Consider the following 72,089-nt stretch of genomic DNA (forward strand, 5'->3'; position numbering starts at 1 on the left):
GGAATGTGACTGATACTGATCAACAGGGTAGCAGTAAAAACATGACAATAGTTCATATGTGAATAATAATAATAACAGGACTGATATCAGTAAAAAGTGTCGGTGGCTGACGATCTGCAGCAGGAGAACCAGGCCCAGGATCCACAGGAAGCTGCGAACCACAGCAGGAGAACCAGGACCAAGATCCACAGGAAGCTGAGAACCACAGCAGGAGAACCAGGACCAGGATCCACAGGAAGCTGAGAGATGCCTGTAATGACTCCATCATCTTGTTCCTCGGCGTGTGAATCAGATCTTAGTGCAGTGACTGACTTACCATTCTTGGCTGTGCTGTGTTTAGCGGTGGAGCAGAGCCACCGAGGAGTAACTGTTGTGTTACTGTGACCGCACCAGCAGGACTCAATAAACACCTTTTCAGCTCAACGACACGTACCGCGAAACATCATTAAATCTGAACCTCCAGATATGTAGCCGGATGAAATGGGAGCACGGCGCCCTGCTCTGTCCCACCACTTCACTGAAAGTCTAATGTGGGTGTCTGGGGTCAGTGAAAGTGTCTTGTAATAGTTTGGCGGTCTGTGCACGAGGCCACTTCCAGGAGCTTGAAGGTCACTGCGCTGTACCGGTGTTAAAAGCTATGCAGCCATTTCTGCCCCGCTAATAGAATTAGCAGGCCATCTGTTTTCGTGCGGTGTGCCAGCCCGGAACCCCTGCTAATTATGTTATAATATCCCGTTCAACGGCAGTCGTCTTCTTAATATTCCCCCAGCAAACACTCCGGGGGCAGGCTCCAATAAAAGCAGGTGGCTGGAGACAGAGAGGCAGAAACACAAACCCACATGCTCTGTTCTAATGAAATAAGTGTGGAGCTGAGAGTGGAGATCTTACCCGGACTGGGAAATATGTTCAGAGGCTGAGCCATGTTGCCAGGCGACTGCTGCCTGGGATGGAGAGTGTGTCTGTGGTGACAGACAGATGGAGGGAGGAAGGATGTGGTGAGCCAAGAGGCTGGAGTTACAGTGTCTGTGTGTGTGAGAGTGTGTGAGAGTGTGTGTGTGAGAGAGTGTGTGTGTGTGTATGTGTGTGTGAGAGTGTGTGTGTGAGAGAGTGTGTGTGTGTGTGTGTGTGTGAGAGTGTGTGTGTGTGTGTGTGAGTGAGAGAGAGAGTGTGTGTGTGTGTGAGAGTGTGTGTGTGTGTGTGAGTGAGTGAGAGAGTGTGTGTGTGTGTGACAGTGTGTGTGTGTGTGTGTGTGTGTGTGTGTGTGAGTGTGTGTGAGAGAGTGTGTGTGTGTGTGAGAGAGTGTGTTTGTGAGAGAGTGTGTGTGAGTGTGTGTTTGTGAGAGAGTGTGTGTGAGTGTGTGTGTGTGTGAGAGAGAGTGTGTGTGTGTGTGTGTGTGAGTGAGAGTGTGTGTGAGAGAGTGTGTGTGTGTGTGTCTGTGAGAGTGTGTGTGTGTGCGCGAGTGTGTGTGAGTGTGTGTGTGTGTGTGTCTGTGTTTGCAGTGTGATACACACCATCAGGGAGGTGAGCAGCAACATTTAATAATGTGTCCGGCTCGTCCTCTCAGTGAATCGCTCTGCACAGCAAACAGTGTTTACAACATGTTTCTGTTTAATTATGGGATATTCTGAGCCGCCCCTGTTTGCTCTGTCGGTGGTTTGTAATCTGACTTCCTCGTTCTTCCTTTACACGGCCGGCTTTGTTTAGCTGCTGGCGCCTCTGCGTGCCCTTGTGTTTGCAGGTTGACCTTCGTACGGACAAAGTGAGACAGACTCACCCGAGCGCTCACACTGCGCCTCATTAAATTAGAGTTCTGTCAGAGGGGAGTAGAAATAATGCTGCTACGCCCAGTGTCTGTCCCCCTTTGTCATCTGAACGAGGCCTGTTATATCCTCCCCCCTCTCAGAAGTAACTACCGACGCTGCTCTCCGTGCACGCCTCACTCCCACTGTATGTGAGCGGTGCGTCCGGATCACCTGATGCTCGGCGTACACAAGGATGTTCATGTCATTTTATTATTTCATCATCCAACCATCTGGGTCGGGGAGAGGCTGCTGAGGAGACACAAAACACACGTTCAATTAAATTAGGACTTCCACAGGATTCAATACTGCACACGTAAACAGGTTTGGAACTGGAAAGGTGTGAACGCACACACGCTCAACAATCAGCGAGTGTAAACTGAGACGAGTGAAACACGACGTCTGAGGCGTGGATCAAACTTCCTGCTTCACGTGAACATTTTGATTGCTGACCTGCAGTCGCACCTCGGTCACTGTGATGGGATCCATTGAAAAGAGGATGAAGAGCAGTGGCATCCCTCTGATCTCAGGGTTTTCACTTGCACCCTCCTCATTAACTGGAAATCTTAAGGAGCTGTGCAGAGCGGACGGAGGCATTTTATCTCCTCAAACATCCCCCTTGTTAAATGTGAACAAATTGCTGGCTGATTAACATGTCAGGAAAGCGGCCTCGGCGTGGGCCCGCTAGCTGCTCCACAATGATGCTGCAAGAGCAGAGAGATAAGGCAAAGAGAAAAGGCAGAGTTAATATCCCTTTGAAAGTGACAGCGGATGTGCCCCATTACTATGCTGCAGTGTATCTGTGTGTCTGACCAGTGGTGCTGATTGGGATCCTCCCCCCCCCCCTGAGGTAAAAGACCCTCTGACAGGATTGGAGGTTTTAGCCTACCGTCAGACGCCTGTCTGTAATTTGTGATTACAGCAGCAGCAGACGGGGTGGCAGGGATTAATTCAATCCAACACACAAATCTGATTCCCCACATTTGCATATTAATGAGAAAAAATGTTGAGTGTTTTTGGCAGCTGGCAAAACAGAAGATGGTTAAAACTTAGAAATTTGGGATATTTCCTGCTCTGGTGTCTGGTGAGCTGAGGTCAGTGTCTGCTTCGGCATGTATTTGCATATATTTACATCTAAATGAAGCGATGTACTTGTAGATATTCCAGTGGCTTTATGCCTCCCGCCCTGCCACTGTTTCCTGTCCACTTATTACCGTTTACACTGATCACTCATTTGTACGGACTGAGAGGAGTTTGTTTTCACCAGCTGACCCCGGCTCCCTCCTCATTTAGTCGCAGCAACTAACCTTGAATGGATGTATAGTGATTAACAAAGCTGCTGTTTCAGTCGCTTACACGATGCCGAAAAACATCTTAGATTTATTAGTGGCCATTTTGGTAAAACTGTTTTCTACCCCGTCCTCAGTGTGGGCGCCATTTTCTTTGCCAGGTGCATCATTTCCATGTCAGAGAGTTTTATTTGGACACTTGAGGACGGAAACATGAGCTGTGAGTATCTGCCAACAGCAGGACTGTTGCTGAGCAGTTTAACATGAATCAGTACAACTAGAGTCTTTCCTCAGGTTTCCTTGTCTGGGTTAAAAACGTTTTAACCAGTTAAAGAGTTGGTTATGGTCATTCAAAGACGCCCCTATGTCAGGATGGATGTTTCCATAGTTTCACATAAAGACAGGCTTCTTCAGCTGGCGCCTAAACTCTGTGTGCAGGGAGGCGCCGGGTGTTTGGATGTAAACTGTCAGATAAATGAGGAATATTAAGTCCAGGAGTAGAAATCTAGTGGACGCAGTAAAAGTGGTGGAGGTATGAGGCTTGGCTTCATGGCCAGGTTTCCTCTGATTGCTCGACGTGAGGCCACGAGTCTGCAGCCACAGCGGCAGCTAACAGGTAATGGCGGTGGTGCAGTGGTTTCCAGCTGTGGTTGTTAGCTCCACAGCACCGCACCCCCCCCCAACACCTCCTCCCGGCGGCTGTGACTGACTGACTGGCTGCCTCGTCCAAACAGACGGTCGCTGCTTGCAGAGCGCCAACGGTTCTCTGCGGCAGCCTCGAGTTAAGAGCTCTCGCTCTCCGTTGCGGTCGGGTGCGGTTGTGGTTTATGAGCCACGCGGCCGGCCCATTAAAGCCAGCGCTCTTTTGTAAAGGTTGTCTGCCTCTTAAACGGTGTCATCTTTATTGATGTGTTTCCCCCCCAGCCCCCCCCCATGTACAGAAAGATGTGATGTGGCCCTGGTTTAAATTCAGTTCTCCAACAGCAGCTGTTTGTTATGGCAGACAGGCTGCAGAGCTGAAGACTGTGTGTGTGTGTGTGTGTGTGTGTGTGTGTGTGTGTGTGTGTGTGTGTGTGTGTGTGTGTGTGTGTGTGTGTGTGTGTGTGTGTGTGTGTGTGTGTGTGTGTGTGTGTGTGTGTGTGTAGGGGGGGGGCTGTCCCAGCATGAAATGATACAACAAATTAATGTCTTCCTTTCAGAGATAGCTCCACACACACTCAGCTTTAGCCGCCTCTGTGATCGGACGCACAAATCACCGCCGGAGAGATGAGGTGGAGCCGTGCCGGCGCTCACAGAGCCGGGGCGGGGGGGGGGGGTCTGTCTCCGTCTCCCTCCGTGCCACACCCTGCTCCTCCACGCCATTCACCGTACGTGGCGCCTGGTTTCAGCCCGTATGTGGCTCTGCTTCCATATTATGTGCAGTGGTCCTTTAGTCACCTTTGACATCAATTTCACGTGGTCCGTGGCGGCGGCGCTCCAGAGCCGCGGCGTCGATATGAATGTAATACACAGAGTAATAACTCCGGCTAAGTATTGATCCTCTGGGATTTCTGCTCTGTGTTAAGTACTCCATCTGATCGGCTTCAGTCTCTCCTGGACAGGCTGTGTGTGTGTGTGTGTGTGTGTGTGTGTGTGTGTGTGTGGTTATTTTGTGGTGATGCCTGCTGCTGTGTGACACCCCTCAGAGGACTGTGGGTGAGGACAGTGAAGGATTAGAGACCTGATCCAGTTCTATAGACCTGATCCAGGTCTATAGACCCGATCCAGGTCTGTAAATTTCCGTGTGGTGGGACTAAGAAAGGAAAATCTAATCTTGTCTAATCTTAAACCACCACGCCGGTGGTGGTGAATGAAAACATTCCTGTTTTGGTATCGGATGAAGTCCCCTGTCGGTGTCCGTGTCTTTCACGACCCAGTCAGTACCACGGCTAAAGGGGCATTTCACACCAAAACAGTTGTGCTTCCACAGTGAGAAGGGCCTGGAGGAATCCTCCCCCTGAATTAAACCCGTGGCCAGGATTCTGGTCTGAGAAGTTTTAAAATGAAAAAGTCCAGCTGAAATCACGCCACTGTCTGTCCAGCTGCTCCCAATACTAAAGGGGCATTACACCAGTTTACTCATGAAACTGTGAAAACACATGGATGTTTTCTGAAGGCTGAAAAACAACCCTGCTCATGCCAGAGTGACAACAGGACAAAGGCAGGAAATATTCAGTGAAGACATCAGAAATGTTGTGATGCAGAATCCAATAATTGCTGCTGTTTTTTAATAAGGAAAAGATGTTATGACTCAAAGTGTCAGCGGCCCTCACTGCTCTCTGGAAAGCTGTAAGCACACAGTGGTTTTAGCTTCTATGGATCTCTGAAGAAACTTTTGAAGCAATTTTCAGTGACTAACGCGCTCCATTAAAGTGAATTTACAGCCTCTTAAAGCAGAAGCTTTGTGTTTCAAACAGGCCACTGATGCTGCTGCCGGGAAGTAAAATGCAGGATCCACATTTTCACTGAGAAAGAAAACATCTATTGTATGAAAATGATGATTACCGCGAGGACGTATGGAGATTCAGGGACTTTGGGATTCTGTCTTCATCTCTTCTATGATGAGCGATACGATGGACGTCACTGGTCAGTGTCCCTTCGTCTGCTGGAGGGAATCGAGTCTGTGGTGACACGTTTGGTGAGTGAATGTCCCCTGCTCTGCCAGCGCCGGGGGGGGGGGTCACACACCCCCGATTCTGACGATGTCTGCAGCCAGGATGTGATACACTGTTTTTTTTTAATAAATATATATATATATATATATATATATCAGTCTGCGCCTGCACTTTGAAATGGAGCTGACAGTAATTTAGGTTTCCTCATGGAGCCGCTCTGCTTTCACCAGACAGTTTGGTTCCACTCGCTGATTTTTAACCTTTAATAATCAAATGTCAACATGACTTTCTGTCTGTCTTTCCTTCTTTGTAAGGCTCTTTGTGTGAGGGAGCAGTGATGTTAGTGTCCTGGGGGGGGCAGCAGCCCAGCCAACGTTGCCCTCGGTGTAAATCCATAGTTAAGCTTCTTCATCATTCAGGCGCAGCGCCGCCTCGCCGCTCAGTCTCTTCCTCTCACCTTCAGCGGTCCTTTCAGTCCGGTTTGTCGAGTTTGGCTCGGGGGGGCCTCAGCTGAGCTGATGCCTGTGACAGACACACAGCAGGGATGTACGTGCTCTATATCCTTGGGCACCCTCGCTGCATTTTCCTCAAGTGTCAATTGTAACAGCGTGGATGTGAGATGAGACGGCGGTTTGCACCACTGTGATAAATGTCTGTGGTGTGTTTCATTCGATGGGATTTAGCAGGAGGGAGAAAGTAATGTTCAGATGAAGTGCCTGACCTGTTTCTTTGTCCTGTGTTAGTTCTCTCATATCGCTCCATCTCTCACTTCGGCGAGGAAATTTCCTTCTTGTTTCAAACCCAATTTTTCCAAAAGTGCCTGCGTCAGCAGCAGCAGCCTCTGCATCCGCCCAGTCTGCGGCTCAGCGTCCAATTAAACTGTCCCATCCACACAGAGAGGAGCCCTCTCCTCCTTCTGTCCCTCGCTCATTCACCCACTCAGTCCATCACAATATTATTTCCTTGTGTTCTCGATTACCTCTCTCGTTCTCAATTAGGCCGCCTCGTTAGAGAAACGGACGCGTCTGAGCTCAATGTGAAATACTAATTAAAACCAAAGCGTGGAGCAGAAATTTAGATCTCACACCACAAACTGTTTTTCATCTTTTCTGTTTTTCCCTGAGCCTCTGCCCCCCCGGCCCTCTCCCAGCAGCAGATGGCAATGGTCAGAGGTGGACAGGTAACAGACGACCCCATAACTCCCCCCGGGACACCTGAGCCCCACGCCGCCCCACCTGTCCCCCCCTCCTCCCCCTCTGCCCAGCCCTTTGAACACCTCCAGTCTTCTCTGCCCCTCCATCAGCCCTCCTACGCCCACCCCCCCTCCTCTGGACTGTATCTGGTGGGCCATCTCCCCCTCCCCCCCAGTGGTGCAGGCCTTCTGGACGGAGCAGATGGTGAGAGAGGGCCAGGAGGAGACGTCCTCTAACCTGGGAGCCCGGCCAGACCTGGCCCACAGCGAGAGCCTGATGCTGCCTAATAGAGCTGGACCGTGTGTGTGTGTGTGTGTGTGTGTGTGTGTGTGTGTGTGTGTGTGCGCGCACATATGGCAGTGTGTGTTTTTCATAAAGCCAACATGACTGTTGTGCTGCTAAGATTAAAATCCCCCCATAGCGGCAGTGGTGGAAAGCAAATAAGTACATTTACTCAAGTACTGTTCTCAGTAGCCAGTCTGAGCATTTTGACACTTTATTTGAACGTGAAGATAAAACTACAGAATGACAGACATGAATCCGTTATAATAATCACCCAGTTATGTGATCGTCTTTATTAGCACATGACCTTTACCTGTTGTATTTCTAGGATCTGAGTCTTCGCCTGCCCACTGTGATTTGGTAAACTAATTTGTCTAACGATTAAATTTAGAAGAACAATAAATGCATGAACGTTCCACACTGGTGTGACTCTGACCTTTGGTACATTTATTTTCACTGTAATTAATAAACTACTGACCTCAGGTCTGCTCAGTGACGCCCTGCAGAGTCCAGAGGTGCAGGATGAACGTCTGTCAGGAGGCAGCAAACCTCAGCCGAAAACAGGAAAAAGTTGTGGTGACAGTTTTTGTTGTAAAAATCCACTTGAAATCCAACTGAACATATTTGGGAAAGACCGGTGGAGCTGATGGAGAACTAATCTAACATCAGGAAACCAGTAAATATGCATCATATCACACGTTTAGTTTAAGTCTGACTTTATTTAGAGAAGTTTCAAAGACTCAAAGTGATGCCGTTTGGCCTTTCTTGTGTTGATTTATGTGTGTATGTACCTAATTAGAAGACATGTAAAGTGTTCCTAATGTGCTCGTCTCTGGACCGAGACTGAAGACTCTGTTTGATGTCTGGAGGTGAGGAGAGCGTATCGCTGAGCTGAGATCAGACACTAACTGTGAAACTCCTGCAGACACACACTCTGTTTCCGGAGGCTGTGGAAGACACGATGCACATGTGGAGGTGAGTCTGATCCCTCTAAGTGCTGCATGTGATGCTGTGTTGGATTGAGAAATATATTGAGTTGAAAATACATGTGTCCCAGAGGAGCGGCGTTTTCTACTGTAGCTGGTGGAGAAGAAATGTCTCTATCAAATCTACCTCCGAGAGTTTTCCAATCCTGATAAGCCCTACATCTGTCTGTCTGCTCCCTAATACCCCGAGCTGTGCTTTCAGGGCACCGTCACTGGAAAGAGACAGATAGTCTGTCTCCAGATGGAGCAGAGAAATACTCCCCGCTCACTGTTTTCCAAGTGTATTTATGGCCATTCCATAAAATTCATTTAAAATTCATTAATACCAGGGGGACAAATTCAATGAGCTCAGCCTAGTTTCCCTCATTTGCCCAGTGAGTCCAAACGGATTGTTGTTCTCCCCCGACGCCGCTCCTCTCCAATCTCTTCCTGTTATTAAATATTCAAATCTCCACAGCAATCACTCTGTTTAGTAAACTCTCCGGGGACTCAGTGAGACTATTAAAGCACTGATGATTGCAATGCTTTGTTTTTCTCTAGTTCTCTTCCTTCATGTGGCCGCCATGCTAATTGCAAAGGATTTCTAGTTAGTTGTTGGACCAACGTGGAAATATTCCCATCACCTGTCTGAGGATGAAGCTTCCTCCTCTTCCTCCTCTGTTCCTTCTCTTCCTCTTGTTTTTTCTTCTCTCATGTTTGCATGTAATGTAATATTACACACACCCACCGACTGAGCGCACACACACTCTCCAAATGATTTCACACTCCCACACCCTTCCTTCTTTGATCTTTTATTCTTAGGTACCATCAAATGATCTGGAGGAACGTTGAATTTATCTTCTGTTTCCCTGTTTTACATCATTTATCATCCCCGTCCGTTCAGAGCTCCCTCCTCTCTGCCGCAGCGGGTAGAGGAACGAGCGTTTCTCATCCCATCTCCAGTGTCATGCTGTTTTCTAATAAGCGCCACAGTCGTTTCTGTGGGTTATTAATGGTGGCACACGCCGCCATCCGAGGAGCTTTAGCTCTGTAGCTCCTCGGAGGCAGGGATGGGCATCTCATGGCCCATCCCACGCAGACCGCCGCCCCCACCACCGCCTGGCGGGCGTGCATGCTTGCCCTGGAGGTGATGCTAATGGGAGATTTTAACTACATTTCCCTCCTTCCTCTGCTCCTCGCCTCCTCTCCCACTGGTGCTGCGGATATGAGCCTAGAGCAAACACAGGGCGCTCTCATTAAGGGACTAGTGCTGGTATTAAATTCGCTGTTATTAGAGAGGCCTGCTTTCATTTCACTGGCACAGCAAACCACAGACACCCACAGGAGACTCGGGGTGAGGACTAGATTACGCTCATACACTCAGATGGCTCATGGTGTGTGCGCTCGCATGTGTGTTTGTGTGTTTTCTACCTATAAAGGGTGGTGAGGAAAATGGGAGTTGCAGTCGCTGCTTCCTTTTTTCTGAGTGCCAATTCCACAAAGAGAGCCCAGTTTAAAAATAATAGACTGTAATGTGGCTGGGCAGAAGGCACCGTTTTAATGGCAGGCCTCCCTGCTGGGGTTGGCCCTGCCTCATTGGTTCTCTGGCAGAGTGGGGGGGGGCATTTTTCACATTACTGCTCACCCCCTGCCTGACATGTCAAAGATGGACAAAATCAATATACATACAGCAACAAAGGCTCGGGCTCCACAAAATCAATGCCAGTTATTGGATCAAAGACTGTTTGTACGAGCTGCAGCAGAATGAGCCTCTCCACAGTTAGCTGGCAGTCTGAATCCAGACTCCTGGATGTGGACTAAGCGCCCTCCAGGACATCCTCACCACCGCTTTCCTGCCCGCCAATGCCGCTCCTGTCAGCCGCCCCTCAGGGCATGACGGGCTGAGTGACGGGAGCGAGCCAAAGCGACTGTGACAAGGGAACTCGCATCAAATTCCCTGACAGTTACCTCAACAACCTCCTGTGATACTGCCATGTCACAGCATAAGGAGATTACTGAATGGATTAAGTGAATGTGAAATGTGAGTGAACGCTCTACGATACGACACGATTTTTTATTCTTGCCTCCCCGGAGCCAGAGGATGATGCCTGTGTGATATACTGCTATGTGGTGTAGGCACTTGGCCGGCTCCACTCGAAGAAGACAGAACAGGTGGCAGAGAGGCGAAGGCAAGGCAGAGCGAGTGCGTGCTGTGAACACGCAGCAGGTGTCCTGGTCGCCTGCAAAGGCAAGAGGTTGAAAAAACAGGCCAACACACCTTCAAAGACACAAACAAACATAATTATATTGGAGAAATAGTGCAAGAGGACCCCATTTGACTCCGTGTGTTTGTTGTGGTGCTGGTGATTGCAGCAGACAGTCGGTTTTTCATGGCGGCAGGCCTCCCTGTTGGTGCTGTAAAGCACAGCGGTGTGTTCAGCTGTGACTGGGACTCATTAGAGGAGGAGGGTGTCCATCATGGTGCCTGGCTGTCTGCGTGCTGGTCATCCGGGAGGGGGGGGTATGGGCGTTGGAAGAGCCTCCCTCCTTGTCCAGGCCGCTCCATCCCGTCCCTCTCCTCTCCTGCTCATTTGCCCTGCTGCTGTCTCCTCCATTCTCCCCTCTGTCCTGTCTTCCATCTCTCAACGGGGGTTCATCTCTTGTGATTCGCTGAGGCCTATTATCAGTCCCCCCCCAGCCTCCATCCCTAGCAAGCCTCTCAACAACAATACACAACCACTCGATCAAAGCCCCCAGAGGGCCGGTAGCTTGATTGATGCTTATCAAAGAATCCATTGTTGTTGACCCGTGTTGCCAATCCCAGTCATCATGTGTGCTGCTGTTACTGCGAGTCTCTCATTGTGCTGCATGGGGGTGTTGTTATCCAGGTATTGTTTCTGCTACATCCCAAACAATCCTCAATCATAAAAGATAGCGCCAGGTGTGCCAGACAGCCATGACAGGACTAGCTGACATTCCCTCATTTATACCTCAGTAATGTAGTTTCACATCCTCTGTGATGGACCCTGGATCCAGCAAACCCACAGAAAACTACACGACAATCAGAACAGATCGAACACCTTGTGTAACTGGTTTTCTGAACTTGTACACAAGGCAGCCTTAGACAGAGTCACATTTTCAGGTAAATCATTTCACATAGAAGTTGAAGCTGTTCAGTGCAGGAAGATGTGAAATGTAATAGGCTCAATTAGAGCAGACGACGCTGCCAGAGCGTTGTTCTGGAGTGGCAGCTACTCAACACATTTCAAGCTTGATGCAGCAAGACTGTATTGCTGATGTGTCATTGGACGCAAAAGTAAAAAGGGAAATGAAACGAGTATTATGTCACAACAGGGCATCACAGTATGAGAAAGACAATACTGAAGGAGCTGATGGCTGATAAAGAATCCATCTGATCCGTCCAGAGCAGGTCTGCTGAGGACACGGGTCATTCTGCACTCAGCCTGGAATATAAAAGGAAACTACACCAAACCAAACAGTAACCACAGTAACAGTGGCAACCACGGTAACAGTGGTAACCACAGTAACAGTGGTAACCACAGTAACCGTGGCAACCACGGTAACCGTGGTAACCACAGTAACCGTGGCAACCACATCACACCAGAACTTTCACTCTTTTTTTTTTGAATTTTCATCCATCATCCATCCATCCATTCATCATCCATCCATCCATCCATCCATCCATTCATCATCCATCCATCCATCCATCTATCCATCCATTCATCATCCATCCATCCATTCATCATCCATCATCCATCCATCCATTCATCATCCATCCATCCATCCATTCATCATCCATCATCCATCCATCCATTCATCATCCATCCATCCATCCATCTATCCATCCATTCATCATCCATCCATCCATCATCCATCCATCCATCTCCAGTGATCAGTTCATCCCTCTCGTCTCCTCCTTTCCTCTAAAGGGACATTACGTCCTCTTCCCAGGCTGCTGTGTCCAGATCACTGTGGCTCCTCTTCCTCTCGTCTTCGCTGAGAGACGAAGGGAAGCTGAGGGTCTGCTGACATGTGAGAGGAGGCTCAAATCAGAAAGGACATCGCTCATTTCCAACCTCAAATTGCCTTCCTCTCATCTCTGACCCTCGCTTAGCCTCACTCGGGAAATTCATCGGCCGCTCTCGCACATAAAAACAAGTGTGTTTACGCAGCACACACACACACACACACACACAGATATGTAAACGCTCACAGAACAGACAGTTGATGTTAATTCCAGTGACCAGTGTGTTGCTGACGCGCTCCGATGATGCCAGGCAGCCGTTTGTATCCTGTGCCCTGAGACCCCGTCTCCATGGCTACAAGATCACGTTGACCAGTTAAAAAGCTAAAAAATAATGGCCACCCGGGAGGCAGGGTGATTGATTACAGTTGGCCACGAGGGAGAATCAGCTGATCGAGGATGTCTGTGGGTGCCGCACACTCATCCAGGTGACATTTCACCTCATGGGCAGAGATGAGCCATTTCTGTCCTCGCTCTACCTTCTGTCAGATTGCCCTGTGGAAACAGCTCCGCTCATATAACTTCATTACTTTTTAATGCAGCCGTAATTACTCCAGCATGTTGTAATTGGACAGAGATATGAGAACAATAAAGGATGTCAGGACAGAGAACAGGATTTTAATTGTGGGTTAATGATATTTATTTTGCGTCGTGCTCTATTTCTTCTCCGTCAGGGCTCAGTCGTGTAGGCTAAGTGTTGGATCTCCGGGTGGAGTGAGATGAAGCTTATTTCTCTATGGGTGAGGCGAAGAGAGACTTCCTCCCCCCTACTTTTGCCACAGAGAGGCAGAACATTAACCTGGGATCAGATTAAGGCCTGTAACAGAGCCGGGTTGCGCCGTGGCCAAGCGGCCGGGCTCCTCTGGGCTCAGATTCGGCCTGACCCCTGACCGATGTGTCAGTAACAGATAATGAGTTTAGCTTTATCAGCCCCATTTGTCTCCCCGAGGGTCCACGCGTCAGCCTCACCCTGCTCCGCCGGGCGGGTGTAAACTGTGGGAGCAGTAGAGGGGTTAATGCTCAGATAAGAATCGTGTTGCTTTATCAGCTCTCACTGGAGGCTCCTCAGCTGAGAGCTGCTCTGAAAAAACAGCGATTACTTCACCCGGGGGGCAGATGCTGTGTGAAGATGCACTTAGGAACGATAGGAACACTATTCATGAAGTGATAATTTTGTCTCTTCCAATTACACACATTCATTTGTTACATGTGACATGTCGAATGGCCCAGTGTGGATTTCTTTGAAATGTGGAGAAATGATGCGTCTCCTCGGCATTTTCATAAAATACAGTTTAACACAATTTTCTTGTTTATTCATTTCTTGTAGTTTTTGTCATTTCTGACTCACTGCTGCACTCTCCCACTGCTCTGAGGTGGCATTTTCAAAATGATATTGATCGGCCCAGGAGGGAGCTCTAATTACAGATCAAAACAAGGTGACTTATTTGTTGGTGAGTGGCCCACCGGGACGCGGCCTCATTCTCAGGAACATGTTTGTTTTGTCTTGTAGTTCTTTCAGATGCCGTGGTGGTGATCACTGAGAAAGGAGAATGGGCTAATGAAAGAGCTTTGCACACACTCATTCATTATGAATGTCATTTAGTCTAATTGCAGCCATAATTACAGAGTTTTTTGAACAAAGACCAGCTGAAGCTAAACTGAAGGTTGAAACTGGGCCACAGTCAGCCCCAAACTGATTTCCCCTTCGACACCAACATGAACAGTCACATCAGCACCTCGTTAGAACAGATGAAGGATGGACGGGCAAATTATGCACCTGCAACAACGAGCAGAGGGTTTGACAAAGGGAAAGAAGAGATGGAGAGAAGAGGTGTGATGGGAGTTTCACATCCTAATCAATTATTGCGGTGGTCCACCTGTGGTTCCATGTGCTGTTGATGAGGAGGGATTATCAGCAAAGAGGGGAGCGATGCGGAGATGAGTGAAGCCGCTAGATTAATATCCTGCCACTGCGGCCCAGGGAGAGATTAATTTCCTCTTTACCACCATTTAAAAGAGGCGCATGCGTCGGGGTCGGCGGTGCTTTGATGGAGAGCGAGAGAGTGATGCGTTCTGCCGCATGCCGTGGGGCTGATGGGTAAAACTACGGAGATCATCGGTCTGGGAGTGAACTTAGAGCAGGTCGGCCTCAGCACCCTCTGCCCTGTGTGTGTGTGTGTGTGTGTGTCTGAGCAGAGGTGTGATTGATTGGATCTCTGAGCGCTTGTGCCACTGGGAAGCAAAAAAAAAGAAGTTACGAGTGTGCAGGCATGTGAGAAGATTGAAACGTGTGTGTGTGTGTGTGTGTGTGTGTGGTGTGACACGCTTCTTGAGATTTAATTTGATTAAATGAGAGCGCTGTCACTGTAACCAATGAGAAAGATGATCTTACTCCCATGTCTGTGATATGAGGCTGATTTCAGAGCGTGTGCTCCACGCCGTATGATATTTGGTGGAATTGGAGTGCAGACGTCTGACATCACTGGACCTGAACTGAGACGTAGGGACTGACGACCTAATTGGACGGTATAGGAGGGTCTCTTCATGGTGTTTATTTTACATGATGAGTGAATCTGTGAATCCATCACAGTCGGTCGAACATGGATTTAAGTGCAGTGTGAACTTTAAGATGAAAACCTTCTGCTGTAACAACATAGTGTCTACCCGATGTGTGTGTTTAAACCATTTCTTACATTGTCATCCACTGCTTACTGTAAATACAAAATGGGGGCAGAATCTAGTATTTTCATGGACGCATAAAATGTGAATTTTTACGTCGCTGGCAGCATTTACAGCTTTTCTTTCCTCGCTGCTCATCAGCGTATTTAAAGAGCAGCCGCTTCCAGTTGTGTGTTTGGATGTTTGGTTACGTTCGGTACCTTTAAAATCCTTATTTTTCCAGCGGAGGGCTGGTTCCAGTTATCACACGGTGGTTGTGTGGAGTGTCAGCTCACCATCCAGGTGCTCAGTCATTAGTTACCTGCCATTATAAATCTCCCCCCTTATTAGAAACACTGGAAGCTCAATAGCTGGAAATGCAGCCACTCACAAACACTCTATCAAACCATCGGCTTATCGATCGGCCCCTCTCCTCTCGCTCACCTGGGCTCAGACAGATGGACCTCAGAGTGTCAGTCGCTCCTGTGAGTCAGACGCTTCCACGTCGGTCGCTTCCTACATCGAGGCCTCCGCTCAAATGTCAGAGTAAATGAGTAGCCCAGGCTCAGCCTCCGTAAGAGCTCATCAGGCCACTTTCTCCTTTGTTTGTTACATAAACTCACCCCCCCATTACACACACGCACACACACACCTCTACCCTCCAAACCCCACTCCCTCCACCTTGTGGCTCCCTGGGGGCCTCGGGTCATTTGCTCACTTATAGCTTTAATTAGAGGCCTGTTAATTATTTAGTCTTGCGTGGGGGGGGTGACTTGATGGGCGCAGAAGAAAGGAAAACCCACAGATACACATCAGTGAACACACTCTGAACACATTTGTGCAAAGGAGAGTCAGACAGTGATGATGGGAAAAGGTCTATCTTCTTTCTAGTCATTTCGACTTTTCCATCACATCCTCATTCACCCATTCACACATCATTCATACGGGAGGAATCTAAGTAGACAATAAATCCAAGATTGCCGACTCCAGGTGTGACTAGAAACAGCTGGACTGTAGACACCTGAAAGGGGAGGTTTTTCCAGTATGATTATAATAATCCCACTGCAGAACGTAACCGTGACGCTGTGGATATCTGGAGACCTGTTGAGTTTGACTTTATACTAAATTTATACTAAATATCTTGCATTTAGTTTTGACTGGTACAGTCAAAGTTGTAGATAGTATTTTCTGGTAATGATGTGAAAGTCTTTAATAACCATTCTGACTAGAATAGATATACAAAATGTCGTTACAGATCAGCATGTGGTTAAAACCTCAGCACTGCAGACGGCCACATGGAGGTCGGCCAGACTTTTCGGACAAACTGAAATAATGAACTTCAGTACGTCAGGCCACACGCCGACAGCATCGTTCTATAACAACACGAGGCGTTCACTGTCAGCCTCCTCTTCCTCACTGTCTCTTCTATCCAGAGGGTGTATCCTCCTCTTTTGTTTCTTCCGTGGCCGCTCAGTAACGCTTTAGTGAATGCTGCCTCCACCCGGCCAAGACTAAATACACACTGAATCGATCTGGCCCGTTCTCATTCCCACAGTCAGGGTTAAGGTTTGTATGTGGAGAACAGACGAGTTGGACTCAGGAGGCTTTGAGACTTTGGGGTGGTGTCCTGTGTGAAACCAAAAGGGAAACTTAAGTTATGTGAGTAACGTGCTTATTTTAGCCTAAACCACCATCTTCTCCTAAACCTAACCAACTAGTTTTAGTGCCTAAACCTAACCAAACTGCAACTGTTGCCATGAACATGAAGGTCTGGTTACACTGGACGTCAGTATTTGATGAACTGGGAATGAGAACCGTTGGGATTGAAGGGAACAGTTGCTCTGAGCGTGTAATAATGACACTTGAGGGTGGGGGTGTACGCCGGTATCATGTGCCACAGGTGGTGGGAGAGCGTCTGTGTTTGATGCCCTGGGAATGAGAGCAATCTCCCTCTTTGGGGCAGACCCTTGTGGTAATTAGGTATATGTATTAATCAGTGTGCTGTGTGCCTTGTTCACAGAGGGGGGCTGAACGGCAGGCACCAACGAGTTTTGATTGCTGCTGTCTTGGCCGGCCCAGCCCCTGACCGGCTCCTCACCCCCATCTCCAGGGGGATAATGACACTAGTACCTGTACGCAGTGCTCTGCTCTGATGCCGGGGGGGGGGCGGGCTTTTAAACCACTTTCAAGCCTGTCAATTAAGCTGGTGATTTGTGTTGGACAGAAATCTCTTCACCGCCCCCTTTCTGCACACTGTTCCTCCTCTATCCCACAATCCTTGGGGGACTCAAAGAGCCATTGATTGGTTGAGCTGTTCGCCCCTCAGACAGATCGATAATCGCTGCACTCCCGGCGCTGTGCTGGAGGGGTGAAGCTGGCCAGACGCTCATTTGCCAGTTCCCATGGGAACTGCTCTGAGTCCCACCGGATGTGGCGCTTTGAAGACCTCCTTGATTTTTTTCTCAAAGTTTCTGTTTTGGAAGTTTTACCAAATCAGCCTTTGAGGACAGTTAATATAGAGTCAAACAATAAATGCTTTAATTAGCGGTAAAATTGGAACACAGAGCTGGTGCCCGTGTTAGAGGCTATCGTGGTGATTATTTGTACTTTCTCTTAAGACAGATGAGCAGCTCGTAGGCCCAGTGTGTATCTGTGTGTATGGAAGGTAAAATAATGAATTTCTCTTGATTAAAATTTCTCTGAGAGAGCGAGTGCTGAAACCCTATTGATTTCCATTAAAAGTAATCAAACTTTTCATGGTATGAGATGGGTGTGGGGATTTTTTTTTTTCATTGTGAAAAACTATTTGACTTCTGCTTTTAAAATGACCACCAATCTACACAGAAGAGTTTGAATCATCAATTCATCAATCAACTCTCCCGTGCCTCGCTCCAATATCAGCTGGTAATAGTCTGAACCCTGAACTCAGAGAGTATCGGCAGGGCATCGCTGCAGCCGCGAAAAGCTGGGAGAGTTTCGGGCTGTATCCTCTAGTTCATCCATCTCTAAACCAATAGCTCTGAGTTGTCTCAGGCATGAATCTCCCCGCAGTACCAGCCCTGAATCGTTTGAAGCATCAATCTCTCCTCTATTAGACTTGCACTGTCTGCTCCATGGCCACGTCTTCTCGTTGGAGTTATGGGTTGAGGGGAGATGGGGGGGGGGGCTGCAGACAGCTGATAGAGACATGCGGGGGAGGAGCAGAGGTTAGAGCAGGCAGAGATATGCTTGGTATTTAGGCAGAGATACATGAGGAATGGCTGTATCTGTCACTTCCTGCCCCCCCCGGTGGTCCCCGCCGCTCCGTCCGTCCATCCCGCTGGCTCATAAAGAGTCCTGCGCGCCGATGTTCAGGTCATAAAACCGAATTAAAATATTAAATCTGTCATGGCCTGTCCTCGTAAATAAAGCCATATATTACTCCTCCATCTATAAAAGTGAAAAAGGGTCGAGGCGTTTTATGAGGGGGAGAGCAGCAGGCCCATTTCAGGTCCGATCACAAAAAGCCACCTCATCACTGCCCCCACCTGTGGACTGGGCTAATTATTCAGCCTGCAGAGGGATGGAGGCTGAGGAGGGATCGGTGGAGAGTACAAGGCTGGCTGCAGACACTCAGGGACAATGGCACTGTTTTTCTCTCCATCACTGACCTGGACGTGTGCAAAACTATGGTCGTAAAATCAAAGTGAAATATTTGCATGTCAGCAGCACGCTGAAGCACATATCCACCGCGCTGTCTGTCCTGACTGATACAACAATCTTCACGAAGGGTTCCACATTTGCTCTACATGCTGTCAGGTCGCTTAAACAACAGCCGACTCATTCACTGTACAGAAAGTGACAAAATTAACCTTTCTGCCTCTGCTAGCAACGGTTTGGTTCAAATGAATACAGAAATAACAAGTTCAACCAAACAATTACAGCTGAAAAAGACTAAAAGATGTGTTGTATGTAAAGGACATCAGACTGCCGTAAAGAGTCTGAGCACAAGTCTAAAGTCTAATTACTCCTCAGAAGAGCATCACTGTTATGTCCAAATAGAAATATAAACCCTGTCTCCCCATCGTTACTATGGGCAACGTGAGATCGCTGGTAAACAAGATGGAGGAGCTAACAGCGTTAGCCAGGAGTCGGATGGAGCACCGGGAGTGTAGTCTGGTGTGCTTTTTGGAGACATGGCTGCATCAGGACATTCCCAACGACAATGTTTCCGTCGGTGGCTTCCAAACTGTTCGGGCCGACAGGGACTGCACCGGGAGCGGTAAGCGGAAAGGAGGGGGGCCGTTCTGGTGAACAACAGGTGGTGCAGTCCTGCTCATATTACTATCAAGGAGTCATCCACTCCGTCATAGCCTGGGCACAGACTCTACACCAGAGTGCACTCACTGCTATCTCTGTCTTCAACCATGTCACCATGGCAAAGGCACTGCCCAACTTCACCCAGTACGGGAACTGTTCCACCAGAGAGGAGAGGACCCTGGACTCTGGACTCACCTGATTTACTTTTGTGTTTGAAGTTTATTCTTATTCTTCTGGAGCGTTCTGGTGTGTAACAAAAAGCAATTTCCCCTGGGGATTATTAAAGGAATTCTGATTCTGATTAGGTTTAAACTAAGATTATACCATAGCAGCATATGCAGTAGTTCGCTACTGTATTACGTTATACACACCAAAGGTAAACTACAGGTTTTCATGTTCAAGTGCACTAAAGGTGTTGAAGTCCTTATCGAGCTTAAGGCATGTGTTTACTCCACCTCACTACCAGTCTAATCAAGACACACAAATGAGCACCAGTTAAAAACCTCCTAAATGTGTCTAACCCCCCCCACACACACCATCAGGGACCCCAGAGGTGCCAATTGGTTTTCAGCTAATCTGATTAACTGTAAACTTGTTAAATAAATGTCAAATGCACCATTAACTCACACTATAACAGACTCCTGTACCTGAACCCTGTCTTTGGGCTCTGGCCTGTGTGTGTGTGTGGGGTGGGGGGGGGGTGGCACATCCCTAAAGATGTTTAGTGGAACTGCATTACCACAGAAAGTCACTACATCATGACGACGGGGGCCCATAGCTCCTTTTTGCCCCTAGCGGGTCGATCGTGTGTTAGCGAACAGTCTGATGAACCGTTACCAGGGAAAAGTTATTCCAGGAAGTTGCACCAGGATTACAGTACACACTGGCCCCCGACACCCCCACTCGGGGGTTCTGCTGCCCCCACCCCCACGGCGGTCTAGTCCAGTGGTCCCTGAGATCAGAGCTATTAGCATTAGCAAGCAGCAGGGATGTTGGGATGGACGTCCACCTGCTACTGGGCAGCTGCTTCTGCCCGCTCAGCTAATTGGCTGGCAGGTGGCCGCAACCACCAAGTGTGTGTCAGGGAAGTGTGTGTCAGCCAGGAGGAAGACGAGCGAGGACGACGAGTCTCTCAGCGTCCTGGGCCTGAGATGAAAAGGCTTCTACACCATGACACACACACACACACACACACACACACACATACCAATACACTCACATACACAGGGCCAACTGCCAGTTACAAACAAGCTGTAACACACACACACACACACACACACACGTCTTGCAGCATTTGCTCTCAACACACACAAACCCAAAATAAGCACACACACTTTCACTCTGTTTTATTTTGTTTGATACACACACACACACACACACACACACAGTCTTTGAGCGGAGCAGAATAACCTTGGCACCAGCATGGTTCCTGCTTCACCAGTCTGGTAGATAGATGGTCCTCGACGCCGGCTGGCACAGACGTTTCATTATGTTCACTACCAATCCATAGGAGCCCCTCTTCCTCTTCCTCTCCTCCTCTTTCCTCCTCCTCCTCTCCTCTTTCCTCTCCTCCTCTTTCCTTTCTTCTCTTCTCCTCTCCTCTCTCCTCCCCCCTCCTCTCCTCTCCTCCTCTCCCTTGGCTTAATTAGGATGTGGGGTAGCTGGTTGTCGGTTGAGTAAGCTCAGTATCAGATGATTAATTGCTGGATGGGGGTACAGCAGCCCAGGGGCAGAATGGCCGGGGGGAACACAAGGTTACAGGATGGTATAACCCCCCCCCCCCCTCTCTCTTTTTGTCTCTTTCAGCAGCTTGCTCTCCTCCTCTTCCTCCTCTTCATCTCTGTCTCATTTACCCTCTCCCTCTCTCCTTGTTGATGTGTTGTAAAGTAAACTCCCCCCGTCTCCTTGTCTGACCCGACCATGTTCTTGGCGAGCGCCGCCTCAGAGCGGGAACGTCGCTGCACATGTGTGCTGTTAATTAAGATAAAAGGCCGAAGGCAGACGAACGCAAACCAGCTGTTCATCGCTGCAATGATCATTAGCTCCATGTATTCATTAACAAGGCTGATTTCATGTGTTTGCAGTGGTCAGTGTTCAGCCTCACTCTGCCTCCCGCTGTGATTTGCAGTAATTCTCGCCTCAAGTCAGTGCTGTGCTGGTCAGTGGTCCGCTGACCTTGGCTGCCAGCAGGTTGAGAGTGTCAGACTGTGGCTATGATTAGTTTGCAGATAGCGGACCTTGTCTTTGGTCGGCCAGAGGGCAGAAAATCTATTATGTGATTGGTCGGTTTGCACGGCACACTGTAGTGGCAGCATCAAGCTGGAGTCTAGACTCTAAATTTAGATTAATGGAAGGGTAGCTGGCTAAGTTTGTAATTAATAGCAGTGACCTGCAGGGGTTACACGTATTACTAAAGCCTGAACAGAGCCGGACACCCCCCTGACCCACACACACCCCACACACTCTGTCACAGCGCATGGAGACCTCATCTGTTTTCTCCAGCTCTCTTTTTATTTATGGCTTGTTTTGACTTCACTGCTTTTTGCAAAATGTTGTTGGGCAGGCAGTGTGTGTTCGCTTTATTGTGCAGAGTCACACATCTCTGGAGCGTTTCAGACTGTGCCTGCGAAGGGACAGAAGCCCACCTTGAACAAAGCACACACTGAGACAAAATGCTGCTTCAGCTCTTTGCGTGGAACTCATCTTCGACCATTTTGTTTGTACCTAAAAGCAGTTTTCTGCCGCCATTCTCTGACTACGACTATATTTTCAGTTGAGTTCCACTCTCGTGACCCTTCTTTCTCATTCTCTTTCCCCTCGCTTTCTCAGTATTTTCCCTGTCTGCCCCTCCCCTGCCTGATGCTGACTTTCTCTCCCTCCATCATATCGAGCTGTCCGTCAGTGTGGGGCCTCGTGTCTCTTGGTCTGTGATGGATGGCGAACACGTAGGAGGAGCAGCCGTCCTTAATAGACACGGCGAATTGAAACGCTGGGGAAGTAAATGTTAAGGGCCTCATAAAACATCCACTTCCCCGCCCTCGTCCTATGCTGCCCTCCCCCACATCACCCACACAGCACCCTCCCCTCCCTAAATCTCCACCCACACACTCCACTGACTTATCAGTCGCCTGCAAGTGTTTCAGCTTTTGTTTTTCTGAGGACTCATTTGTACGTCTTCCTGTGGACGTTACTGTATTTATGTGCATCAAATCTGACCCTCTGCATCCTTCCTGTGGTGTAGAAGTACGGTGATGGATGGAGCCACAGAAGTGAGGAACACCCCCCCAGTCAGAGGTCTGTGGGTGCCATAGATCAGACTGTACAGCAGCGACTTGTCACTGCCTGTACATACAGCGACCGTGGCGGCCCTTTGGCCCTGACCCCGGGTAATCGTCAGCTCCTACTGGGCTGTCGAGATGTAGGAGAGGGATTAAGAAGACATTGGTAGAGTTGATTTATTTCTTCACGCCCCAAGCAGCAACAAAGGAACCATGTTAAAGAGCCTCCATCAATAAGCTAGCATGTTTGCGAGAGGCGGTAAGGTCAGCTTTTAAAGTTATGGCTGCAGGGTGATGGCTGTACCACTGAATAACTCAATTCCCCCCAAGGTGGGAGGGTCAAGAGGAGTCAAGGACAGCACTGAGGTGGGAGCGGGTGGAAAGTGAATTTAGCAGGAGAGGAGAGACCTGCTGTTTCATCTGGAGCATTGACCCTGCTCATAATTCCAATTGCCTGACTTGTTTGATGCAGAAACAAATCCCTCAGCGAGAAAGGAATTGCCTTACCCCAGCAGCTCCACTGTGTGTGTGTGAGTGTGTGGAGGAGGGGTTAAGAGCATGATTTAGATCCTCAAAAACAGACCCTGAATTGAAAATCTCACCGTAGCGAATATTTGAGGCAGTATTATACGTATGTGTCTGAGAGACAACCTGAAGCCAAGTATGGTTCCACACATTCAGCCATTAATCATCATAATGCAGGAGGCATCCAGCGATGAATGAGAATCCCCTGGCCCATGCAACCTCAATAATCCAATTATTTAGAAGCCAAAATTGAAGTTATAGTGGTGTGCTAAAATCTTTAAGGCGAGGGTCGACACATACAGACCACTGAGGCCAACGGGCTCCGCTCCCTGGTGGGCTGTTGTTCCAGTATTACCGCCAACAAGACCGTTACAACAAGCTGCTGCTCAGGTCGTGTTTGGAGCTCGGACAGAACAACGGTTGATGTGATGTTTCGTCAGAGTATCTCAGAAATGAAGAATTTAAAGTGTTGGTTCAGGTTGGAGGTGTGATCCTGTCCTACAGTGAGATGGGATCTGAGTCGGTTCAGACGGCAAAGCTGAAATTATTCCACAGGTAATGAGCAGGAAAATATTTGCTGAATAGTGAAATCTATCACCAAAATGAGCAGCGTCAGCATGTTATAGAGAACACTCCGAGTCGGCTAATCTACCCATGTATCCAGCTAGAAAATACGACGTGTGATTCTATGCTCAGACTTTTACATCTTTTAACTGTAGATGAATTCTATCTGTGTCTCTAAAGTTCTGTATTTTAGTAATATCTTGGTTTATTGTTTCCTGGGGACAGCACGTTGTTCTGTTGTCAAAATGTCTGTTCCCCTGAAAACATTAGTAAATAAATTACTTTACTGTTGCAGACAAATTTAAATTAAATTTTAAATTTTAAATTTTACTAAAATCATGAGTTTTGCCTCTGTTTGTGGTGCCTGTTGCCCAGTTAGTAGATGTCAGCAGAAGATAAGACTACTTCGCCAAAGAAGACCAGTCTACGCCGAGGAAGACGAGGCTTCGCCAAAGAAGACGAGGCTACGCCGAGGAAGACGAGGCTTCCCCAAAGAAGACCAGTCTACGCCGAGGAAGACGAGGCTTTGCCAAAGAAGACCAGTCTACGCCGAGGAAGACGAGGCTTTGCCAAAGAAGACGAGGCTACGCCGAGGAAGACGAGGCTTCGCCAAAGAAGACGAGGTTACGCTGAGGAAGACGAGGCTTCGCCGACAAAGACTAGGGCCACCAGAACAACGGCGTGGCACCCAGTGCCAGTGCTTTGGATGTCTTTGTGCAGCTTCACACAGTTACTCCACTACAAGATTGTACTTTTTGCTCCTCTTCACCTGCTGTATCTGCGAGCTGTTTCCACTGACACCAAACGAGTGCTACCGCGGTGCTCTGTGTGTTCTGTGAAGCCACTATTGGCTAATGTTGCTGACATCCATGACACTACGTCAGTGTTGTGTTTAGCCAATTCAGTTTATTAATGTAAGTTTACGTAAAGTTTTGGACACAGTACTCTTCTACACTCGTATTTGAATGTTTACAGTTTGATTTTGCTGCTTTTACTCAGGAAAAGGATCTAATTACTTTTCAGGCCCTTTTTGCCCACTGTTTGAGACGTAGCATTACTGTAAGTGAAATAATTAATCAGCTCCAGGCTGTGGTGCTCTTATAATTTGCTGAAATGTCAGATTGCAACTTCCTGCACGAGCGTCCGCTGTCATTGAGAGGTCACATTTAAGTCCAGCCTCCCAATTACCTTCCTGCAATGATTCTGCTCTCCATCGCAGCTTTCTCTTTTTACTGAGTTGTAAATGGGGAAGCCCGGCTATCGATCTCACTTCATTTAGAGCAATAAAAGGAGGTCTTAGCAGGCAGGAGTTTATTCAGACATTTTACAGAGGGACCAAAGCCAGACGTTTCCACTTCATATGAGGAAAACGTCTTTGGAGGAAAACTGCGGAGGTGAACCATCGATTGCATTTCAGTCTCATTTGATAGGAGCTTTACTTTTATAGCCTTCATGTGTGCCATTTGGGCCCAGCTTAAACAAAATCTGTCCACCAGCAGGAGAGAAGGAGCAAAATGAAGCTTCTCACCGGAAGGATGCTTGTTTCCTCGCTCCCCCAATAAGAAGCAGAGTGGGGACGTGATGAGGAAGAGGAGGCAAATGAAGACTGATGAGCTGGTGTGTCTGGAGCTGAGTCTGCACATCGCTGGGTTTGTGATGAACTCGTGCTGGAGCGCCGATAACGATGTGAGCCCAACACACTCCCATGACAAGCCTGGGGAGGGAACATCGCTCTGAGTGTGTGTGTGTGTGTGTGTGAGGGGGTTATTCCCTGTTAACAGCCCCAAAGATAATGACAGGGCCTCAAACTGATGCTGACTTACCAACCAACAGCCTCGCAGCAGAAAGGACCGGACTGTCAGCAGAAACAAACTTGCACAAATGTGTGTGTGTGTGTGTGTGTGTGTGTGTGTGTGTGTGCGTGTGCTGGGGCACCTGGTACCTTCGGGGCAACAGAGGCAGCTGGAGGGAGATGGAGTGTAGCCTGGAGGAAAGCACTGAGGGGGTGTGTTGGGGAAGACGGAGGCAGAAAGTCCATCAGGCTGCAGTTTTTGAAGGACAGATTCTGGTCCCATCAGCCCCTGGGCCGAGCCTCGGTCCGGCCTCAGCAGGAGAGAGCTCCGCCCCCTCAGATCACGCCGCTTCTGGCTGAAGGTTATGGAGGGAAAAGAGGATGGGAGGAGAGGACAAGCTGGCAAGAGACAGTGATGGAGAGGTGGAAAGCTAACCTTTACCGGCTCTTGTTTTATGTCTCCTTCTCTCTTCATTCTCACGGTTATCACCTGATCTGAGCCCTGAGCTGAGCTCCCTTTCTCTCCTCTGAAGAGTTTGGCATAAACACTTCTCAGTTACATGAAAAGAGGAGAAACTGTAACATTTCACACCTCCCTCACACTCCAGCTTCCCTCAAACACACACACACACACACACAGATGCCGACACACTCCTCACTAAACGCATGTGCGCGCTCACGTCCACACATCCACACCTGATCGTCTTCTAAGGGAGTGAATAATTACTTTGCCAAAGGGCACAACTGTGATCCCTGGCTGGTATTTAAAGCCTTGTCACTGAATTTAAATGAGCCCTCCTCTCCATCGCTGCCTTTAGTTAAGTGGAAATGTCCTCTTTACAGAGATCACAGCCCTAATGTCTCCATCGTGGCCTCCAGCTAACACTGCCACATTTCATGATACAGATGCCCAGCTTGGATTTCCACATTAGCGTGGATTTGTGAAACTACCTGCCGTCAGCCACCACAATCCAAACTGGAAGCAGTGATGTGTTAAACTCTGAGCTTTGATATCATTTCCATCTCCAGGTCCCGTTTCCACTGCCTAACAGTGATTTTAGATAAAACATATTTCTCAGGCGGAGGTAGGGAGCGCTGACGTGCTGGAGGTGTGTGTGAAATTCTGTCCTCCTAATTAGTTTATTCACTCTTTCTTTCCTCTTACCACCATGTTGTAGCCCGAGGCCATCTGTGCTTTCTTCTGCAACAATTTCTCAGCCTCCACTGCCGCCCCGCTGTTTCCTCAACCCCTTCACTGCACTATAATTTTCCAGCCTCTCACGGCCGCCATCCAGCATGTGAGTCCTGTGTCGTGTTCCAGTCTGGGCTTGGCAGGGGGGGGGGGGCTGCGGTGCTTCATGATTTCATGATGAAAGACGCCGTCGAGGTTGAGAGGCTCTTCCTGTATTTGTCCTGATGTCCCATGATGCTCTGAGACCTGGCCCACCTGCCTGTCCACTCTGTGGGCTCCATGATTGGCACGGTGGGCAGAGACACTATTAGCATGCTGGAGCATGAACCCACTTAAGGTGGTGTGTGTGTGCGTACCTGCTTTTATGCATTTGTGCTCGTAGTACGAACGTGACCGTGACCACCCCGACACACAACCCAGAATATCAAAGAACACGGAGCGTGTTTGGATTCAGCTGATGCGGCGAGCTGTGAAATAAACCACATGTGGACGGAGGCGGTATCCAGGTAACAGAACCTAATGTGGTTCTGGAAGACTGCAGTCCTGCATCAACACCATGTGGAAACACACTACAGACGAGGGTTCAATAACTGGTGTTTTTCTTAAATCAAACATATGTATAACTCATGGCATTGTGCTTTCAGTAGTATTTAGATATCCCACGAATTTCATTCTTCTCAGCCTCCGAAACCACATTGACACTATAATGAGACACCAAAATCTCCAAAACTCCAGACTAATGAAATTTTCAGATGGGTTAGCAGCTGACCCAACGCACCTACTAAATATAAGATAAGATCTGGGGATACGTTGGACCTTTAAATGAAGAAATAATTTACAGAAATAGATTAAAAAACAGAATTATGAGAAAAGAAGATTATCGTCATTGCAGGGTTTACAGACTATTTGAATGGGGCTGTCGTCATGAGAAACCTGTATCATATTAGTTACAGATGACTGATGAAATCAGATTTTTAATAAAAGCTCAGCATCACTCTGGTTCTGTGGATCATCAGACGCGGTATCAGCCTAATCCTTGTTGATGATTGAAGAAACAGGAGCGCCTGGTTCAGCTTTGACTGCGAGGCGAGGGAATGATGATGCAGAGTGCAACACTACGGTTTGAGGTGTAAGACGTCGAGGAGGGAAATGACACTTATTATAATTATGAGTCCACAGAATAAACCTGATCTCCTCGTTACTCCACGCAAAGAGACAACGAGGAGTCGGCTCCGTCTGCACTCTCTCCTCCTCTCTTCTTACATATTACGACTAGCTTGTCCAGACTTTAGTTTTTTTCCTACCTCAAGGTTATTTTTCTGAATGTCTATTTATCATTTTAAGCTTTGCACGCCTTCTCCCGCCCCCCCATGCCATGACTAGTTATTTTATCAATTGACTACGGTCCAGCTTGCCATTACTCATGCTGAAATGCCCTTTCCTCTCTGAGGAGCTCACACTCCTGACTTGTTTTCTCTTCGTGGATGAGCCTCGTGTCCGGTGTCACTGATTGTTTCCACCTCCTGCGTGTATCTGTGCACGTGTGGCCGTCCGTGTGCACGTGTGACTGCATGCTTCACATTAACCTCAAACCTGCTTTCCTCCAAATTAGATTTCTATTCTTCTGTCTCCATGTTGACTTATTTGCTTCCCTTTCATCATCTCTGGCAAGGTTATCCCGAGGCAGGCAGCACTTTTATGGGAACAAGGGGGCGTGGGGGCCTGGATTTGCCTCCAGCCATGCCTTAATCGATCTTGTTTAAAGGGATGTTGTGAGCTGAATGTTTGAACCCATCTCCTCGTTAACAGTTGTCTGGGATTTAATTAAGAAGAAGAATGAATTTAATGTCAATTACATCTTAAAATGAGCGGGGAGCGCCGAGATGAACAACAAAGAAACCCAGAGTGAGAGCGGGGGGAAGAAAGAGGAGGCTAATTAGGGGATCGAGTTGTGTTCGTGCATCATTCCAGCTGAAACATTTCCTTCCTCTCTCCCTCAACCCCATTTTCCTCCCTGCTCCTGATTCTGCGTCTCTTTCTCTCTCTGCATGTGTATCTGCAAGAGCCCACAGCAAAAGCTGTTGTCACATCTTTTCTTTGCCTTTGGCACACTGTATGGGTATGCAAATAGGAGAAAAAAGAGACTATGGCATTGTTGACACTCTTCCTACACATGAAGCACAAGAGATAAGACGGGACTCTCTCTCTCTACAACTGAAGTGGTTTAAGTATGTCTGTGTACTTTATTGATTTTTAGTGTTGAAAACCACAGTAAATGCCACCGAATCATCCATACAGTATATCATCCATATGACAGAGAAACAAAGCCATGAGGAACAAAAAGATAAAACAGACAACCTCCACTGCATGACCCACATTTAGATACACCTTTATTCAGATCTGAGGACTCTTAGCTTTTATATATATATATATATATATCTATATATATATATTTATATTTATATGTATATTCATGTTTTTGACAGTTGGGTGTCCTTACTATTCTTTGCTGAGTGGACCGGAGGTGTCTTCAGTCTCTAAGGCCAAATATCCACGTCTGTTGGCACTAAGGTGCGTCAACAGTACGGCGGTCCTTCCCACAGCAACATGACTGTCCGTTAAAGTCGATCCAGCAGCCTTTCATAAGAGAGGCGGGGGGGCTTAGTCTCAGTGACGGTATTGCTGTATATCTGCTGTAAATGTCGGGAGCAGAGTGAGGGGCCTCGTCCCGGCAGGTAGCCCAACATGTGTCCTTGTTTTTCCTGCATAAGTTCAGAGATGTGGGCTCACGTCGCCCAACTTTGATTCCAACATGTGTGAGCCTCCAGCTTCTCTCCAGACGCCCTGCAGGCGCTGGGGGGGGGGCAGGATTGAGGTTACTGGGGCGTATCTGTGGCGGGCACTCCGTTGGCATGCTCTTGAGGAGATTTCATGTCCTCACAATCCAGGGGCTTATGTACGATGCTTTGAACAGGAGAGAGGAAAATACCTAAAGCAGCACATCTTAAGACTGTGTGCACACGCATTTGTTTGATGGGATATAGATATAGAGAGAAATAGATAGATAGAAAAGGAGAGAGGGGAGTTCTCACTGCTGATGTTCACTTGGCTCGGCATTAAGCTCTCAGAGATTAGCCAGCTCAGCTCAGTGCTGAGCGCAGGAGGGCGGGCAGGGCAGCAGAGAGGAACTACCCACAGCAGGGTTCAGCGCCAGGGTAAAGGAGGTAGGGAGGGTGTGTGGGGGGGGGGTAGGCCAGTCGGCCGGGTCACACACGGGGAGAGGACGACAGCGTGAAGAGAGCCGGGCGTACGGCTGAGTGGCTGACTGGAGGAGAAGGGGCACCGAGAGCTGGACGATGAGGAAATGGATGAAGAGATGAAGAGGCAGTGGTTCACTCGGGCTGGTTCATATACAGTTTACACACACGGAGCTTGTAAATCATCCAGCTGAACAGAAAATGGACATTCAGAGAAGCGTCTGCCAGTAGTTTGAGTTCCTGCCAAACCTACATCTACACTGGACCTTCCACTGGGACTCTTTATGTACACTTTCAAAAAAGTCCGTGATGTGTAATTGTGATGTGGCAAACACTCGACTCTGTCCCTACCACATTTTCATGATTGATGGGGGCCACTTTAGCAAAAGCCCCAGTGTGAGTTTTCCTGATTGTGAGACACTTAACGAGCCAGACAGATGCGTATCAAGCAGCCACGGCGGCGCACACGTGACAAAACCAGCCACACTCAGCAGCAGCAGGAGGCTGCGGAGGTCTGAGAGCCTGAGCAGCCTTCATCACGGCTGCGGGGGGCGGAGCTGTCGTCCCGTGCACACTTGCTCGTGCTCTGCTGCCATTTGCTCTGTGCCACAAGTTGATTTGCTGGCATATGGAGAGGAGCTACCCCCCTCTTTAAGAGTAAATTAAAAACTGGGAGCTTTGATGTGCAGATTTACAGGTCTTTGTTGCTATCTTTAGCCCTGTGACTGAGTTTTGCCTCCTACTCGTGCTCTCACACAGAGCAGCCGCCGCTCTGCGCTCATGTCTGGCCTGATGCTACCTCCCCCCCCCACAGGAGGACGGCTTCGTGGTGGCCGCTCGCTGCCGCAGCTCCACCTGGGCCACCGCTGTGCACGTCCAGCCGAGCGTAGATGTCGGCTGATATCACAGCACATTAGCATCAAAGCGGTTATCTGATCTCACTGTTTAATGACTCTTCACACCCGTCTGTGACGGATCATCAGCGCTGAGCTGAAGAGTCGGGGTGTCGTCATGAGCAGGGTGTCCGTAAAACGTCAGGCCGCCTCATTCGTGGCTCCACTGCTCTGCGCTCATATTGTTTGTGAGAGCAACATGAGACGGGCAGCCAGTGGCCATTTATCTTAATGAGAGCAGTTAACTGTGGGCTGAGCTTTGGCTGCCGGCTCCACACAACAACACAGCCATCCCCACCAGCCTCCTCTTATCCTCCTACCCACTGACTTGATTTTTAGGAATACATTTTGCCCTCTCGTTGAAACCTTAATTAGTTCTAAAAGAGATTAAATTATATGTAATTATTATGATAATATTTTCATTTATTCAAGATAACGGGCCGACTTTAGTGAGCACAGTATTTGTAGGGAGAGAGCAATCTCCCCCACACAGTCAAAGTTATCAAGGCGTGAAATCAGGAATCCTGACGGCAACAAAATGTAATCTTTTTCATACAGAGGGGACAATAGAAGGAGCTGCATACGCTACGTCTCCTTCTCCACTTTAATTAAAACAGCTCACTGAATCTCTCCCTCTCTCACTCCCCCACATCTCCCTCTCTCTTAAGTGTGGAGGCCAATTCTATCTCTATGCAGAATCTAGTTATTTCCCGTTCCCGCTGAACCTGTCTTAAGCCCTGGCCCTGAATCTCTGTTGAGCAATTGCTTTTTCTTGCAAATTTTATTATTTTTCTCTCTCTCTCCCCCCCTCTTTTCCCTCTTTTATTGAAATGGAGGTGACATAACTGAGAGATATACTGTGATTAGATTTGGCAGGCTGCAAAAGTAACCCGAAAACACCACAGTGACGTGGTGGGGGTGAGGATGAAAAAATGAGCAAGAAGAGGAACTTTTCACGCTCTCCTGGGACGGACTTAAAAGATGCCCTTTAAAAAGACCTGAATGATCCTGTGGCTGCTCACACTTTACATTCATCTGCTCTTTGTGAGGAAAAACAATGCTCTGTGTTTTCAATCATCGTCGTCTCTGCCGTAACTGCCTCACATGTTAAACAGTGTGTGAAGATTGCCATAAAATCTAAATTTGTGTACAGCTCTCCGGTGAATCGTATCACCGCATTTAAATACATGCCGCCATGGAAAACACTGCTGTGTGACTTTGCAAAAGAGCAATATCATAAAGGGTGATTAAAAGGACATTCAGACAACATTCACAAATGACTGAATGGAAGAGCGAAATAGCTGGCAAGAAGTTGGCATTTAGAAACTGGATTGAGGTAAGAATGTGCGTGTTGGTGGGGTCTGATTTTCACTACCAGTCCAGTTAACGAATGCTTTAGCATCCAAACGCCTCGTTATCTGCATACTGTAGGTTCTGTTTTGCATATATGTTTTTACATCTTACAGTAGTCAGGCTACAGGGGGCTGCTTTCAGGTGTCTTTCTGCCACTGTTGCTTAAAGGACAATCCACAGCCCTGGTTTCCTCCTCATGCGCTGCAGTCACTCCTACTCACCCCCCTTTTCCTCTCCCCTCCCACCTCTCCTCCCCCCTACAGGTCTTCTAGCCAGAGGGCAGGTAGGGCATCTCATTGTGGTAGTTATAGTCCGGGCAGACCTTCTGGACCAGGCGGTAGTCCGTACTGTAGAAGGAAATGTAGATACAGATGACCTTGAAAGGCTTGGAGCAAATCCAGGACACGTGGCTCTGAATCTGCTCCTGGAAGCAGGTCTTGGACGGGTCGTAGTTGCACAGTGAGGTGCGCTTGCTGCGATCCACCTTCTCATAGTCCACGCGGCAGTTGAAGATCTTTGAGTCCTTGGGGTAGACCACGCTCTGGCGCTCCAAGTCAAACTCCACCGCCTTGACCGGTGGCACCAGGCTGACTGAGATGTTTCCCTGGCCTGTGGAGTTGTGGCGGAAGTAGACGCTGAACGTGCCGTTACCGTGGTCCACGATCTTGCCGGTGATCAGCAGGTTCAGCCTAACCGTCTTGATGTTGGAATAGAAGTCTCCCCAGCCAAACATCTTCTTGAACTTGCCGGTCTTAACAATGGGTCTGCGTTTGACCCTGGAGCTGGAGGCGTCGGGTTTGAGCAGGTCGCTGCCCAACATCTCCCAGAACTCCTGCTTAGAAAACTCCTGCTTGGAGAAGGGCACCGGGGAGCGGTAGGGCAGCTCCAGAGAGGTGGCATTAGCAGCTCTGCTCTTACTGTGAAGCATCCAGCGACTCAGGGGCGACAGGGACGCCTGCCCGCTCAGGAGGCCCACCGTCTTGGAGGAGTCGGCTGAAGAGCTCTTGGGGCTGGAGGAGCCGTCTTCTTGACCCAGGGCCACCTGGGGAGAGGAGGTGGAGGCGGGTGGTGGTGGAAGAAGAAAATAGAGAGAGAAAATAGGCGTTTATTAGCAAGGTAGAAAGAAGCGTGGACAGAAAACGAATTAAAGCTTTAATCGATACTTAATTTACCGTTCATACCTCTAGTGGTAGTAACCGTGACATTCTATCAATGTTATATATATAAATAAATGCTCCAAATTTTGCAGGTACTGCTATTATTACATTCTTTTGTTTACCTCCGCTGTGAGAGAAAATACTCCTTTATGTCTAGTTTTCACAGAGCCGCTGTAATTCCCTAAGCTCAGTAGTAATGGGCTCATATGCCTCCTTCGAGCTGCCGGTGAGGCCAGAGGGATCAAAGAACAGATTCTAGCAGAAAATCCACACCAAAGCTGAATTCACATAAGAGTGTTACTCCTACTGTGGTCCTGGGCAGTTTAATCAATATTTCTGAGGGTGGACAATTTTCTACGAAGGCTATAATCCTTTAAAACAATAAAGCTCTGTCATTAAAAAATGCTTTCTAAAGTCGTTTCTCTGACAACAGAGGCTGGAGGTTGATTTATGCACTCCTGAAGTGTCTGGATGCACAAAAGGAGCAGGATTCATGCTAGCACTTATAACACACTCATTTCTGCATTTCCAAAATCCATCCAAGGTGCTATGTTAATGTTTCCCTCTAAAGAATCTCATTTTCACGGCAACAAAGTCAAAAAAGGTCATTTGAAGATCGTCTAACTGGAGAGAAATTGTTCTCGTATAAAATCTTACAGGGAGAAAGTCAAAGTAGAAAGTCGACAAAGCTGTGTTTCCTGTTTTAATGTGAGCTTTTTGCTTCTTAAGCACTCTGCTGCGAGTCTGAATACAGGGGAAACTATTATTGCCTCGAAAGATTCAGTCGGAGGATCAAAGTGTTTGAGGAAGGGGAGGTGGGCAAGTGGGGGGCCGAAGAATAAAGTGTAATGTCCAATTAAGACTTCCAGTGTTTTAATTAAAGAGAAAAACCTGTATGGGCATGCACACAAAGCTGTCAGATGTGAACATCAACGGAGGGGAGGGGAGGGGAGGGGAGGGGAGTGAGGGAGATAAGATGGTGCTGCTGTGCTCAGCAGTGGCTTTGTGAAGTGTGTGAGTGTGAGAGCAAAGTAATGGGTAATTATTCAACGGTAATGATCTATTAACAGGTAGCTTCTGGCTAATGTGCCATGGGACGATCCAGTGGCATTATGTCTTTGGATATGGCAGTGGAGAGCACACACACACACACACACACACACACACACACCATTTGTGAGCTCCCAGTCGTGGTAAACGTGAACAATAAGTGATTCAAATCCAAACGGCGGGATAGGTTTGTATGTGTGTGCGCGCTGTACCCGGAGAGACTTTGCGATGATGCATAATGCATGCATGCTGCCTGTGCTCTGATCCATCTACTGTCTCCACTGCCAGGGCTTCCTTACACAGGCTTAGTCAGGATTATTAAGTCTGACTCATTTTTATTCCATTTTATGCAGGTTTTTCAAGCTCGCTCAGATTTGTTCACTTGCACTGCAGTCAGTCAGTGATATTGATTTTCTGTCTCTCTAAAAACATGTATTTCCTTTCATAACAACGTGTATCGCATTTCAACTGCCTTGCGAGGATTCCCGCTGATGTGGTTGCGGTCTGGCGTTTGGCTTCAGATGAGAGGACTCCACTTTTCCCTTAATCTGGCCCTGTTACCAGGGGGTGTTGGAGGCCAGACGTCCTCTCCTCTGGTTACCTGTCTGCTGCTACGCTACGCTGCCGCTCGGATCCTCCGCCCCCCCGCGGGGGCCCAGAACAGCCTTGACAAGGACTCCTTCCTGGTGAATCAGATAGCTCTGATAGCTTCTCTGAGGGTCCCAAAGTCATTAATAATGAACAAAGATTTGGAGGAGCTGAAGACATATTGATTTTGATCTTTTCAAATGTGTCTTTGTTTTTTCAGAGGGGGGGTTGAGTCCAGGCAGGACAACTTTGATGACAAATAGCGTGTTCCCCACGGCTCCTATTAAAGGACCAGTTTGTCTTTGATTTCTCTTCTTCAATGAGCTGGTGGCTGCTGGGCGCAGAGGGTAGCACTCTGTCGGCCTCCCCAGATAGCACTTAAGAGCCCCCGCCCTGTCCTGCAAAAAGCCTCTTTAGGGTTCTCGAATAATATTTCACTCCTGGTTTCTATGAAACTGCCCCTTGCTTTTAAGATCCTGATCATTTTGCCAGCTTCGATGGCTCGTATCTGAGCAAAAACATATTGCAGTAAGCTTTGTTGTAGCATTCATATCGAGCGAGGCGGCCCCCCCTCTCCTGCAGTCTTCATTAGAGAGGCCCGGCTGCAGGAGGAGGGATGAAGTGAGCATCGTGCTATTGTTGAACAGAAGATTTTAGTGTCTGGCACTGCTGGAGGTGTCAGATTCAGTGTGCAGCATCACTGTCAAAGACAAATGTTAAAATGAGCTTAATATGGCTGTGAAAACAGAAGGAAAAACGAGCCAGAGCCGTAATTATTACTGCAGAGAGGGAACACACACTGTGTGGCTCTCCACACCAGCAGGATGTCTTTAAATACGACTGTGGTTTCCTTTCTGCAGGTAAATGCCCTCATGAGTGGCCCGGAGTATCGCCTTTTTACACATATACAAGACGAGGAGATGTGGTGAGCAATGCATTTCTAAGGTCACACAGGACACATATTAAACACGTTTTTCATCATTAAATATTACAACAATCACTACCTTTGTACTCCATTCTGAAAAAGTGCAGACTGCTACAACTCTCTCGCCACTCTGCATTTAACTAGGAGAGTATATGAGGTGTAAGATTTAACTATCAGCACGCTCCAAACTTTAACTTGTGCAGTGTAAGCAAGTTGAAATGGTGGAGAAGAACCCCGGGGTTCTATGTTGTTTTCTGAATGCCAAAAGATTAATGCACAGCTTCAGTTTAGAGGAAGATATTTTATCTCTGAGCATGCAGCCCCCGACACTGTTTTGTTAACCGCTGAACACTCATGTTGTCTGCTTTGGGTATTCACACCACTCACAGGCTTTCATATTTAAAATGCAGTCCAAGAAGTCATCCTTTGATGATGCACCACAAATAATATCCATATTTTCAGCGAACAGTGTTGTAACATTAAAGTGTTAAAACATTTATTTTTAGTTCTGCAACTGTAATGTCAGAGGTTTTCTGTTCACTGGGTCACGCTAAAGTAGGCATGTTAACCATCCACGTAGTGTAACACAGGAAAACGTTGCTTTGAAAGGCCAGAACAAGTTACTTTGAGACGAAGTTTGTTTTGTTTCATGAAGCTTGGCAAGATGCATCCGAGCTTTAAGTACTGAAGGCAAAGTGTGGGCGGTGGGCAATCAGGTCTTAGTGAGGGGGCGGAGGTTCGGGGTGATTTTGTTATTTGTCATGTGCGCTAAGTGAGTCAGTGAACGGCTGGAGAGGATGGGAGGTGGCTGCAGGCTCTGTCGCTGTGGTAATTGTGAGTCATTCAGCCTCAGTGAGCACAGGCCCCAGGCCTCTCGCCCAGCAGGGAGCGAGGGGGGGAGCCATCCTCACAAGCCTGCCAGCTCCACAGGCAATAATCAGCCTGTTACAGTGACAGGTACACCGGTTTAACCCCTCTCCCCCGGTGACACCGGCACAGCACTGCCGTAACGCAGCGCAGAGATCAGGGAGCCACTTAGCTGAAATCTGTGCTGTAACTCTGCTCTGGTGACAGATGAAGAAGTCGGATTTCGTTCCAAAATTAGCCTCACTCGAGTTTACACAGTCAGACTTGACTGGTGGAGGTCCTGGAAATGTGGCCACTAAACGGCTAAAGCAGCAGCTGATTAGTTTGATGATAACGGATCATTTTAGTCACTGTGAATCGAATAAAAGAGTAATTTGAAAACGTCACCTTTAGGAACAACGAAATGTAAATTAGATCTAATAATTCATTAAAGCGCTGATAATCAACATGTTTTTCATGACAATAAAAGAAATGTTTTACATTTTTTAAATGTACACTCGGCTGTACGGCTGCTCTTCAGATCATTGTTTCATGTTGTGAATCTCTAGTGTTTCTGTCATGGTGTTGTTTCAACGCAGCAGGCAGCTCTACAAAGACAGACACGGTGCAGCATTTAGCTTTAGCTCTGACATGTTGTGTCTGCAGCTTGTTTCTGTCCTGCAGATTTAAATGAGATTTGGCCTCTTTTGGATCTGAATCTTTCTTTCATCATTGTTCATGAACATTTTAAATGTGCAGCAAGGTATTGCAGGTTCTAATAATCACTGGACATGATTGGTAGCTGCAGCCTCAGTGAAGTGCAGGGCTCTTTTTCTTTAATTCGTTTTATTGCTATTGCTATGTAATATAAACTATTTATATCAGCATCAATACATGCTCACTGGGATGTGTGTGTGTATTTGGTGTGTTATGAGTCTGAAATTGTATTTTCATGGATGCGTGATCTGAAGTAAAGTAAATTGTTTGATTGATTGATACAGAGAATCTGCCTGTAAAGCCGCCCAGCGGGGCTGAGAGCATGTGCTGGTCCTGGGGAGCTGACAGGTTCAATAAGCACTCCACTCTCCTCTGGCTGTTGAGTTGAAATCTTCATCTCTAATATGACATCAATTTTTAATTAAAGAGTCAAGCAGCTCACATTTCTAAAGTGTTCGTCAATGCTTTCTTCTTTCTTCTGCGTCTCCTGATCTAATATGCTCACTGCAGGAGACTTCTCTGTTACATGATTAAAGTCTGAAAATGGCTGTGCCCTTATAACTAATTATTCTTCTGGCTAGATCCAAGAGGAGGTGAGGGAGAGAAAGGTAATTTCACAAGAAACAAGCCATTTGACTCTTAATGAATAATTTACTCAGGCTTCTTGGGGGTCACTGGAGCTTAGATCTGCAGCAGGTGAACAAACTCACTACACCGAATCTTTTTACTCTAAACTCTTTTCCCAGTCTATTCTTTCTTTTTGCATCCTCCTCCTGCTTTCCTGGCTCATTTTGGACAGGTTCAGTGGTGTCCCGGAGGGCCTGGGCTCATTTTGTATGCTCAGAGAGGAGCTGGGCTCTGAATTGGCTATCAAATTTTTACATTATAAGATATTGACAAGTTGGCGGTGTGAGGAGGGTGGAGAGGGGCGGCGGGGGACGCTTTCTCCCCAGTATCTCCCCTAGGAGAGCAGAGCACAGCATGGGCTGATGGGATTAAAGCGCTGCTGCAGTATTTTGCACCTGTCTGCTGTAACGGGAAGGATTCTACAATTGTCTCATTGGGTTTCAGGTGCAAAATGCTTGATGAATGCTGTCTTTTCAGAGGCGGCAGCCCGACCAGAGCTCCAGACTTTCAGATGGGTTTCAGCACCCAGCCAGGAGCTTAACAGCACAAATACCTGAACAAGTCAGGGTTAGTTTACGGTTAGGGTTGGGTTAGGTTTAGCGTTTAGGGTTAGCAGCACTAAAGGTGCTACGAGGTTGAATCTAAAGACAATGACTGAAGTGTGCAGCTGCTTTACCAGGCAGAACTCGAGTGGATCCCTGATTGCTGTGAAGCCCTGTGCAGTTTACATGCATGCAAGACCGCAGCCCTTCAAAACGCAGCTTATCTGAATATCCAAGACAGCTCGGACGATGGTGAAGCACCAAACCAGCACAGCCTGCTGTCTTTAACAGCTAAAACCAAACGTGAGTGGGTCCGTCTCAACTGGACGACACCACAGTAACAACACTCTTAAAACACCAGTGCGTTAAGGGAAAATGACCTCCAGCCTAACCCTTCACAGAGAGACGACTGTGGTTATCAGGGGGGAGTGGACATGTGGTTGAACATACAAAGACCGCGACTGTGGTCTGTCTCCTTCCAACAGTCAATGCCTCTTCCTTCCAACCGCCGATAGAAACTTCCCTCAACCTGAACCAAGCAGCTGTGGCTGCCTGAACCTTTCCAGACCTGAACTATGGAGGCAACAGCTGAGAAAACGTGTCATTTTTGGAAGAAGTCGTATGTCACTTTTAATAAACTGTCAAAAAAATCTATTTTGTGCTTTAGGTCAGCAGAGCTTTGGCAAATAGAGAATACAACAGCTCTTAACAGGGTCACTGTGAAGTGGGGCATGGATAAGTGCATGACTGCTCAAACTGACATTTCCTGGAGAAATAAAGGTTGAAATAATTGCCAGTCATTGCTGTCCTGTTCTCTACAGCAATACGTTTTCAATTCAATCCAGGAATCACTGCAATTTGTAAGAGAATCCTCTCCTCTCCTATTATCCATGTATTACTCTTGCTCTGCTTTGGTTCCAATCCCTGTTTCCGTGCACCTCTTTAATTGGAAACCCGTAAAGACGGTCAGCGGGCCTTGTCTGGACCACTCTGACCCTGAAAACCAGTGTACCGTCACCGGGCAGCACGGTGGTGAACTGCACACTACATGTCCATTCACGCAGAACGGACTGTTTACGGACTGGGAGAGAACTGAGAATATAAATGGGCTTTTGCAGCACGGCCTCATCGTGGCGTGGTCTCCGGCTCCCCCTAACCCGTTCAGTGTTAAAGCACAGCACTGCCTGGTGATCCCCCTTCAAATAAACCCCATCCCCTGCTCCCACTTCGCCTTTTCTAATATTGTTTAGATGCCTACAGATCTTGCAACGCTGAAAATTGTATTCTATATTGACACTTTCCATAACGTTTTCACGGCAGCTTTTACTGCTGTCGGTTCCAGCAGAAGCCCTCTGAAATTAAAACGTCTGTTATGGATTCTCCCTTCCTTAGTTATTCCTCTGTGTGAAAGTCAAGAGCATCTTTATCTGGATCCCCAGGGAGTTCTACCCGCTCGCTCTACCCCAGGCTACCAGTCATTTTTCTTTCAGCTGTCCACTGTAATCCACCCTTCACTATCCCAAGCAGCACACAGACCTACAGATACTCTTCCAGGATTTGCTCCGTCTCCCCTGCAGTCTCCCGGAGAGCAGTGCCACAGTAAATTGTGCTGGTTTTGAGCAGACAACGTATTCTGTCTGAGGACAGCTCTGTGCTTCAGTCTGAAGGGCTGTCAGTGTGTCAGGGAGCATGCTGTCTCCCTGTCTGTCTGCCTCAGTCTCTCCCTGTCTGTCTCTGCTGAGGGCTGCTGGGAGCCTGAGGGGGGAGGGGGGGACGGGGGGGGGTTCCTCAGCGGATGGCCGGGGAGGAGAGGTGCACCTCTGGGGTCATTCATGCCGCGCTTGCGCATAACTCAAGCTGCTTTACAGCACAGGCCGAAGCCACAGAGGCCGTCGGTCAGAGCGGCAGCAGCTCTGCTCGCCTCCACGTCCATTCTCTGCTCCTCATTTATTACAATTCATGTAAAAAGTCAAAATAAGACCAAACACAACAATTATTCTGTTGCACCAGATGTGCTGGCAGAGCCACAGAAGCCAGCAGGCTTCCTTCAAGAGTCCACATCAAATTTAAGGAGGAATTTCAGGATGAAAAACAACAATCAACCAATTATGTGTGCAAACTTTTAGAAATGCAGAAGCACAATCAAAGGCTGCTAGCAGTGAGCAACGAGGAACCGCTTAACATTTTATGCTAAAAATGCTGTGGGAAACGTTTAGGAAATTAGAGGCAAATGAATTCCAGATTTGTGCCTTTTGAAGTTGATGAACATGAAGCCGAGTGTTTGTGGAGCGATGGTGGATAAAGAGAAGAGTCTGCAGAGGGTGGATTCAGACAACAGCAGTGAGGGAAAACCTACAACTAACAACTATTTTCAATATCACTTCATCACATTATTAGTTTCTTAATTAATGGAGGAATTTAGTGTGAAAAATTATCAATATTCAGTCGGATTGTTTTGTCCCACGTCAGCAAAATGAACAAATTCACTTCAGTGTTTTACAAGACAAACTGCAAATCCTCACATGAGAGGCTGAAACGTTTCAAACGATTAATCACTGAATAATAACTGGCTGCTGAACAACTAATTATGAGAAATTCATTAATAATGAGAAAGAAATTATATATTATATTTTACTATATTATAATTATAAGAAATATCTCCTGTGAATAATGAGGTTGTTGCAGTGGTGTGTGTGTGTGTGTGTGTGTGTGTGTGTGTGTGTGTGTGATAATGTATTTTATTATTGGTGCTCATGTTAAAGGCTCATGCATCGTTACAAGTGGCCATAGATCAGATTATTCAGCTTAGTTCACCTGTTGTGCTGCTGATCATGAAGATGATTGATTGATTGATTGATTGACGTCTTCAGTGTGTGTCTCTATGGGGGGTGGGGGGGGGAGCTGGACTCCAGATTCACTGTGGCACCGCTGCCTCACATTTGTGCGTGCTGAATGTGCTGCATCGACAGCGAGTGTGTCGTCTTTGTCTCCTCAGTATTAAGGTGGTATTTCTGCTGAGCCAGTCTCTGTGAGGACGGGGTCGGCGACCCTGGGGGAGCACAGGTATTCGTGACACAAACATGAATGTGAGGTGGTGTGACAGGCCGGAGCGCAGAGAGTAGTCTGCTGCGGTGGTTTTTCATGGCACACGCACACTCGGCCTGGCTCGGCGGGGGTCTGCGCTGCCGCACCACGATGCCTCGCGGAGTTCCAGGCAAACTCCGGGCGCTTTGGCTTGGATTTGTGCCTTTTGTTGTCTCAGTTGTTGCACTGCTATGTTACGATTCAAGTGCTGCTCTCTGTTCGGCCTCATCGACATGAAAGGGCTTCAGCCGTGTGAAGAACACACACTCATTTGTTTTTAAGTGATGTTCTGCGTTTCCCTGCTGAAGGCAAAGTCAAACAGAAAAGTTTAGACATGGAAAACATACTGGGACAGCACAGTGTCCTCTGTCCTGTTCCAGAAAAGAAAAGAAATGAAGAATAGCTGGAGGACTCTGGAGTAACGGGGTTCTGTCGGGGGGCTTCCTTCTGTTCAAGGTCTGATCGGTCAGTTCTTTCTGGATTAGGAGCTTTTTGTCCTGAAGGAACCAAGACTGGGAGCTGAGTACACTTCTGGACCAGATGTTTAACGCTCTCGTCTCTCTTCGCTCGCTCTGTCTGTCCTCAGCCTGTCTGCCTCTCCTCTATCAGCCTGTCTGTCTCTCTCTGCAGCTCAGCTCCTCGGTGAGTAACAACGTCCCCTTAAACACACGTCAAAACTGAAAAGATCATCAGGAATTATTTTGCTAATTGTTTTTTGAATGAAAAAGAAACTAAACGTGTTTGTCTGCTTCGCCTGGTCTTTGATTCCAGAGAATATCTGTGGTTTTTGTCACCTTGGGCTCGTGGAAATGCTGCAGAGTCTTTTCACTGCGTTCTGATGGAGCACACGATGAATGGCTTGATGGGGAAATAAAAAGCAGCTTCATCAGTCCTCTGCTGGCCTGCTTTAACCAACGGCTGGCTGCTGATGAAGAGGACGGCGAAAAGACACCAAACATCAAACCTTGGTCCTCCCTGACGGATGCACATCAGCTGCTTAGTTCACTGAAACAACTCCAGTCAGCATCGCAGATGAAAAATACGTCCAACCGCCGCCAAAAATAAACATCATTTCTCAAGCAGTCAATTATACAACTGAGATGCTTTTATATTATTCAGAACCTGACAATAATTAACGTGTGAAAGCCGTCATTCATCACAGAAGAGGAGAGGCACCTTGTGTTAACAGTCGTCTGTATCAGGAGTCGTTTGCAGAAGGCCCCCGGAGACCCAGACCCTGCGAGAGCTGGAGCTCTAACAACACAAATCAGCCAAATCGAATTTTAATGCATAGTCGGCTCTACGAGTATTAATCACGGCTCGGTTGCATAATAAAAAGTTACTTCATTTATTAATTGCTCCATAATTTATCAATGTCACGGGGCTAATGAATTACCCCGGATCTCCTGCTGAGGGGTGTCATGTACGTTTTTCATAGATACATGGTCTGCAGAGGGAGCACATTCATTTCATTATCATTAGCCACAGAGCCGCGGTTACAATAGGCTGCAGCCCTGCAGCTCACAAACGCTCCAGAAGCAGACAACAGCAGAGTGAGCGTTAAGCCTATTATCCCACACGCTTGTATCTGCTTATACAACGGCTGAGAAAACACTCATCCCCGTATTTTAAGGCAGCGTGTGGTCTCAAAGTGCTCCGTCTCACATAAATCAATCTGTGTGTGTTTAGTTTTCCACGTCTGCCTCCTCTCACACCTCCGACCGGCGGCAGGGCCACTCCTTCACTCCGAGAGCCTCAACGAGAAGAACATGACACCAGACGTCCTCGAAGGCACGTCGACGCAAACGGTTACATCAAACGAGCCCCCAAACCCCTCCTCGGTATTTCCACTGTGCTTTGGACTTTTTGGGGAACTGGCTCATTTCCTGGGCCCGCGCCTCTCAGCCGTCGGCTTTCCGAGCAGAAGGATGTTCAGCTTTCCTCATGTGGATCCGACTGCTCATTAAAGGCTGCTGTTTAATGAATGTGCACGTGTACATGACGGAGGAGCGGGCCGGCTGCAGCCACACTGAGGCGGCCGACTGGTGGACGCTTTAGAGGCTCCTGGAGGTCAGAGGAGCCTCAGATCTACTGACACAGACGGCTCCCACTCAGCTCAGACTTCTTCTCTTCTTCTTCTTCTGAATCATGTGTGACACACTGAGGGGCCCCCGAATAAAGAGCATCCTCTCATGTGACTGCAGACGTCCTGCCTGTGACTTTATTCTAACACTTCTTCACTCCACACACATCTCCATCCATATAACGAAGACATTCTCAGCACTTTGTTTGCTGATGGTTTCAAATCCTCACTGTCCTTCCTGGACTGACAGACTGAAGGTGCACAGACTGATGGACCCCCCCCCCCCCCCCCCCCCCCCCGCAGGGTCACATTGAACTGATTATTAGTACAAGTGGGGGCTGAAATACCTGATAACAGAAAACAGAGAGATCAGTGCAGCTGTCTGTGCCTCTTCTCCTCACTTCAGAAGTTTTTGGTGCAGACACCTGACCTCCCCAGGTGCACGGTGCTACACTAACAACAGAAAGTATCAGTGTGTGTGTGTGTGTGTGTGTGTGTGTGTGTGAAGGGGGGGGGGGGCACACTCGGTTCTTACCAAACAAGCGGTTCCGTTGAGGAGGAGCAGGATGAAGCCGCGGTTGGGACGCATCATTCCGGCGCGTAAAACCCACAGCTCCCCCCTCCCAGCAGCAAAAAGCAAGAGTGAAAAAACTCCCGCACGCACACAAGCCCCCCCCCCCACCCTTCAGGAAGAGGCTCTTCCTCCGGCTCCGGATCCCTCCCGGCTGGCGCGCGGTCCCATGTCCAAGACGGGCTGAAGAGCAGCTTCCACACCCCCGAACCCCCGAGAGAGGGGAGACCCTGCCTGTCCCCTCTCCTGCTGCCCCCCCTGTCTTCACCAGTCCGGCTCTCACTCAGTTTAGTTGTGGGATCAGAAATCCATGAATGTGCGGAGGGCTGCGACCATCCATGCAGAGATCCAGCGAAGAGTGACGGGCTCGGCTGGAGGATCAGACCCGCTCCTGGTGCTGGAGGATCAGACCCGGTCCTGGTGCTGGAGGATCAGACCCGGTCCAGGTGCTGGAGGATCAGACCCGGTCCTGGTGCTGGAGGATCAGACCCGGTCCTGGTGCTGGAGGAGATCCGGAGCTGCAGCCTCCTGCAGGATCGGAGCTGCTGAGGCTGAAGACGAGCACACGGTTAATACTTCTACTCTCCCTCCCTCCCTCCCTGTGTGTGCCTCCCCTCTTCTCTCGCAACGAATCTCTTCTCTCCCCCCCAGTACTCCCCCCAAACCACCACCCCCCCTGTCAGTGTGCACACAATCAAATGAAACACAATTAAAATAAATAACCAACAGCTCCACAACAATAAACATCTGTTCCACTTGTATCACTTCGTCTGTGCCCCCCCCCCCCACAGGTAATCAGGTTTAGCATCATTGATTGATTGGGAAACACGGGGGCCTTTTTCCCGTCATGCTGTTCACAACTAAACCAGCCTGATGGAGAAAGTTAAAGCTGATCCAGCCCCCCCCCCTCTTCCCCAAGCAGTATCGATGTCCACGGTGAGCACCCCCACCTGACTGCTGTGCTCAATAAAGACCCCCCAAATCAGCCTCTGTTCATTAGGCACAGGTTAATGGTCCTAATGAACTGACCCCCCCACAACAGACTCCACAGGCAGAACACTGAGGGACCCCTGGGGGTGAGGGTCAGAGCTGGGGGGGTCACCAGAAGAGGGGGGGCAGACTGGAGTGACAGAGACATCAGAGAGTTGGGACCAGGTAGTCCTCCAGTCCTCCCCCCGACCCCCCACCAACCCACAGAGGACCGTCAGCTCATTATGATGCAGGAGATGGTGAAGGAAGACAGGAATGAGCTCATCGACTTAGGAGGCTGCCCCCCCCCCCCCTTTCTGTTTTATGAGATTATTTCCAACGCTAAACGTGTCTCTGTAACTCCAGCAGCCTCTCCAGTCGCCCAGTGGACCGGGGGGGGGCTCTGTGGGAGAGGAAACAGCAGCCTATAAAGGGAGATGGGCTCCCCGGCCCCCAATCTGAAGAAACAGCAGCCACAATAAAAGGCCTTTTAAAACGGAGCACGTTCATTCATACACACTCTGTCTCCCCGGCACATAATTAGGGGGCCATAACTCGGTGTGGGTCCTCTGGGGAGCAGCCAGACGAGCCGCTGCTGTATTTTACTCACTTGAAGAAAAGCAGCGTGGATGCTGAGATACCATCATGTGCCTCCCCAGACCGACTTATCTTAATGTTGTTTCACAGATGACTCACATCAGCATGCCTGTTTGTGTATTTCCTTTTTATTCCGCTCTCCTGCCAAACTCCAACAATTGTGCTCAATCATTGCATTGCTTGACACGTAATCCTGTTTCACGGTATAATTCAGTTTGAATGTGGGGCTGCAGGCATCAGACAGCCCGCTGGGACGGCAGGCCGCCTTCATCCGTGAGGATCGGCTGCCCTCTGGTGTCTCTGGTCTCCTCTGCAGCTGCAGGATGGGGGCGACGCCTCGGTGCTGCTGCTGCCGGTGCTGTGGTGCTGGAGGGCACCCAAAGGCTCACTTTAAAGGCTCAAATTCAATTCTTGCAGAAATGAATGAAGACCACAAGTGGGTTGTGGTAATTCTGGTGAAATGCCCCTTTAAATAGCCCAAAGAACACTTGTGAGGGGCCCAGCGGGTCAGACTGAGATGAGCTCTTGATTTCCTTTTTGTTTGCATTGTCCTCATGTTGCACATTATATTTCTGTCTGTGGTGCAGATGTGCTTGTCGAGCTGCACGGATCCAGATGTGAAGAGTTCTGACCTCAGGCAGCCACCAGGGGGCGCTGTAATCTAAGGAAAACCCTCTGGCTGGAGTTTGTTTCAGGTCTGGACCTGATGTGAGTCTCCAGCTTGTTTCCTTGTGATTCCGTGTGTGTTACATCAGGAGGGAAGTGTCTACGTCCACTCGCTCCTCCTCTTCTCAGCCTTTGGACACATGGAGACACTCGCCGAGCGAAGCTGGACTGAGTGAATCTGTGTCGGTCAGAGCCGTCAGTCATCAGGTCCTCCGGGATCAGCGGACAGTGAGCTGGCACCACTAACGCAGGGGATCAGGGGATGAAGGGAGGTTTAAGTGTGGATCGAGGGATGAAATGAGGTCTGGATGGATGCAGGAGAATCCAATCTCCATCTCTGGGGAGGTCCACGTACTCAGGATCCATTAATCGTGCACAGATCCTCCTTGTCTTTGTGTTTCATCTCCTCCGACTCCTTCGAGAAACAGAAAATAAAGTGTGCAGTTTGACCTTCTGTCTGATCGGTAACTTTTCAGCTCTGCTCCTGTATTTCACTGCCTGTCTCCATTTTCTTGTTCAGGAGGATCTGATGGAAACCACACACTGTTATCTGAGTTGTACGTTTCAACTTGTCAGCTTGATAATCATCCCTCTTTCTTTCCTGGGGAGGAGTGGATCACTTCCTCACCTGGAGAGGCTGCTTCCATCCAAACAGTCTGCAGTGAAATCTCTAAATAACGCTGCTGCATCAGATTTTCTCACTCTCACTTCCTTCATATTTAGCGTCAGAGCTGATTCATTTATTACTCAGCTGTCAGCAAAGTTTTCAGATAGTTCAGATAAATGCTACGGTCTCATTCCCAGAGAGGAGAGACTGGCTGAGAGGAAAGTGCTCCTCTGTGGGCTCAGAACATTCCTGAAACCTTTTAGGCTAATAAAACTGTTTGAAAGCCTCTTTGGAAAATGTCAGACATGCTTTGTCATCAAGACTAAACCAGGCTGTTCCACGGGGATTTCACCAAACAGCTCAGCCAGACCTGCAGCTCCTTTAAACAAAGTGAGTTTGAACGAAAGGAGACGGCACAGCGGAGCTCTGCTCACGCCGGACGGCTCCTGATCTCCGGAATAATCCGCAGCTATTTTCACACGTTCGCCAGGATGAGCGGTCATCTGTTGTGCGGTGGTCGGCTCATGTTTGGGTCCAGGCGTGTCTGAAGGTGTTAGTGACTCACCCCCTTACTTAACCGCCTCTAATACTAAGAATAAACATCTGAGGGGCCCACAGCCTCCACGTCGGCCCTCCCACTGTGAGGCAGGACTCTCCTTCTAGTGTCCATTGACTGACGCACTTTACACCAACCTGGTTTTTTATTTAACCTTTGACCTTAAACAAGCCGGTTGGTCCGCTCAAACATTTCCCGGACCGTTACTGGAGCCGTTCGGAGGTCTTTCCACAGGAAGTCTATGAACACCCAGGTTTCCTCCATCAGCTCTCTGCTCTCATCCTGTGGGGCCGTCGCTGGATGCAGGAAAACGGCAATGAAACAAACTTAAAATGATGATTTCCAGTGATGGAATATCTGCTTCTGTGGAGGCTGTTTGTCATCCAGGACGAGGACAAACAGCCTTTTGAATTTGGAAAGTACTTCAAGCCTCTTTCACTTTGCTGATTGCATTTCAGCATCTCACAAGATGCAAACGGGGACGTCAACACAGGTTATCATCAAAGGTCATCACATGATGGAGATCTGTCATGTGACTTTGAAGGCCCGTCGGTCACATGCATCATTCTGACCTCAGGTGAGAACAGGTGAGGCTTTGTTCCTCATTGTCCTGATGACAGACAGCCTGCAGTATGTCTCAGCCTATATATAATATAGGAGCTTCCTTTTACAGGTGGTGTTCCCCAGCAGCCTGTCCCATATGGTCTCTGTGGGTGTGGAGGGGTCCGGTGGTCCTGATGCGGGGGCCTCCAGTTACACTGTGTTTCAGGGGGGATCAAAGTGGAGCCACCGTCAGCTGGGACGCTCTGAGCATCAGACACACGGCAGGGTCATCGGGGGGGCTGCTGGGAAGGTGTCCGACTTCAAGGCCTCTGAGCGTCATCCACTATTGTGAGGTGGGCCAGCGGGTTGGGGGTGTCACGGAGGGGAAACAGCAAGGTGCCCTCAGGGAAATGAGGGACAGGGACCTTTTGTGGGTAGGGTTGCAACTCTGTGGCTGTGTGACCGTTTCAGAGCCCCACCCTACCTCCACAAATCACATATGGACACCTCCCAAAACTACCCCTGGGAGCACTGCGGCTCCCAGAGCCAGGCAGTGTAATCTGAGAGGGGCTGTAGCAGCCTGCCAGACACCAACGGAGCCTCCCCATTGGTCCACGCAGGAAGCCGGTGTGACCCCGTGAGGCCCGGGGGGGGGTGACAATTAGATTAGTGTCTAATGTAGGCCAGACGGCCTCAGATCCATAAACACAGGTAGGACCTGCAGGGACCCCCTCCACACAGCTGCCTGGCTCAGAGGCACTAACGCTGCCCTCAGCTCGTCCTGATTGGTCAGGTGACAGCAGTGAGGTCATCACTTCCCTTTTGTTTGATGACTGATCATCCAAAGTGTTCTTCCTCTTCTCACTGGATGAGTCATCCAGTCCACCTTTCTATCTTTAGCTTTGCATTTTTTATGTGAACAATCAAGCAGAAGACCCCCCCCCCCCCCCCCCCCGAAACATGGAAGCAGTGTTTTATAGCTCTGTCCCCTCCTGCTCCTCTTCCTCATCTGCCTTCATCATCTCATGCTATTCTCTTGCAGTCATTCCTCTCTCAAGTCGATGAGGGTCGTCTACAAGTGCATTTAAATGTGTGTGTGTGTGTGTGTGTGTGTTCATATAAGTGCCTTTAAGCATGTGGCTGGCTCAGAGGAGCAGCGGTGCATACGCTGCCATCAGTCAGAGCCCAGAGCCAGCCCTGCTTTAATGGCTGCCATAATTAAAAAAGCTTTTAGAGGAGGGTGTGCCGCTGAAGAGGGCAGGGTGGGGGCGGTGCTGGGCTGGTTGGCGGCGCTGAGTGAATATTGCAAGACATCGGCCTGCCAAAACAAAAAGTTCTGCATGGGCATACTGCGAAAATGTGATTTCTCCTGACTGAGTTCCTGATTTCACACTCAGGTGTTGTGCAGCATCTCTGAAAGACTTTTTCTGGAAGGTTTCTTTTTCTGCAGGTCTGGGCGATATTAGTACTACACTATACTACTACTAGTACTTCTGCTGTACTACAAACGGCCCCTTTATACACAGTTTTCACATCCTCATTTGATACATTATTAATTCAACAATGTGAAAGTCCAAATAGTCTAACTACAAGTTCTAATCTCAGAGAAACTACAGATATTTTCACCAAAACTACGTGAAGTTCTTAACATTATATTATAGGGAGCGTGTCTATGTTCCCACAACTCTATGTTCCCACATTTGTAAGTAATGTAACTATAAAATAGAGAAAAGTATGTCTATGAGTGTGAGTGTCTGTGTGTCTGTGTGTCTCTGCATGTCGGAAGCCTCTTTTCTCCTCATTGGGTTAACCCTTACCCTCTAACCCTCTAAACACTAACCCTAACAAAACAGCAGCCTAAAGCAACAAAACTGACTGTAGTCTGCAACAAATAATGGATTGGGTGGATTTTATAAACTCGTCGTAGGTAACAGGAGAAATGCAGCGCAGTAAAAATACAACGTAGCCTACATGGAAGTACTGACGTAAAATACAGGTACCTCAAACCTGAACTGTAGGAATACTGAGGTAAAAATACTTGGGTTCAATGCATCCAGGCAGCTGTCTTTCATAAAGGCCGGGGGGGTGTCCTGCTGTCATGGAGCAGCCTGTGGACAGTCAGGAAACTCCGGCTGATGTGAGGAGGCTTCAGCACTGCCTGACCTCAGCATGAGTGTGAGTTCATCCCATAAAAGATGTTTCTGAGAGGTCATGGCGGCCCCCACTGGCCCCCACTGGCCCCCACAGTGAGCAGACTAAACCTCTCTGCCTTTAGCTTCTCTGATTCCATGTGAACAAAACATTTGTTTTTCTGCAAAGCTCTGCAGCATAAACACACCAACATGGACGGGAACACTTCCACATGTCAGACCCCCCCAGTAACGGTGTACGACTCTAATGTAAACACGCTAAACGCTGGAAGGAGTAAATATTCATGAGAGCGGGGGGGGAGAGGCCCGCTCAGATGCTGGTTGGCATGGACTTTCTGTATGTTTGACTGTGTTGTGTAGAAACGGTCAGATCACATGACGGCGGCTGTTCACCTGAAGCACACCTGTGGGTGGGACAGTTCTCCATCAGTAAACCACTTTCACACAGCACAGGCTCTGACTCACCTACAAAGGTGTGTAGCGTTGAGTCAGAGTAAAGGTTTGGACGTGTGGTTGTGATTACCCCCCCCCCCCCCCCCAGACTTTGAAAACATTTGAAAACACTTTTCATTTCCTTCACTTTGACTGGACAGCATCCTGATTCTCTCACTGTCACTCACCCTCACTTCACTATGAAGGTAAATGCCCCCCCACAGACCTCTGGGGTCACATAGAGGAGGTCTGAGCCTTGTGTACAACTACTCTACTCAACTTATTTGATTATTGGGGGGGGGTGCTTTGTGTGAGCTTTGGGTTCAGACTCAGGTCAGACGTAAAGAAGTCTGGAGGTTCAACTGTTTCTGTGACACTGCAGCTCTTAAAAGTACCCATGATGCAAAGCTGCTCTTTCTACTGAACCAGCTGAGGGGTGTGTATTAGATGTTTGAGGTGTAACTGCTGTAGTAATGTGCTGCACGAGTGTTCTTTTATTCAGATTCTCTTCTTCTGCTTGCAGTCCCACCGCCGTCATGTTGCACTGCTACTGATTACAGCCTATTTAAATATTTAAAAGTTTCTGCCGTCTGATTTACTGAACCTTGTTGCTGCTTGTGTGGTTTTGTTACATTTCTGCTCTGCTCTTATTTCTGTTCCGTGTTTTCAGTGGAATGACCCTTTACTCCATGTGGGGATCATTAAAGTTTCATTTGAACTGATGTTTGCTTCAAGTTTGACATCAAGCTGATGGGGTGCACGGGTGAACTGGACCCCCCCCCCGTCCTGCTCCACAGATGGAAATGGGTGGCAGAGTAGGTGGAGGTGTGAAAGTGCTCTGGGTGGACAGAGTCTCCTGCTCGTAGGCCCGGGTGGGGGCGGAGAGGGTTTCTGGGTTAGTTCTCATGTTCAGGAAGAGAGCAGGCAGGGGGGCAGGATCTGAGCAATTACACCATTTGGGTGACCGGGGAGCTGTTTATTTACGCGGTCTGACATGTTTCTGTCGACCAGGGGAGCTGTGCAGTGTGGAGAGCCGATAGCACTGAAGTGGATTTATTTGTTCTGCAGGCAAAGCAGCCAAACAGAGCAGGGCTGGGGACAGGGAGTGGGAATTAGAAAGTTAGAATCAAACTGGGGGCCAGAAAAAGACAATTTCCAGAGTTTTTCAAAGAGTCAGGTTCATCCCGGCGTGCTGGGCCTGTGGAGTCGTGTGCGGTAGAAAGGACACGTCCTCCATCTGCCCGCACAGCGTCCTGGACCACAACACCATGCTGGCTACCGACCAGCAGCAACACGAGTCCGTTTTTACCCCTGGGTCAATACGCATTCAAGCATAACATGAAACACGTTATACAAAGTAAAAAACAAGAAGCCAAAGTCAGAGGTTTAAGAGCTATGTGTGTATGTTTGAACAGCAGTAATGTGTTAAAGTCTTAAACAGGGACGATGAAGATGCAGCATGAAACTTTGGCCTCGACTGTAACACCACGTTAACGTTACTTCTGCAGGTAGAAAGATGATCCATTCTTAACACCTTTTCTCATGTGTTTTTGGTTTTGAAGAAGGTAATGAACTGATACAGCAGCCTTCAAACTCTACACACAGTATCACTGTTCCTTCTTCCCTCTGTCACACTTAGTTCTGGTTTTCATATTATTGGTGGTGGGAAATCAAAACTTGAAAAATGAAAACATGAAAGTGGAGCAGCTGTGAGTCCAAAGAAAGCTGGTCTCCCCAGAGTCTGATGTTTTGCCGCTTTAATCCATCATCCATCAGAGTGCTGTTGGCAGCTCGACTGAACGTCACATGAGCTCTGGAGGAGTTCACTCAGCTTTGGAGGGTTAGGGTTCACTGACACTTGTAGCTGCTGACATGTGAAGTTGCCCAGTAAAGTTTTAAATGTCATGATGTTGATTTTAGGGTCAGTATAACATCCTCAAACAGTCCTCAGCCTTTCTCTGCCTCTGTGTGCGATCGTATGTATATTTTATATATGATTTATATGTGTGTGTTTTCACTCTGTGAACTCAGAGTTTCCAACCGAGGAAAACGACTACAGAAATAAAGGATACCATCATCAGCAAAGATAATCGCTAATCACAACTTTTACTGTTTCCTGTCCACTTAACATCACTGTCACCATTATCTGTTTTCTTCTTTTACCCAAACACACACATGTTAGGTTCTTATATTGGCAGCTCAAGAACTCAACGGAGGTTTTCAGTCTGGTCTCACAAGCAGTTTATTCTGGTCACAGGTCACAGGTAAAGTACTCGCAGCGTTTGGCTCATGACGGACCCCAAGGGGCCGGTCAGAGGAGCCCCCTCTGGTGTGTCCTGTCCTGTTTCTGTTCCGTTCAAACATCTCATGTTTAAATGCTTGTTGGATATCATAAAGTACGTAACCATTTCTGGTTAACTGTTTAGGTTGGTGCGTCACAGACAGCACGTTCTTGTAGTGATGTTATGGTAATCTAACAGTTGGATGTTGGTTGCAGGGCGTGTATCTATAATCTAACTTCAGAATATGTTTTGCACAACAAAAGCACTACAATCAAGGTCTGTCTGGTACGTTCAGTCAGATTGACATATTCTTTTCACTCTCATGAGGAGAGAGTAACTTTATTTGAGAAGGCCTGAAACATTCTATGGTCATATTAAATTCTAATTCAACACACACACACACTCCCATAGTGCTAATGTTGACCATCTGGCAGCTATTTTAACCCTTTAACGGATGCACTGGATCAACTCTTTGATATTCTCCAGACTGTCTTTACTAACGTTCTTCTGCCTAAATGTGAAAAAATGATGATTGTTTTGTTTTTATGCTTCATATTATGCAAAAGACGAGAATGACGAAGCTGCCTCAGACAACATGAGCTGACCTGAGGGAGGTTGGGACCACTGATAAATAGATTTCACAGAAGATTTCACAGGCGTGACTCTAGGAAAAGTTTGGCCTTTAGTTGTTGAGGTGCCATGACCTCCACAAGCTGATGGATGCTGAATTTGGGTGAGCGCACACGTTAGTGATGTGTCCTTACTGTGCTGGCTATGATTTTAATGTAAGCATTATAGGACTGCTAGGGGCTAAATTCTGACCCTTTGCCCCTCAGCTGTACTACCTCGTGGGTAAACACCACCGATCCAGTGTTCACACAGAAACAGAGGACGTAGAATCAATGCAGTGAAGAGTGGATGTGATTCTCCAATATGAGGACTTCTTCATTTTCATAATTCACTCTTCCTGCGGCTGGACGAACGGCTCGGCCTCTCACGGTGGGAACGGCAGGCTCTGCGTTCCACGGCGTGGCAGGCGTTACAGTCAAGCATGACGACTGCATCTAGAGCCTGCAAGAAGTGGCCTCTCAATGGCTCTCACCAGATTACAGGTGGATTACCTGCTGAGCAAAGTGACCAGATGTGACACGCTTCAATCTGGCAGCAGACATGATTCCTCTGAGGGAGCAGAAGGGGAGGAGCAGCAGAGCCCTGCCTCTTTGAGGAGTGTGTGTGTGTGTGTGTGTGTGTGTGAGTGTGTGTGTGTGTGTGTGTGTGTGTGTGTGTGTGTGTGTGTGTGTGTGTGTGTGTGTGTGTGTGTGTGTGTGTGTGTGTGTGTGTGTGTGTGTGTGTGTGAGTGTGTGTGTGTGTGTGTGTGTGTGAGGTGCTGATTACAGCGGTTCTCCGTGGTTTTCCGTGGTTACTAATGAAAAGGTTGTAGTGACGCGCTGCCTGATGGGAGTTGAAGTTGTTGTACTTGTGATGCTGATGGTGACTCACTCAGGATGATTGATTATTCCTCACAGAGAAAATCAACTGTTTCGGGTTGTTTAAAGAATATGAAGTGGCTTTAGAGCCATTGTTTGATTGCACCGGGGCACGGGCCGGTTTGCTGCCGCAGGCCTCATCTCAACATAACTCTTGTGCTTTGGCAGGAGATGAGTCACACGGAGCCCAGCGCGCCAGCTCCTGTCACGACCTTGAACAATCTTTCTCATCATGATTACTTTATTCTCTATTCCTGTTTGGTTCCCGGTGTCAGACTACAGTGCACGTCGTAGCCTGGAGCAGCTGAAATCTGCTGCATTCACACACCAGCTGAAAAGTGTTGATCCTGTCACATCCTTCAGATCCAGGCTCACTTTTTTCTTCCTGTCAGTTTTAGGAGAGTTTACAATAAACCCCAAATTTAAATTCCATCTCTAATTTTTGACTGATGGTTCTTTGTGTTTTCCGCTGCGTTCTCTTCTCACTGAAATAAGCTTTTCTTAAAGTATGACCACAACAAAAGCCTGGGCCCATGACATCTGATCATTTCATTTTACTGTACGACATATTTTGTAGAAATTCTTTGTCTATAAGTACTGGACAGTGTGTTGATGCTTGTTTTGTGTAACAGGAAATTGTAATGTAGAAACCAGCACTGGGTACGAGTTAACAATCCAACGCAAGCTCTCTTATTGCTTCATTTAATAGATAGATCAGATATTATATTAGGCAACAGTGGCAGGAAGAACTCCCCTGTAACGGGAAAAACTGCCCTTTAACAGGAAAAAACTAGGTCGAGTGCCCTGTCTCATCTGCCCCGGTGCCTAACCCTGGCAGCTCTGGTACCCCGCCAGGGCAGCCTGGTGCCCCCCCGGCAGAATTGCTGCGATTGTGATCCACAGCAACAGAAACAAAGCTCCTTCTTCACAGCGGCTGTAGCTGGTCTCTGATTCGTGGTGGAGCACAGACAAGGAGAGTGGCCCTGAGCTCACACTTCATCAGTGTCACATCTGTGCAGGACGGAGAGAGTAAATACGACGGTGAGAGAGGCCACTGTTCTGGGAGGTGTGTAATGTCTCTTGTTGTCGTTTATTTTCACACCCATTTTTGTTCAATACACTTATTTGTTTTTCCATCATTTGAAATAGGTGAACGTGACCTTGACTCCACCGTGCTGAATGGGGAAGGGGGGAAGGGCGCACTGAGCACGGGTGGCCTCACAAGTGGGATAGCAGTTAGATTACCAACGTGGGACATTTGTTTATGAATGTCAGGGAGTTTCTCTCTTGGCTTTGTGAAGGCCTGAGGCCCTAATTTGTCTGGTTAATGCTGCTAATCCTGCCGGTGGAGATGGAGGCGCTGGCTGCTGTAATGCCTTCCAGGCTGCTGTCAGAGGGAGCAGAAAATTATTTTTATTAATGTGTTTTTAAAGGCTCGCAAGGTTCTGCTGTTGAGGGCTATCAGAGTGAATGATGATCCGGCAGAGACAATAGGTTTAGGACACGCATTAGAGCACCTAATGGTCCTCTCCATCCCCCCCCCCCACACACACACACACACACACACACGCTATTATGCCATCATCTAAAGCAAAACACCCATGAACAGACAAAAATTCACAGGCATGAAACAGTTTGCCATCAATTGATCACAAATGATAAAAATCCAGAGTGAAAAAAAAGCCTTTGTTTGTGAGAAAGCAGCCAGTTTCCATTAAAGTCTTCTGTTTCTGTTTAGAGGGAGCCAGGCAGCCATCCAAGACTCAGCAGAACCAAACAAAAAGAAAGAAAGAAAACCAAGCCGTCGGCTGGCAGCACCATCTATTGTGTGTCCGTTTGTCATCTCAGTGTCGTTCCCTCTCTGTAATCCACATAATAAACTCACTTTAGCTGCGAGTACCTGCAGCAGCTCACTTCTCTGGATGCCTGCAGTCATCTGTTTCCTGTGGTCGGCCTCAGCGAGCAGCTCAGCATGCAGTCGGTCCAGCAGACAACATAATAGTTTTTCGGACTTTAGCGTTGTGTTGCTCAGTTTGTGGGTGTGTGTGCGGACTGGAGCGCTGCTGTCCAGGTAGATTAGCTGTATTATGACTTGGACAGCTGCTTGATGGCCGTGCCTACAGAGAGGGTCGCTGCTGAACACTACTGACTGCTGATTATCTCAACCTAACCTACTGTATGTGCAGCACCGCCCTCATGTTTCTGTGTACAAAGCACCGCTGTCATGCCTAAAATAATCAGAAGATGTTTTGGATTTGCTCAGCCCCCCCCCCCCCAGCTGTCTCCTCTCTCCTCCGATCCCCTTATGCTTTCACTTTTCCTCACAGGAAGTGATTTACTGTCAAACACATTCCTACAGCCAACCCCAGCTACACACAGATTCATCCCAGCACACTCGGCGCTTTCCTTGCTCCCATTTTCTCGCCTCCTTTCTTCTTCTGCCACGGTGGAACCTCTTTTCTCTGGCTCATCTCTTCATCAGCGCTTTTATCCATCGTCTGTTTGTGCCTGGGATTGTGTGTTTGTCCCAACGTGGACGCCTCTGACTGGATGTGGAGAAAACCTGGGAAATGATGCATCTCACTAACACTAACATTTTCAATTCTGGTTGCACTTTAGTTCATTCCTCTGCTGATATCCAACAGCAGCGTCAAAGCGATCATCTACTTGATTCTGGCAACACATGTAGAAATACTGTGTCCCACCACAATGTTATAGCACTTTCCCCTCTTCCTCCCCCTCTTCCCTCCTGTCTCTGCATTTCCGACTTGGAAGCATCCTGTTCATGGCTCCATATTGACAAAGACACAGCTGGTCTGGGTCTGCATGTGGGCAGGCTGCTCCAGCTTTATTTGTGCCTCTCTCCTGGTTAGGCAGCGCGCTCTGGAGCAGATGGCTGCAGTGTTCACTTGGACTCTGCCATTGTACCTCTCGTAATTGGTACTTGGAACCAAGTGCCTTATTAATTATGCAAAAGGGGCTGTTTTAATGCACACTGAGCCGGTCTTACTGAAGTGTACTACTAATCAAGTGAGTGCTTTGCTGCATTATGCATTAAAGAATTTGATTTATTTTAATTGTGGGCTTGTAACCGGATGGTTTCATGTCTGGATTCCTGGACAACGGCAGGTGGGGAAACAGGGATGAGTCACGTAGTTTCGCTCCTTTCAGCCGTCCTTGTAGTGCCCTTGAGAAAAGTGTTTTAGGAGGTTTTCCACGAGACGCTGGAAGAACAAAGGGCTAAACTGTGTTAACTCTCATATGAACCAGAAAAGTGGATTCAATGAGAACAGAAATGTGGGATTCACGTGAATGTATAGAAATGTGAAGGTGGTGCAAGGTGGTGTTAAAGCTCTTCATCCCATAACCATTTTGGAAACGTGTTCATTGAGTTTCAGAGCTTGAATTTATCCTGTACGGCCTCATATTAGAGGGATCCTGTGTGTGTGTGTGTGCCTGTAGCCTTTTTGGTGATGAGCTCACCTTGATGTGCACGCAGACGGAGCTGAACGAGGTGGAGTTTCAGTAGATTGTAAACACACCTCAACATCAGGATGCTCACAGTGAAATAAAACAAAGGCACACATTTTGTTGGTGCTTCTTGTTTGTTAGCAAGTTCAAATTGCAAAAGTGGCTTTGTTGATATGAAGTGATACACAGAAACACACTGTGGTTTGGAAAGCTTCTGTGTTTCGAGAGCGAGAAACTCATCTGAAGTGATATCTGATGCTGCTCTGTGGGGATTCTTGGATCCTTAATGTTGAATTCCTGAATTGTTTGGTCTAGACCTGCTCTTTATGGAAACGTCTTGAGATAACGCTGTTATGAATTGGCGCGATAGAAATAAAGATTGATTTGAGGGGTGTAAAAACACTGCACCCCGGCCTGCAGAGGCACTCAGCTGGAGCCTCCAGGTTGGTGCTGCGTGTGTGTGTGTGTGGGGGGGGGTCGTCTCCAGAGCTTCACTCCGTGTTAATCTGTGGTAATTACAAAGATCCATCTGGGCTACGAGGAGCCACACACGAAGTGCTGCTCACTGAGTGCTGCACGGCGTCGCGTCGTACAGTCTGACAGAGAAACTTGTTTCTGTGTGTTCTCCATGTGCAGGCATGAATTATAAACTGCATATTTCTTTTACAGCTCATGATGCTATTGATTGTGATAGTGCTTCAATATTCACATCAGCGCTGCTATGATTTAACTTTCTCTGAGAATGATCTCTGAGGCACTGCAATAATATGACATAAATATAATCTTCAGTGCATTTAAAGTAAAAATCAGTGATCTGATTAGTTGATGCATCGTAGAGCAGAACGTCGACTTCTATTAATGAAGGAAATGTCAGTTTAGCTGTGTGATCCATCAGATCATAGTAACATATAGATGTAATATTACACTACTCACTAAAAGTTAGGGATATTCAGCTTTCAGGTGAAATTTCAGGATGAACCTAAAATGCATTCTCACCTTTCCAGGTGAACTTAATGTGACCTTCTCTAAACCTTTGAATGCACATGTCCAACTGTTCAGTGTTTCAGTACTTTCTGCACCAGATGCTGTTCTCTAACAAGAAGCTTAACAGCAACATTCACAACAGGTTTGATCCATGAATCCACCAATACATTTCCTGCTTCAGTTAGAATTGGTATTTAAACAGTCCTCCTCATCCTGCTGTTCACATTCTGACATCATGAGACCAAGACGACACCTAACAGTTGATCAGCAGCACCTCAACACTGGAGGCTTCAAACAGGAAGTCCTCAGACGGAGGTGTTCACTGAGCTTAGAGGGTCACAGAGTGTCATCAGGAGGTTGGAACAGTGATACAGAGACTGGAAGAGTCACAGAAAGGAGAGGAGTGGACGTCCTTTGGCCACGTCCCAATTTATTGAGACACTGAACATGTTTTGTTGTGGTATACCTACCACTGTTGGTAGATTTTCTTTCAATAAATTGTTTAAGATGAATAAAATCACCATTGCATGCTTCTACTTAAATGCCCTACTTTCATGATATAATATCACTGTAGCATTCACTTTTTACATTTTCCATATATTTCACCTGAAAGTCGAATATCCCTAACTTTTTGTGAGTAGTGTATATATTTAAGCCTGCTCCTGTGTGTGTGTGTGTGTGTGTGTGTGTGTGTGTGTGTGTGTGTGTGCCAGCGCTCACCTCATGTCTTTAATGGAACATGTGACTTAGCAACATTTCTGGCACTGATTTTAAATTGTATAAGTTAATATTCTGAATCATTATTCTTTCTTATTGATTAATCTGATTTTCATCAGGTGTTTATAAGAGGAACAGATGGGACAGAGTGTGTTCGGCCAAGATGGAGGAACGATGTTTGGAGCTGCTGAACGATGGCAAACGACTGAGAAGTGTCAGCGCTGCCTTCCTGAAGTAGCCTGAAGGTGAAGGGGGAGTGGAGTCCTGAGATCTCTGCAGGCTTCAGTGTGAGAGGCCGTGTTATGTTCTGCCGTTTACCATACTTAGTCCTACCAACTGCTGCACTGATCAACAGGTGGCGCTAACACACCGAGATCCGCTGCAATGTGCTAACAAAGAAAGCCGGCAAATAAAGATGGATGTGAAGAATGTTTGATTTAAAATTCTTTAGAAATCTGCTCTGCAAACGTTTCGTGAGGAAGGAAACACACTGGAGGCGTTTGTTAGACCTCAAGGATTCACTCAGTGTGTTCAGGTGAGCAGTGAATGAGAATGGAGCTTTTATTGGTTTGTAAGAAAACACCACGGGGCCCCTTTAATCCATTTATTCCACAGTCAGTCTTAAAACAATCATTACCGGCCATTTTAAGAACCCTCCTAACGTGACTCTAGAGTCAGTAAGGGGGGGGGTCCTCGTTAAGATGAAGCCAGCAGTCTGAATTATCCACACTCTGCTCATCAGAGGGGCATCAGGAGGGATCACCTGGTGGCCAGTGTGAGCAGCAGGACTGACCTCTGCAGCTAAAAACTGTGTCACCGCCTGTGTGGACACCCCCCCATCGGTCTGGGACATGATGATAATGCCTAACAAAGCCCAGACTAATGCTCAGTGGCCGTTGATTGTGTTACTGTGAAACATCCTCCCTTAATTAAAACCAGATTCACTGAGTGGGTTCAACAATTAGACGTTGCCACAGCAACAACATGACTGACATGTTGTCGTCTTATTTCTGGACTCCAGGTAGATTATGATTGTGTGAGTTGAGCTTCGTTAAAGACTTCTACGTTTAAAGACTTCTGTGTGATTCCATCCAAAGGCCAGGACCACTTTAAGACCAACGTCATGATCGTTTCTTAAATCCACCTCCTCATTCCTCGTCGTCCAAATCCAATTTCCATCGATGAAGCAGTTTGTTGGACTGATTGTGGTCATCATGTGGAGTGTTTACTCTGAATCTCTTTCTCACTGAAACATGTTCTGCCTCAGTTAGTTTTATATTTACAGAATCTCATTTCTAGTTCGCAGCCTCCATTCAGCTCGTCTACGTCAGCGCACACAGATTTCCATGAAAATAGAAAGGTGGAGACCCTGCAGCCTGTGCAGCTCGTCATCACTTCTCCTTCCTCTCCGTCTGCTAGTGACTCACCGCGATGTCGGCCGTGATCTCCATCCACAGGACTCATACGGAGATGATTACAGCTGTGGACCAGGTATGATCACGGCCCCATTGTGCACCGTTGTAACTCTGTGACCAAGACAGAAAATGGGACATCGTGTCTCTCTCTCCTCGTCCCCAGTGGGCTGTCGGTCCCACTCACTAACAGCAAGGTTTTGTCATCCTTACTCAGACGAAACACAAAATCTCTAATGATGATTACTGTAATTGCTGCTCAATTTGTCTGCCTCCACCTCCCCTATCACCCCTGGACCCCCCTTCACCAGTCTCAGTCATCTGCCAGCAGACCCTCCCCGGGTTTTCATGCAATTATGCATAGCGGTGTGTGATTGGTTTCCATGGTGACTTTCTAAGATAAACATCGGTGTGTGTGATAAGAGAGCAGCTTATTGATTTAAGAGATCTCGGGGGTGCTTTCATAATGTGTCCACGTTTGACCTCCGACCTGTCTGTGTTCTTTGACAACACGACGGACTGTGGCAGCAAACGGAGGAGACTCCTTCATAAGAGACGTACAGACGTCCCTCGTTAAGATAGTTGAGACAGTAATTGCTGCTGGAACAGATTTATTCACAGAACTAAAGTGCTGCACAATTAAAAACCTGTTTGTTGTGATCTGGATGTTGCTCGGCTACAACAAAGACGGAAGAAACAGTCAGACTGGTTGTGAAGAAATGAATCAAAAGATTATCTGAGTCACTCTGAAGTGAACACGACAGCAAGCACACCTCTGCACAGGACTGTGATGTCTGACTGTGATGGAGGTTTACTTCAGATAAATGTCTTTGTTTTCTCTTTTAAATGAGTTAGTCTGAGCTGGAGGTTTGTCGACAACTTATTTAGTTTAGCTGCTGTTTTCCCAGACATCAGTGATGTACAGCACTATTATCAAGGCCCAAACCACAGCAGCACAGCCAGGTTGGATGAAAGTGATTATTTTTGGAGCACAGAATAGAAACAGGCAGGAAAGCTGTGGCCACATGACTAAAACAATAATCAAGAGGGAACTCTAACGTGGATGCCCCCCCCCCCCGTGTTGTGATCGGAGCTGGAGCCACAGTATCGAGGTCCCGCCCATAAACCCATCTGATCCAATCACAGGTTAGGATCAGCTGTCAATCATGATGTCAGAACCTTTTTTGTAGCACTGAATAGCTAAAAAATTTGAACACACACCAACGTGATAAGAACCTAAACTACAGAAACCATCGTTGGGGAAAATGTATTTGACATAATTGAAGTTAACTTTTTTTTTTGTTTAACGCATGACCCAAGGGGGGGTGGGGCTAACTGCAGCCAGCCACCAGGGGGCGATCCAGATGTTCTGGCTTCACTTCAGGAGATGATCTCACAGTAGGACTTTAAAATTCAGTGGCAATGTGAACCCAAGGCCAGGCCATGCTCCGGGATCGTTGGGTCGACACTGTTCAGCTCACCTGAGAGACAAAACGTTGCTGCATGGACACGGTGCTCCGTTTTGATTCGTCAAATGAAAGAGTGAAGTGTGTCTGCACAGATCGTTGGCCTGAAAACGTCTCCTGGTGGCTTGCATGGTATAAAAAGAAAAAGTGCATGACCTGTGACCACTTCCAGTAAGTGTTGTGCAGTCCTGTAATCCACAGAGTTTAACCGCAGCCCTCAGTGAAGCCACTCTGCAGTCTGCCGGCACGGTGAAATCCCCTTTTCTGTTCTGACCAACCCATCTCTTCACGCTGTGTCTCTCCCCTCTCTCAGGCCGTCATAGTGCCCTTTCATCACTCTGTGTTTGGGATCAGAGTGGCGCTCACCACCACCCTGTGGCGGCCTGGTGTGGTTTCAGCCCCCAGACATTCTCTCAGGGAGTCAGCGCCGTGTCATGTGATTTCCACGCCTGTCTGGAGGCAGCGTGGGTGTTGGCAGACGAGAGGAAGAAAAGGGTGCAACCAGGTTAACTCATGCAACCCGTGGGCTGGCTGTGGCTTCAGCTTTGTGAAGAAATGTAGTTAAACTCACTGACTCGACTGTCTTTTTTTCACACTTGTCTGCCAAACACCACCAGCTCATGCCTGACCCCCACCCCCACCTCCGCTCCCTCTATACCTTTTACTCTGATGGTGGGGAAACGCGACCTTTACTGTAATTATCCTCACTGCATCTCCCTCATTAGACTCCTGCGGTGGAGCCCATAAACAGCTGCAGTATGTTGCCCCCAGTGAGCCACACAGTTTTCACCCTGGACTCCTCACCCACGCATCCACCTAAATACACATCACACAGCTATTAGCCAAACCTTCAACCATCCAGTTATGAGCACAGCTTTGCAAAAAAACGGCTTTAACATCAGATTCAGAGCTGGAAATGAGCCGTCAGTTCATTATCATGCCCAACAATCCTGGCAGTCTGACAGTAAACAGTAAACATCACCCCCCTTCTGAGCCTCATGGGAATGAAATCTGCAGTGTGCTGGGTATGACATAGACATAGTCTGGGTATGTGTGTTTGTGCATGCACGTTTGATTGTCTCCAAGCACCAGTGCCAGGAGACAATGGAGATGCACCACTAAACACTCGTGTTTGTGTCCGTGTGCTGACGTTGATGTATGGTTTGTTTACTCTGATCCTGGATTCTGGTCACCTGCAGCCTCAGTCGGGGAGTCTTATTGAACCTCGGCTTTGTTCAAAGCCCCCTCAGGTTCACTACATCCCTCATTTTCATAATCACTAGACATTTTGATTGTGGAGAGTCGGTGTGTTTGACCATAAGTGCAACAGACTGAATCCATTAATAAAAAGTCAATGAGAATGGTCAATAAGGCAATTTAGCCAAATACATGAATCAACAATAGCGTATTAAAGCTCTTGCCAGTAAGTGGGTCCAGGGGGATGGCGTTTTGCTGCACACTGTGAGAAATCTAATGCAATTATGATCAGAATAATGCTTGGTATTGACCGGTGTGAGAGGCCATGAGGTGTAGGGGTGGGGCTGCTCTGGGGATGACCCCTTCCCACTTCATGATTGATTGGGTGTGTCGGAGCAATTCCAGCCCAAATGACTCAGGGCGGGCCTGTGTGTCAAGCTGTGTCCAGGCTGGGCTCACGTTATTAACTTACTCAGGAAGAGGGCACCGTAAATAGCCTGCAGTGGAGCCTCGCTGGGGGACGCTGCAGAAATAAAGAGGGGAAAAGCAGCCCCACTAAACTCAATTTGTAATCTAATCCAGGGTGCTGCCATCGATCGTGATCCGCTCCTGCAGCAGCAGCCAACCTGCAGCTGGGCAATGGATTAAAGCACGCAGCAACTTATCATCCTCACTCCACTGCCGTCCTCCGTTTCCCAGATCGGTTTGAAATGGTCTCAATGAGCTCAGGGTACAATATCTCTTTCTGCGGCTGTCTCAAACAGTACATTCATCCTGCAGGTCTCCACACAGGGGCGGCAGGGTTACTTACAAGATTACCTGTAGCCTGGATTACTTCAGTACCAAATATGCAAATTAAGATACCTTCCGCCACCTCCTGAGGGGAGAGTTTGGCGTTGGGAGGACGGCCAGGGCGAGTCTGCTGCACCACTTTCAGGTGAAGTTCCTTAACACCGAACCTCGAGCTCAACGCCCTGAAGAGAAACCCTCAGCATCCACAAAAGGAGAGTGCCCCCACCAGCCAGCGACCCACATCACACGGCCCTGATCAACCAGTAATGATTCTCCACAGGAATCAGATCTCAGATCACGGTTTATGGTAGCTTGTCGTTCTTTATTTCTTTCTTTAACATTGTGATCGAGAACATAATCGTATCTGTAATCTAACCGTAACACAGAACAGTCACCTGTTCTTTTATCCTAATTACTAAGCGTCGCAAGTTTCAGAGACTGAAGAATGAAGGCTGCAGTGTTTTCTGCAGAGGTCATCCTCATCACACCATCACATGTGGCATACTGTCACAGTGAGACAGATTTAGAGAGCCACAGCAGGATTTTAGAGGATGGATCCCTTCACCCACATCACAAAAATAGGGTTTGTTTTGTTGAGATATCCATCCCCACAGGAACATGGTGGACTTTTTCCTCTCTGGTTATCCTCAGTAACTGCGACACTGTTTATGGTGACAGAAGTGAGAGCATGATGCGACACAAACTACATACCATTGACCTCCGCTGTGTTGTGGGGGTGGCAGAAGTATCAGATAACTGAAGACCAAAGTTTTTGTACGGCTCCATACAGTGAGGCTCTCTGTGCCCCCCCCCCCACGGCCATCATAGAGCATGCTGTCATGGCAGGGAGTGTTTGATCCTGAACTGAGAGACGACACCCGTGTTAACTACCAGCTGTCAGCCAGGACCAGTAGCCCCCCTCTCCGGGGAGCAGACCTCCATCAGCCAAGTGCTGAAGCTGCACTCCCATCCACACCTTGTGCTGCTCCACATGTGACTCCAGAGAAGCTGAGGGCGTCACTAATGAGCGTGGGAGCTGGTTTGATGGATGCCTCTGTCCGTGCAGGCGGGTGGTACCAACAGAAATAAACGTTCTGTCTCTCGCTGACGGCATCAGAACACTATCTGTGACAAAAGCAAGCTCTGTGTGAGTGGCTAAGATAAACTATTCCTCAGCCTGATTCCACTCTGCTTGAACTGTTTGCCATATGGAGCAATGAAAGCCTTTTATATTTATACGTTCTGCCACGGTTGGAGGGCTGGGGGGGCCAAAGGAACGAACGCATGGCAGCTTTTCTGTGAAGTGATATACTGAATTCCCCTGCACAAGTTTTATTAGTTGCGTGTTTTGCTTGCAAAGTTCCATATAATGCTTGGAGTACATTGTGGTTACTTTTAGTTTTAATACAACGCCCTTTAATCAGCTACTTAGATTTTTTTCTCTCATCCTCATAAAGTCAGCGTCCCTTTTAAGGGTTAACGTTTCATTGGCTGATTCCATTTAAAAGGTGACACCTCACTGGCTGACCTAATGGAGGCGTCATGCTTTGACTGACCCCACACGAACCCCTTCATCTTCTTTCCCTCAGTAGAGACAGAGAATAGCCTCGTTTGTTGCAGTGAGATGTCAGTGAAAGACAATCCTTCCATTCTGAACATACTGTAATGGACTTCGCTCCCTCCCCCGTCGATCCTGCATGTAGTCCGTGTGTTTTGCTCAGTAATACCGTACGGCTCTCAGGTTTTTATCGGTTCCATGTGTTTCATGGGACCAGGAGGGGATGAACTGATCCCTAAAGAAACAGCCTGCTTCAATTCTCTACATGGGTTTAGCCATCATCCCCTGCTGCTGCTCCCACCCACCCTCATGAAGGTCTCACTAGAGTTTCAGTAATATCTCCAGGAGTAGAGTGTGAGCGCACACACACACACACACGCACACACACACTCAATCTCAGCCTTCATCTCTTACATACAGCCTGTACTCCCGCATCAGCTGCAGGACGAGACAGGAACAGGAAAAGTTCGCTCCGTCTCCACCAACAGGACGCAGAATAAAACACCAGTCTCCCACTGTGGTCCTGCAGTATGTATGGAAACCCTACCGATGACTCCCCGCACGCTGATGTCACGCCGACCTTTACCCTGGATGTGATCCTCATCTTTATGATTGTTGTGAGCATCAGGAAGGGTGGGGGGGGGGGGGACTGGGTCGAGGCTTTGGAGGTAATTTATGGTGAGTCAATGATTCCCTCTGAAATTGAAAAACGAGTTAATTTCATCAGAGCTTTAGGTTCAGTTATGGACACACACACACCTACACACACACACACACACACACACCTACACACACACACACACACACACACCTACACACACACACACACACACACACACACACACACATTCCCTGAGCAACCATTTTTTAAAATTCCCAGACAACTTTCTTTCTTTTGTGGGATGATTTATATGCTGGCTAATCTGTCACAATCACAAGCTGGGAAAGATTTTTTCAGCACCATCGCACGCTGTCTGGGGGTGGGGGGGTGATTTAGGGCATGTGGATCTGCAGCCGCTGTGAAGGGAGGAAGAGGGTCGGACTGAGGCCGGTTCACTCCGACATGGGTCAGCGGAGAACGTGAAGGCCCTGGAGGAAGTGGAAAGATTTTCTTGTTCTTCCAGGTTTATTTTTCTACATGTCGGGGGGGGAGTCCAATTCAACATGATGGATCAAACATCCTGGAAAATAAACACACACTCACAGAGACATACACTTTGTCATTCTCTTTATTGCACATACAGTAATTCACTCCATCAGGTGAGCATGTGTGTGTAGGAACACACACACACACACACACACACACACACACACACGTCAGAGTTTGCTCTGCTGTAATGAGCTGCCCAAACAGACAGATCGCTCATTACTGCAGCTTTAGCGTTCTAAAAAGGAGGAATCTAACTCTGTCTGGATCCAGTCTAGCTGCTGTTACAGGGCTGTGAGTGACTTTCATTTAGCCAAACAGTGGGATCTTAATGACTGATGACAGTGATGTGATGGTACCTGAAACAGAAGATGAAACATGAGAGATAACCAAAAAGATACGACACGTTGGACGAGGAATGACGTGAGAAATTTGACACAAAAGGTACGAGATGAGAGATCACTCGCTGAAGCATCGAGCCAAAACTCAAAGCAGCTGAGAACACAATCATCCCACTTTTATAAGTAATGTGAAAAAAAGTAGCTAGTTACTAGTTAAGGTGGGGGGGGGGCTGTTCATGATGACAGACCAGCACTCAGAAGGTGAAGCTGACCAGCAGGACATTTCACCATGACAGAGTGACTGCCCTGTAAAAGAAATGTGCCCCCCACCCCCCTCAAACACCTTCACAGCAACACTGAAAGCTGTTCTGATGTTTACATGGTTTGAGGCCCCCCCTGTTTGAGGTGGTCCTTTATCCTTTGGTCCTTTACGTCTCTGTAGTTTTGCTTGTCTGGCGAAATGGCTGCTGGGATGGATGTGGGCAGCACCAGTAAATCCTCCAATATTCCCCCCCCCCCTCCGTATGTCAGAGAGAGGACAGCTCCGTCATTCAGTCAACACCGGGAGAATGAGAAATTCCTCATCGTGACCCCCCCCACAGCCTCCACAGCTCTCCATCCAACACCTGTTCAGTCATGACGGACACGATGAAGATGAAGGTCACAGAGTAAAGCTCAGCCTGGGAGGGTGTGTGTGTGTGTGTGGATATAACAGACAATGTGTGTGTTTGGAATAGCTGTCAGGTGTTACACATTACTCCCCCCTCCCTCCATGTCTCACCTCTCATAGTTTCTAACACTCTCTGACTCACACTGTGGCCACCAGCCGTCCTCCAGAAGGCCGACACCTGACGGGGAAAGCTCAGAGCCGCTGCGTGCCAAGAGGAGGGGCAGATAGAAAACATGGCCCCCTTCTTACATTAAAAAGCTGAAATGAAATCAAGTGTGCCATCGGAGCGTGCCGGGGAGGGTCCCTAATGGCAGGCTTCTCTTTCTTTTATTTCATTAATTCCCTCCCCTCGCTCAGCCTCTCCTACTGTAACAGCCTCTGACTCATCTGCTGCAGGAGGAAAAGCACCCCAGAGAGGAGGGGCGGGGGCGGGGGTGGGCACGGTGCCCGCCCCAGGCAGACTGAGTCACGCCGCACCGCAGGACCCATTTATCACACTGATGGCGTCCATCACTGATCCCCCCCCCCCGTGGTCGGTCAAAGGACCCTGATCAGCTGACCTCAGTGTCAGGACGCAGGATGAGTTCTTCCAGCAGCGATGCTCTTCGTCCACAGACTCACCTGCTCTGAGGACGACATTAAGATTCCAGTGACTCCAGTAAAACACAAAGATGATGAGAGTGATGAGCTTCAGAGAGTGTGTGTGTGTGTGTGTGTGTGTGTGTGTGTGTGTGTGTGTGTGATCCACTGCAGTGTTTCAAACAGTTCTTCCAGTGGGATCATTAGAGCAGCATGTGGTGGCGTTTAAACTAAATGTGTCTTTTCTAACACGACTGAACTGCTTTGTGGAAAAGGTCCGATTTGTTTCCGTCCACTGACGCCTTCAGACGACCCTCACCTGGATCACCTGGATCACCTGGATCACCTGGATCACCTGGATCACCTGGATCACTTTCAGTACACAAGGGTTCAGGTGGTCAGTGCCACTAATTCAAAATCTTAAATATTTCTTGTGTGTTTAACTGTCTCAGATTTCCACGGTGGACTCTGTGAAACAGCAGCTAGTGTTCAGGGATGAGACGGTAAAGGCTTGTGGTGGATGTTCTGTGTGCTCCTCGTTAGCGAGTGAAGCCACATCTGTGTTTGGCATCTGGGGGGCAACAGAAACATGTTGATTTAATCTCAGCGTTGTTACCTCCTCACCTGCTGCTGGCCGGTTATGCCAATCACATGTTGGCCGTATGATGTTACATTTACACGCTGGCTTTGTGTCGTCTTTGATCCCGCTGTCACGCTCAATGTTCTCCATTTCTGTCCGACATGAATAAAGCATCGCTTTGCAATCATCACCATTTCTGAGCAGCGCTAGTTCAAAGCTGGATTTGTTTAAAAGCTGATGTCTGTTGTTCATGTGGTCCATTTGTGTCCTTGCTGTTCTTTTCCTCTTGTTTAATGACTGGTCAGCTCAGAAATGTGTGGACGTCAGGTCAGCCGGCCCTGAGCTGGAGCACTGAGACACACACACACACACACACACACACACACACACACACACACACACACACACACACACACACACCGTCAGACAGCACATCATACACCCTGATGAAGATTTCATTTACAGCTGCTGAATCAGCCCTCTGTCTCTCTCGTGCCCCTCACCACCCATCTCCTTCCTCTGAACCCAACCACCCTGGACGTCATGCCCCCCCACCCCCCCGTGTGTCTCCCCTGGTCGGCCTCCCTCACTTTATCAGCGGGTGTGGGATGTAGAGAGTGAGGGGGCTTTAAGTGGACGTCCTGAGGTTGGAACAGAGTGTGTGTGATGGCTGAGAGGCAGGAGGTACAGGGGCAGGTGGTTCCTGTAATGCCCCCCCCCCCACCACCACCCCACCAGCCCCTAATGAGCCTGTACAGACACCCAGTGGTGGGTTTGTGATGCTGTGGTGAGAATGAGAGTGGAGCAGCTCAGCCGCTCACTTATTGATCTGCGTCCTGATCCATCTCAGGTTCTCTCTCACATGTAGTCATTCAGTTCTGTTCTCCTCCGTCCTTAAAGCAGCACACACACACACACACACACACACACACACACACACACACACACACACACACACACACACACACTGAAGTAGTGAGCGTGTCTTCATGTGTGTAATCCACTTTTCTCTGTCCACGCGGCTGAAATCCCCGGGGTCGCTGTGCTGCTCTCTTTGTTAGAACGTCTCCATTTGAAGATGAATGCGCCCCCCCCATCCAGCTGAAAGCTGCCGTCTGGGTGGTAAAACTTCTGCATTGTGATGCAGCAGCCCAGGAGACGCTGCAGCCAGGGCTGTGTGTGTGTGTGTGTGTGTGTGTGTGTGTGAATCCTGTAGACATGGAGAACAGTAGTCGTGCAGATTCATCCTCTGGTTCTCATTAGACTCAAGGATACTGACTAGCAGGCGCTCTGTCTCAATGACAGCAGTGATTCTAACACATCGCCTTGAAAAATAAGATGGCTGAAGACGAAAGTGGTGCAGAGAGACTCGCAGTCAGCCGCCTGTGAATCCTGTGAATCCTGTGAATCCTGTGAATCCTGTGAATCCTGTGCTTCAGTGAAAAACTTTTAGTTTTGTCCTTATTCATCCAGTGACGGCATGTTTATGTGTGTTTTTGTCAGGACCCATTCTTGGTCCTTCATGTTTCATTATTTCCTGTTTTGGTTTTTTACTCTTTCCCCTCGCTTCCTCCCATTGTGTGTTTTCCCGCCACCACTGATTGTGTCTCCACCCCTCCCACCTGTGTCTCGTTACCTGCCTGCCTACTCCGACTGCCTGCCTGTGTACCGAACTGACTTTTACTTTAACTGCCTGTCGCTTTTGAGTCCTCCTGCTTGTAGTTTCCCAGTCATTACAGTTTTACCATTGAAATCACTCCAGGTCGTCTTTGGTCCCCCTTCTCCTGAAATCCGTCATCTTTTCTTTTTAATGGACCTGATTCGGGTTCACGCTGGTGAGGAAAGTTTTCAGTCCACATTCAGCCTGAATCAGCTGGAGAGAAACAGTCCGTGGGGCCAGAGTTCGTGGAGACTTACAGGGAGCCTCATAAAGGGTCTGAACACTGCTACGTTAGTTTGGCTTTGGCATCCCAGGTTACCGTCTGATTTATGTTCGGCTGATCAGCTGATTGTGTGCACTGAGAGCCTTCAGGACCAGATGTAACTTTACAGTCGGATCAGTTTCACGTTCAGTGAAGATACAGACAGTATCAGTATGACTATAGCACTGTTTTCAGTGTTTAATCTTGATGTGTCACATTTCATAGCTGGGATCTCTGAAGTGGTGGCCAAACGTGTTACTGTTGTTTCCTGTCAGTTCATTTCTATAAAGTTTTCGTTCATATTCATTCGAGACACTCCCTCTAAATCACCCACTTGAGAGCCTTTAATTGATTTTTATGCCACAAGGACAGAAGCAGACTTTTTTCCCCTTCAGGGCTCCTGTTACCGCCTCTTCTTGGTGGTTTATGGATGGATCAGACTAATGTCTGAGTGAATCTACAGCCGGCGCTGACACATCCCTCCTCTGTGTAGCCTCTGGCCTTTGACCTCCTCGTGAAGCCGGCAGGAGGAGAGTGAATCTCCCCTGCAGAGATCAATAATGTCCCCATTAATCCCATCACGGATATGTTCAGAGAAGATGCTCAAAGCTATAGGTGGGGGGGGTCTCGCAGTCCTCATGCTGATTTCTGAGAATGTGGCGTCTCTTTGTTTGGTTTGTAACTGCTGTGCCTGCAGCTTCATTAAGCAGCGTTTAGATGAAGGAAAAAAAACCCT

General features: G+C 48.1%; 1 protein-coding gene across 1 annotated transcript; it reads right to left on the reverse strand.

Annotated features, from left to right (window-relative positions):
* Positions 1–32,306: 32,306 nt before the first annotated feature.
* LOC139217143 (neurexophilin-1) lies at positions 32,307–44,249 on the reverse strand. The gene is made up of 2 exons (XM_070848433.1): positions 44,193–44,249; positions 32,307–33,080 (listed from the first exon to the last, which is right to left on the reverse strand). The coding sequence occupies exons 1-2, from the start codon at positions 44,247–44,249 to the stop codon at positions 32,307–32,309; spliced, it is 831 nt and encodes a 276-aa protein (XP_070704534.1).
* Positions 44,250–72,089: the final 27,840 nt, after the last annotated feature.

This window comes from Pempheris klunzingeri, chromosome 17, assembly GCF_042242105.1.
Source record: "Pempheris klunzingeri isolate RE-2024b chromosome 17, fPemKlu1.hap1, whole genome shotgun sequence".
Taxonomy (NCBI): domain Eukaryota; kingdom Metazoa; phylum Chordata; class Actinopteri; order Acropomatiformes; family Pempheridae; genus Pempheris; species Pempheris klunzingeri.

What these genes read in the sequence shown, in the direction of transcription:
- LOC139217143 (XM_070848433.1), bottom strand. Translation starts at nt 44,249, where the DNA reads ATGATGCGTCCCAACCGCGGCTTCATCCTGCTCCTCCTCAACGGAACC. An exon ending in TCAACGGAACCGCTTGTTTG is followed by an intron (nt 33,081 to 44,192) that starts GTAAGAACCGAG and finishes TCCTCTCCCCAG; the next exon opens with GTGGCCCTGGGTCAAGAAGA.